The sequence below is a fragment of the Pipistrellus kuhlii genome, unplaced genomic scaffold, assembly GCF_014108245.1.
Source record: "Pipistrellus kuhlii isolate mPipKuh1 unplaced genomic scaffold, mPipKuh1.p scaffold_m20_p_59, whole genome shotgun sequence".
Taxonomy (NCBI): Eukaryota; Metazoa; Chordata; class Mammalia; order Chiroptera; family Vespertilionidae; genus Pipistrellus; species Pipistrellus kuhlii.
The window spans coordinates 825,953-893,547 of record NW_023425561.1 but is presented as its reverse complement, the minus strand read 5'-3'; the positions used below and the strand labels follow the sequence as shown (position 1 = coordinate 893,547).

The 67,595-nt window shown below is 58.5% G+C and overlaps 3 protein-coding genes and 1 long non-coding RNA gene across 7 annotated transcripts in view; 2 read left to right on the top strand and 2 right to left on the bottom strand.

Moving 5' to 3' along the window:
- The window catches only part of SCGB1A1 (secretoglobin family 1A member 1), a 3,142-nt gene extending 1,250 nt beyond the window's left edge, over positions 1 to 1,892 (bottom strand). The window contains exon 1 of the mRNA XM_036417297.2: positions 1,765 to 1,892. Within this exon, the coding sequence (XP_036273190.1) occupies positions 1,765 to 1,816 (52 nt within the window). The 5' untranslated portion in view covers positions 1,817 to 1,892. The remainder of the gene's footprint in view (positions 1 to 1,764) is intronic.
- Positions 1,893 to 16,977: 15,085 nt separating this feature from the next.
- On the bottom strand, positions 16,978 to 24,055 carry ASRGL1 (asparaginase and isoaspartyl peptidase 1). The gene is made up of 7 exons (XM_036417225.2): positions 23,852 to 24,055; positions 23,305 to 23,600; positions 21,420 to 21,562; positions 20,393 to 20,559; positions 19,008 to 19,126; positions 17,977 to 18,087; positions 16,978 to 17,449 (listed from the first exon to the last, which is right to left on the bottom strand). The coding sequence occupies exons 2-7, from the start codon at positions 23,543 to 23,545 to the stop codon at positions 17,244 to 17,246; spliced, it is 987 nt and encodes a 328-aa protein (XP_036273118.1). The 5' UTR covers positions 23,546 to 23,600; positions 23,852 to 24,055; the 3' UTR covers positions 16,978 to 17,243.
- Positions 24,056 to 27,984: 3,929 nt separating this feature from the next.
- LOC118707224 (inner centromere protein) lies at positions 27,985 to 47,177 on the top strand. Of its 4 annotated transcripts, none has more exons than XM_036417248.2 (19): positions 27,985 to 28,144; positions 31,904 to 32,052; positions 32,470 to 32,583; positions 33,377 to 34,089; positions 35,716 to 35,767; positions 36,375 to 36,429; positions 37,297 to 37,375; positions 38,181 to 38,232; positions 38,636 to 38,753; positions 38,821 to 38,955; positions 39,323 to 39,334; positions 40,817 to 40,926; positions 40,997 to 41,117; positions 41,428 to 41,550; positions 42,273 to 42,415; positions 44,018 to 44,096; positions 44,269 to 44,361; positions 45,376 to 45,526; positions 46,740 to 47,177. In XM_036417248.2, exons 2-19 carry the CDS (start codon positions 31,913 to 31,915, stop codon positions 46,952 to 46,954), a joined length of 2,505 nt encoding a protein of 834 aa, XP_036273141.1. In that variant the 5' UTR covers positions 27,985 to 28,144; positions 31,904 to 31,912; the 3' UTR covers positions 46,955 to 47,177. The 4 variants fall into 4 exon arrangements, with proteins under 4 accessions (XP_036273141.1, XP_045430060.1, XP_036273142.1 ...); XM_045574104.1 differs by having other exon boundaries at positions 42,270 to 42,415; XM_036417249.2 differs by lacking the exon at positions 39,323 to 39,334.
- Positions 47,178 to 57,523: 10,346 nt separating this feature from the next.
- LOC123651478 lies at positions 57,524 to 58,320 on the top strand. The gene is made up of 2 exons (XR_006740221.1): positions 57,524 to 57,561; positions 58,183 to 58,320. It is a non-coding gene; the product is annotated as an uncharacterized LOC123651478 (long non-coding RNA).
- The last annotated feature ends 9,275 nt before the right edge of the window (positions 58,321 to 67,595 follow it).

Here is a 67,595-nt window from a genome sequence, read left to right as displayed (position 1 = left end):
CACATTTCCTGTTCCCTGCAGGCCCAGATCCTCGTCCTTGAAGTCTCTCTCATGTGGAGGTCTGGCTTTTCTGCCTGGACTCCTGGGTCCCAGCTCCAACCAACCTTCTCCAGAACTGGGTGCCATGCTTTGCAACTGACTGTGTCCTTAGGCAAGTTGCCATATCATTCTGCAGCTCAGTTTTCTCATCTGTGAAATGGGAATAACCCCTACTCCATAAGGTCGTTGTAAGGATGAAGCGATAGTGTGTGAAGGGGTTCAGAACAGTGAGGGGCAGGCGGGAAGTGAAGAAAGGCAGGGGGTTGTTGCTGTCATTGCTAGACGAGCACACAGGCATGAAACGCATCCAGACCGCGCCCCCATCCCCCACCCCCCATCACAGTCTCCTTTCAGTCCTGTCCGGCGGAGTCACCCTCTGCCCACAGCTCTGAGACCCTCTAGCTAATGTGCACACTGCTCACACATGTCATTTCTCCTGAGACAAATCCTCACACAGTAGCTGTCCCCACTGCCTCTTGTTTTGTCCCCTCCGCCATCCTCTAGGGCACATGTGTCAAACACAAGGCCCGCAGGCCAAATCCGTCCCGCCAGGCCTTGCAATGTGGCTCGCACCGCGCTGTCATCACTGCACTCCGCTGCGTTTCCATCACAATGACAGTTTATGACTGTTCAGTAAACCATTCGGCCCGCGATTTAGGCTGGATTTTAGATTTTGGCCCCTTCTCTGATTGAGTTCGACACCCCTAGGGGTCATAAAAGCTAGTGCCCTGGATATCACGAAAATAGCAAAGTGAACTAACTGGAATGTGTTCAAAGTGTGTGTGTGTGTGTGTGTGTGTGTGTTTACTGAAAGGAGTAGGAAGGCAAGTACAGAGTAAAAAGCAGGTAACAAATTCCAAGAGAGAGGAAGGTTTGGAGGGGGGTGTGGCCCCCTTTCTCCTCCCCTGCCCCTCTCTCCCTTTACTATTAATATCAGTATCACCTGCAGCTACCCAGACTCCTCACCCTTTCTTCAGCGGACAAAAATGTTAGAAAACAGCCGGGACCGGTTTGGCTCAATGGATAGAGCGTCGGCTTGGGGACCCGGGGGTCCCGGGTTCGATCCCGGTCAAGGGCATGTACCTTGGTTGCGGGCACATCCCCAGTAGGGGGTGTGCAGGAGGCAGCTGATCGATGACTCTCTCATCGATGTTTCTAACTCTCTATCTCTGTCCCTTCCTCTCTGTATAAAAATCAATAAAATATATATATATTTATTTATTTAAAAATGTTAGAAAACGCCACGCTGGTTTGTTAGTTTCTTAAAAGGAAGGGCCCTTTCTAGAAGATTCCTTTCTGCCCAGAATGGGCGATCCCGCTTTGGCTTGGGTTTCTTTTGGGGACACGAGGCTCTGCAGCTCCTTCCAGGCCCCGTGGCTGCCAGAATTGGGCGGAGACCCCTAACCTGGAGGCTGCCCCAAGGCCTCTTGGGGTCTGTCCGAGCCTGGGCTGGCGAGCTGGCTGTCCCTCTCTCCGTGGAGTCCGTTCCCCGGAGTTCTGAGGGCGGTGGAGGCGGAAGGTGAGATGCGTGCCATTTCCCTCGTGGCCTCAGGCCTCTTCCCAAGTCTCCGAGGCGGCGGGCGCCAGACCCCACTCCTGGCTGGGGGCAGCCTCCCCAGGCTCCCAGCAGCCGAGCAGCGGGCAGGCACATGCCCGTCCCCAGCAGGACTAGGTGGCAGGGAGCGTTCCCCGGTCCAGCGTGGGGGACAGGCGCTGGGCACTCACCAGGGCGGCAGAGAGCCAGGGTGGCCAGGGCAAGGGTGACGGCCAGCTTCATGGTGGCGGCAGGCTGGAGGGAGGCTTGGCTGTCACTGACTCCGTAGTCTCGTGTGCAGGGTGACCGTCCATCAGGTGCCTTCTTATGTCCCTCTCCGCAGGGGGGGGGGGGCAGGGGGGAGGGCAGGGCTTGGGCTCCACTCGGGGGCCACACTGTTTATCTGGGCACTGGCTTGGTGGAAAAAGCAAACATTCTCTTTTCTCAGCAGTTTCTGACCCCATTGAAACTGAGCTCACACGTGAGTCACTTGGTGGTGGGGGTGGGGGTGGGGGGAAGAGGGGGTGGGGGGAGCCCAGCGTCCCACGTGGGGCAGTAAGGGGACCCAAGTCACAGGCCGCCTGGGCCTCTCTCCTCCAACCTGAGCACAGGGCAGTCCAGCCACCAGAAGCAACGGTAGGGCCCCCTGGACCCGTCACCCCAGGGGAAACTGAGGCTCCAGCCCTCACAGGTGGCAGTGGGGGAACTGGGCCGGGCAGCGCGGTGGGCAGGCTCCGGGAGGGCCTGCGGGAGTGTGCGGGGGGGGGGGGGGGAAGGGGGGCAGGGGGGAAAGGGGGAAGGGGGGAGGGGGGAGGGGGGAGCAGGACTCCAGCCTCCAGCAGAGGCCCAGGCAGCACCGGCTGCAGCGCCCGCTCCACGGGGCCTTTCCCCACCGATCCTGGGAGGCCTGCCCACCTGGTGGCCGGGTCCAGGGCCCCTTCGGGCCTTATCTCGCTTGCTCTCTCCGTGGCCTTGACCCTCTCAGCATTTCCTTCTTGAAGTGTTTGCCTCCTTCGTTCCCACGCCGCGGCCCTTCCCGGCCTCCTCCCTGCGCTTTAGTGTGGATTCTGCACGGGCATGCCGCGCCCCCGGCCTGGTGCCAGGGTTTGCCTGTGGCCCCTTTTCTGGATGTTTCCATCTCTCTCCCTCTCTGTGTCCTGGGGCTGCGCCTTCCCTCCCCCCCCCCCCCCTCACCACCCCAGCCCGGAGCACCCGCCAGCCTGGTCAGAGTCAACTCTTAAACGGCTGCCCACCTCCTCGCTCACCTCCTCAGCTGTCACCAGAGATCTTTCTGCAGCCCACTGGCCATGTCATCACCTTCTTTAAAAAAAACTCACACTTTAAAAAAATATATATATCTATATATATATTATTGATTTTTTACAGAGAGGAAGAGAGAGAGATAGAGAGCTAGAAACGTCGATGAGAGAGAAACATTGACCAGCTGCCTCTTGCACACCCCCTATCGGCGATGTGCCCCCAACCAAGGTACATGCCCCCGACCGGAATCGAACCCGGGACCTTTCAGTCCGCAGGCCGCCGCTCCACCACTGAGCCAAACTGGTTTCGGCAAAACTCACACTTTTATTGATCTCAGAGAGGAAGTGAGAGGGAGAGAGATGGAAACATCCATGATGCCAGAGAACCATTGATCGGCCGCTCCTGCACGCCCCCTATGGGAGATGGGGCCCGCAACCTGGGCATGTGCCCTTGGCCAGAACCCAACCGGGACCTCCTGGCTGATGTTCAACCACTGAGCCAGGCCTGCTGGGCTCATCATTGATGCTTCTATCTCTTCCTTTCTGGAAGTAATAAAAATATATTTTAAAACAAACAAACAAACAAACTAACACAAAACAAGGCAGCACGGTGAGAGCAGCGGGAGGAGTGCAGGAAGGTGCGGTGGGAGGCGGGGCCTGGCTGCTGCAGGGCACAGCGGAGGGATGGGCGGAGGGAGGAGGCGGCCTGTGGAGGGGGAGAGGCCGGGGGTCTGGAAGCCGGGCTGGGTTTGGCTGTAAGGCCTGTGGCCCGCCCAGGCCGGAGGTGGATGTGCTCCCAGAGGGCAGGTGGTGGGCGACGCTCAGTGCCCAGGAGCCTGCCGGGGCCACGCAGAGCTCGATGGCAGTGAGAGCAGCAGCCCAGCCTTCGCTGCCAGCGGCGTTACTCAGGCAGACATCCCTCTGGCACAGTGCGCGGCCATCCTCAGGAGCAGGAAGCTGGGGTGCAGGGCTTGTGGCAAGTCCTGGCGCGGCCCGGAAAACAGGTCGGATGCCATGGGTGGGCCGTGCTGATCCTACCTATCCGGCTGGGTGCCTGGGGGACTGGAAGGTCAATTCGGGGGGAACTGTGTCCTTCCCCCCCCCCCCCCCCCCGCCCCATCCCCCTGGGCCCTGGCTCCGTGCTGGCTCAGGAAGCAGCCGTGAGCAGAGCCTTGTTCTCCCAGAGGCCCGGCGACCGCTGCTGCCCAGCGTTTGGTCCGGAGGCCGCACGTTCGCCACGTCCCTGTCGGCTCCACACGTGAAAGAGAAGCTCACCGTCGTCTGAGTGGAAATCTGTCTAGGTAACAGTAGTCAGCCAGCTCCCTGCACTCGGCTCGGCTCGGCTCGGCCGTGTGCGATCCAGAGATGCGATGGAGATCAGCCAGCGGCTCAGCCCTCCTGAGGCCGCGGCCCTTTAATACATCCCCCATGTGGTGACCCCAGCCATAACATTATTTTCCTTGCTCCTTCATAGCTGTGGTTTTGCTACTGTTAATGAACCGTAATGTACATATCTGTGTTTTCCGATGGTCTTAGGCGACCCCTGGGACAGGGTCATTCGAATCCCAAAGGGGTCGTGACCCGCAGGCTGAGAACCGCTAGCAGGGTCACCTAAGACCCTCGGAAAACACAGACATTCACGTTACCATTCATAACAGCAGCAAAATCACAGCTATGAAGGAGCAAGGAAAATAATTGTATGGCTGGGGGTCACCGCCACATGGGGAGCTGCGCTAAAGGGCCGGGCACTGGGAAGGCTGGAACCACTGGGAAGGCTGGAACCACTGGGAAGGCTGGAACCACTGGCTTAGGCCACAGGAACCGAGTGCGCAGTCTGTTCCTGTGGCAGAATTGCTGCCTTTATCCGAGCCTCTTGCAAAGTTTATAGCCCAATTGATACTCACTGTGAGCGGTATGCTTTGATGTGTTTGCGATGACGGGGTGGAAACATCAAAACGCAGAGGGCCCCACCCTGTCCCCGTGCCGCCGTGGCCTCAGCTGGAGGGACCGGGAGGAGCCTGCTCCTCGCTGGCCTCAGAGGCCTCAGAGGGCGCCCCCCGGAGGGGTCAGAGGACGAGGCAGGTGATGCCACTACGGTCAGCAGCATTCGCGTCCACACGGCTCCAGACCTCGCTTCTCCCTCCCCGTGCTGCGCCTCGGACAGCTTTCACACGCTGACGCTTAGACACACTTGCTCTCGCCACGCCCCAGGATGTCCCTTTGCGGAGGCCACGTATTTCAGCCGCCCGTCCCCGACCCAGGACACCTGCGTCCTTCTAGACACAAGCCACCCTGGGACCTACACGCCTCCTCCGCCCTGGGGTTTCTTACTGGGGGAGGAGGGGGTGGTGAGGTGGGCTTAGAAGCCGAAGCCCATCTGTTCCCATGGCAACCATCACCACCCCGCCCTGGGACACACCTGACCTGGCTTGGGCTGTTTCCGGGGTTTCAGGGAGGGTTGGGGTGCACCTCCTCGGCCTGTGGGGGTCTGAGCGCTTCCTTGGGCTGATGATGAGCTAAAACTGGGGGGTGGGAGGGTGGAGCGGGCTTGGGAGCATGGCCTGCGGGACCAGCAGGTACTCCGTCCCGGGGCGAACGCCCCTCCAGGGGCGGGACGGCGAGTGGGGCGGCCCTGCTCGGCAGGAGGGAGACCGCACATGACACGACTCACTCCTGGTCCTTTTCCAGGAAGCTGGCTCCATGCCCTGCCGTCTCTGCAGGATCCTTGTGCTGTGTGAGTCACAGGTCCTGCCCTGTGCCTGCCCTCTCCACGCCCCGCCTGCCCTTCCCTGCGGCCTGGCAGGGGACTGCCAAGGTCCCCCTGCCCCAGCGCCTCAGGGGGTTGTACGGCCTGCTCTGGGCTGTGGTGGGGACAGGAGCCAACGTGGTCAGCAGACGTGGGTCAGGGCCCAGCTCTGCCGCTGGCCAGCGGGCGGCTCTGCAGGGCTGCAGCTGTCCTGTGCGGAGGGAGAAGGGGTTGGGAGGGGAGAGCAGGCGACCTGGGCTCCTGCTGACTCTGGGAAGCCCTGGCCCTTGGTCCCCCACCCATGGGCTACACTGTCCCCCCTGGGCGCCCCGTCTCAGTCTGCTCCCAGATTTTTCAAACCATCTGGGGACTCTGCCACCTCGCTGAGGCTGGTCTGTCCAGCGGCTTACCCAGCGGGTCTGACGCCTGAAGAGGACCGTTACAACATGTGTTCACTTATCTTAGAAAGAGAGTGAGGGGGCGGTATCGGTGCATGCATCAGTTGATTCTTGTATGTGCCTGACCAGGGATCCAACCCGAAACTTGGGTGTATCGGGTGATACTCGAACCAGCTGAGCTACCGGCCAGGCCGGGAGGGCCTTTCTTAGCACCTCCAGGGGCGGGACAGAGAGGATTCTGGGTAGTAACTGTGAAATGAAAGGAAGACTAAAGGCCGGAAAGCAAACGCAGACAGCGATCCATGTTCATGTATTCACTCAGGTCATTGTCCTTCATTGAAACACACCTGCAGGTGCAGAGAGAGAAAATCGTAACAATATAGAACACCCAGGATGCCTGCATTAGGGCACACAGCACGTTCACACACACACCTGTTGATTCCGTCGTTTATATATTTACCTGATGATGAATTTTGATTCCTGGTGATATTTTATGTGAACACTTGATGTGAGTAGTTATCCAATGAAAACTCACCTGTAAGTGATGCTTTCATCATACCGAACTATCCGTAAAGCAGACAGTTTAATCAACTACTAAATTGTACCGCCACGGCAACGGTTTATTTCTGTGATCTGTTCTTTAGTGCCAAAGCCATCGACAGTTGAAAAAGAATGCATTTCCACTTTAAAGATATCTGATGCAGACGTATTTCATGGACAAAGGAAAGCCTTCACTCCCCAGACGGAAACATTACCGCTCGCACCGTGTCACTCTCTGAAACGTTAAACCCGGGTGACAGCTGAAGTGTGTCCACGCGGGTTCCGTTCCTCCGTCGTTATCGTCCCGGCTTTTGCCCTCTCGCTTTCCCGTTTCTGCCGGAACCAGGGGGGTGGCTCCCGGGAGCTGGAGCCGAGAGCGGACCTGAAGCCACGCCCGGCCCTGAGCCTTCTCTGCCGGCGAGAGGCGCCCCGCCCAGTGGAGAGGCCTTAGGAACGGCGTCCCGCAGGTGGCATTGCTAATGAAGAGACAGCCAGAGACAGCCGCGCGGCCCGAGGAAGGCAAGCGTCGCGGGGTCACACTCATCGGTGGGATCGAATGAACAAAGTAAACTGGTGAACGGAGCAGATCCAGAGATGTGGAAGCAGGGATGGGAGTGTGGGGTCTCGGAGGGAAGGCGGAGGGGGGAGAGGGAGGAGGAGGTAACCAACCAAAGACCTTGTGTGCCTATGCTAGTATATTGTAATAGTATGCAGGGCCCATGGATGCGGGAGGTGAGGGCCTGGGGCGGGGCGGGGAGGGTGGGGTGGACTGGAGGGGGTCAGTGGGGGGGAAAAGGGGCATACTAGTATGTAATGCTTTAAACAATAAACATTAAAAAAATAAAAGGTAAGCGATAAACATGTGCTAATCTGCAGCTTATGCCTGCATTGTGCAAACTCAATGGTAACCCTCCCAAATGCTTACAACTAGAAGCAGGGAATTTTCTAGGCAGCAGAATTGTTAGGTTGGAGCAGTCACAAGGTCTGGGCTCCTTACTAAATGCTATCTTGCTAAATGTAAACATGTAGAGCATAGTTTTTGCAGAGGCAACAGCTGTATACAGGATGAGCTTGATAGGAGTCTAGTCCTAAGTGTAGCCAACTGCAAAGAAGTCTGCATGTGGCTGACCAAACTGACTCTGAGCCATGGCTAAGCTTTCCCGTCTCCTTCACCTGCGGGTGGAACTGCCTGCCTACCACCAGACAGCCACGCCGTGGTCTGCATACGGCGCCCACGCTGTGAACCCCTTGAGTCCGGTAACAGCATTTTATCATGGACATTGTTTAGAATGGCTGGTGATATAAAGCATACTTTCTAGTGGGTCTTACCATTGCTTTTAAAAATTTTGATTTCAGAGAAGAAGGGAGAGGGAGAGAGAGAGAGAGAGAAAAAAACGTCATTGATGAGAGAGAATCATTACTGGGGATTGAGCCCAGAACCCGGGCATGAGCCCTTGACTGGAATCAAACCCGGGACCCTTCTATCCACTGAGCCAAACCAGTTAGAGCGTGTCATTGCTTTTAGATCCTCTTACCGCCTGCACCCGGCCTGGGCAGCAGGCCACAGCTCAGCAGGGACCACAAACCGAGGTCTTTACTTCCCGCCCCGCCTAGGGGTCCTTTTCTAACCTGGGGGGTGGTGGGGGCTCCGGAAGCCTGGCTCTCACACAGCATGCATTCCTGAAGGCCTTCCATTCCTACACTTTAAAATTCTCCCTTCCCCAGAGCACAGGGGCAGTCTGCTGTGGAGGTCTGGACCCCGATAAAGGCCTGGATGCTGGGTTCGAGGATTGGCCCTAGGATGGCCTTCTGGGCTCTGGCATTTAGGTCGGGACCCGGATGTAGTCCTGAGCCCCAGATGGAGGTATGGGTCCTGGGACGGAGGCTCAGGCCCTGGAGAAAGTTCTGGGCCTGGGGGGAGGCCTGGGTAAGGGGTTGGACCTCTGGGTCATGGGATGGTGGTCTGGACTACTGTGAGGTCTGGACCCCGATAAAGAACTGGATACTAAGTTCGAGGTCTGGGCCCAGCATGAAGGTCTGGGACCCGGATGTAGGTCAGAGCCCTGGAGGGAGTCTGGGCCCTGAAGGGAGGTCCAGTTTGTGGACTGGACCTCTGGTTAATGGAACGGTGTCTGAACTAAGGATGTAGGTCTGCGCCCCCAATACCGGACTGTATTCTTGGTTCGAGGTCTGGGCCCCAGCATCAAGGTCTGGGACCCGGATGTAGGCCTGAGCCCGGCACAGAGGTTGCCTGTCTCCAAGCCTGGATTTCCCATCCGCACGATGGGCGTATCCCTGGGCTGGCGGAGCGGTTAGGGTTCAAGAGGGTTAATGGCAACACAGCTGTCCTGGACACTCCCTGTCCTGACCCGGAGTGTCGGAGCCCGCCGTCTGGGCGCAGCCCCGGGAGGAGCCTCCTGGGCCCCGGACGCCGCGGCCTTGAGCAGCGCGCTCCCCCGCCAGGAGCTGATCTCACGGCGGCCCGGGCCCCGGGCGGTGGTTCTCCCTCCCTGGGCGCGGGCCCAGAGACCGGGAGGGCGGCTGGCTTCCATCGCGTGCCTCTCCTTCCCCTGGCGTCCGTCCGAGCGGCTGCGGGAGGAAGGGCTGCGCTGCCTGGCTGTGACCCCGCTCTGAGGCCAGGCGGGGAGTCAGGCATCCAAGCCCACCCGCCCTCCGTGAGCCTGTGGGCGCTGCGGGCTGGGGGCGGGGTGGGGGTGGGGTCCTCACCGCCTCTGCGTGCCCAGGGCCCGTCTGCAAAACGGGAGTAATTATGTCAGCTGCGCCTCCTCCTCGCGTGGAAATAGGTGTGGGAGTGCTTTGTCGCCATGAGCGTGGGGGTCGCCTCTGTGTTGGCATCGTCGCGAGCAGCGCTCTGCCCGGGCCGTGCCCCGCACAGAACAGCCAGGCCTGCAGGCTGGGCACCCGGCCACACGTCCATGATGGTCGGTCACACAGCCTTCGGCCCACAGAGGCCCATTCGGGGTGGCCGGGGCTCAGAAAGGACGGGTCCCTCCTGTTGGGAACAAAATAACACCATAGCGACGGCCCACCCTCCCCATGGGCCCGGCTCCATCCCCAAAACTTTCCACGTCTTAGCTGATGGATTCTGGCAACAGCCCTCGGAGGGGGTAACTGTCACCCCCCTTAAACTCCCGTCAGGGTAGAAAGGCATTTTGGGAGAGGGACTTGGGGCGCAGAGGCAGTGGGGTGCACAGTGCGACCAGCGGGCGTGGATGGCAGCCGAGGGCCTGGGTAGGGGGGAGGCAGCAGGAAGCGGCTCCTGGGTGGGCGGGTGGGGCTCCCGGGAGGAGGGCCCGGGCCGATGCAGGGTGCAGAGGCCAAGGCGGGAGGGGGGGGGCTTCTCACTCCGCCGCCTTCATACTTGAGCTCTGGCCCAGCTGCCACCCAAGTGGCCCCCGGGGAAGGCGGGCGCCAGGACAGGCTCGGAGCTGGGTGGTCTGTGTGGGGCCGGAGGCGAGGCCCCGCCGGGGTGGCAGCCTGGGGCAGGGGACGCTGTGCCAGGCCCCATCCTGGGAGCCGACCCCACCACCACCTGCAGCAGCAGGACCTCGCTGCCCGTGTCCCCCGCCCCCCCGGGTCTGAGCCCCGGGCACACTGCCGGAACCTTCTCTGGAATAGAACGAAGCCCCTTCCCGAGGAGCTTCCCGAACACACACTGGGAGCCCCTCCCCTGAAGGCAGGCCTCCCGCTCTCAGGCACCGGCCTCCGTTCCCTGCACTCGTGGAGCTGGGCCAGGACGTGGGGTGGGAACGGGGTCCGAGCTGCTGCGGGAGGAGGGGCTGCGCTGCTTGGCTGTGACCCCGCTCTGAGGCCAGGCCGGGGGTCAGGCATCCAAGCCCACCCGCCCTCCGTGGGCCCGTGAGTGCTGCGGGTCCGGGCTGGGGCGGGGTGTGTGTGTGTGTGTGTGTGTGTGTGTGTGTGTCCTCAGTCTGCGGGGCGCCCTACCCCATGCTGGCTCTCAGGCACACTGACAAACCCAGCTGGAATTTCTAAGGAACACAGACTGGGTGGGGAAGGCCCGGGGGACAGCGGCAGAGTTTTCAGTTGTGAGGCATCCGGGTGTGATATCTGGGCCCGAGCCGAGATAAGATGAAGGGAGATTGTGTGTCTCCTCCCCCCATCCCCATCACCCCAGGCGTCCAGGCGTCAGGGTGAGGTCACCGGGGAAGCATGTGGACTCTGAGTGAGCCAGGGGCCCAGGAGGAGGAGGACGGCAGAGGAAGTGGTGGGAGAACTCGCCCTGATCTTTTTCTTTTTAAAAATTTTAAATATATTGTATTGAATTTCCACAGAGAGGAAGGGAAAGGGCAGAGAGTTAGAAACATCAATGAGAGAGAAACACCCATCAGCTGCCTCCTGCACCCCCCCCGCAACCAAGGCACATGCCCTTGGCCAGAACTGAGCCTGGGAACCCCCCCTCAGTCCGACGCTCTATCCACTGAGCCAAACCGGTCAGGGCTCAATTTATTTTTAAATATTTGACTTTAGAAAGGAAGGGAGAGGGAGAGAGAATCATGGGAGGGAGAATCATGGATCGGCCACCCCCTGCACGGCCCACGCTAGGGATCGAGCCCACAGCCCGGGCATGTGCCTTTGACCAGAATCGAACCTGGGACCCTTAAGTCTGCAGGCCGACGCTATAGCCCACATGTGTCAAACACAAGGCCCTCGGGCCAAATCTGTCCCGCCCAGCCTTGCAATGTGGCCCGCACCGCGCTGTCATCACTGCACTCCGCTGCGTTTCCATCACAATGACAGTTTATGACTGTTCAGTAAACCATTCGGCCCGCGATTTAGGCTGGATTTTAGATTTTGGCCCCTTCTCTGATTGAGTTCGACACCCCTACTCTAGCCACTGAGCCACACCAGTGCGGGCTGAGCCTACTTTTTATTTTTTTTAAAATTATTTTTAAAAATATATATATTTTATTGATTTTTTTACAGAGAGGAAAGGAGAGGGATAGAGAGCTAGAAACATGACTGAGAGAGAAACATCGACCAGCTGCCTCCTGCACACCCCCCACTGGGAATGTCCCCGCAGTCAAGGTACATGCCCTTGACCGGAATCGAACCTGGGACCCTTCAGTCCACAGGCCGACACTCTATCCACGGAGCCACAGCAGCGCGGGCTGAGCCTCCTTTTTAAAAGACTAAAGGCTTGACTCCGAATAGGACCTTGGGGCGGGCTCAGGGGGGGCACTGGGTGGGCATCAGGGCGTTGTTCTCCTCCGCCTTCGCCCGCACCCGGGACTGTCCGGTCTGCGGGGATACGCCCTCCACCGCGGCGGGAACACCCCGGGGGGGTGCCCTTTGCCCGGGCACCTGGGCAGCCTGGCTGGCTGCGGGCAGGGCGGCCGGGGAGAGGTGGCCGGGCCTAAGGAGTGACCTGGGAGAGGCGTGGGAGGCCAGGGCGTGAACTCGGCCCCGCCGGCTCTTTGCCAGACTCCTGGGCGGCCCCGGGTGTGGCCCGACCGGCAAGTCCTCTCCCAGACCCGGCTCAGCGGGGCTCCACAGCCAGCGCCGGACTTCCCGCACAGGATCGGGGTGGCCCCTGGGCCTGCCCGGCACCCAGCCCTACGTGCGGAATGTTCTGGCCAAACCTCACCTTGCCCCTCGGAGGGCGCCCGCCCCCCAGGAAGGTGTGGCCTGCGGGGGACTGGCCCAGCCAACACTCAGCCCACAGGGCACAGCCCCGGGAGAGGGGCATTGTGGAGGAAACTGGGGGTTTGCTGAGTGACTGAGGGCTACATGAGGCCTGAGTTTGGTGCGGAAAGTGGTTAACGGGGGAAAGCATGCACAGTATGATCTCATTGTGGGGGAAAAAAAAACACCCATGAATTAATTAGGCATTAATGGTGATGTTCACTGGGGTGAGGAGATTCCCCTCGTCTCTTGTTTTTTACAGAGAGGAAGGGAGCAGGATAGAGAGAAACACGGTCAGCTGCCTCCTGCACGCCCCCTACTGGGGATTGAGCCTGCAGCAAGGTGCATGCCCCTGATGGGAGTCAAACCCAGGGCCCTTCAGTTCCAGGGCCAACGCTCTAGCCACTGAGCCAAACCGGCCAGGGCTGAGGAGGTTATTTTCAACTTAAACATATTCAGTGAAACACTACTACCCTGCAAGAGAGCCGCAGGGCAGCTGCAGCCAGGGGCTCCGTGGCGGGCCTCGGCTACAGCCTGGGGACCAGCCTCTTTGCCCTTTGTCTACCCTCCCCTGGCCACGGCTTAGAACCCAAACTGCCGGGGTCCAGGAAATGCCGAAACCGCAGGGCGAGAATCTCCGGGGGACCAGTGATTTATTTTTATCTCATTTTTTTATGAATCTCAGTCTGGTTTCACCACTGGAAAATCCAACTTCGGTTTTTTATTTTTTTATTTTTTATTTTATTGATATTTTACACAGAGGAGGAAGGGAGAGATAGAGAGCTAGAAACATCGACCAGCTGCCTCTTGCACGCCCCCTACCGGGGATGTGCCCGCAACCAACGTACATGCCCCTGACTAGAATTGAACCTGGGACCTTTCAGTCCAAAGACCAATGCTCTACCACTGAGCCAAACCGGTTTCAGGTTTTTTTTTGTTTGTTTTTTTTTTTAGAGAGGAAGAGAGAGGGATAGAGGGTTAGAAACATCGATGAGAGAGAATCATTGATCAGCTACCTCTTTACACACCACCTACTGGGGATGTGCCCGCAACCAAGGTACATGCCCTTGACCGGAATCAAACCTGGGACCTTTCAGTCCAAAGACCAATGCTCTACCACTGAGCCAAACCGGTTTCATGTTTTTTTTTTTGTTTGTTTTTTTTACAGAGAGGAAGAGAGAGGGATAGAGGGTTAGAAACATCGATGAGAGAGAATCATCGATCAGCTACCTCTTTGCACACCCCCTACTGGGGATGTGCCCACAACCAAGGTACATGCCCTTGACCGGAATCAAACCTGGGACCTTTCAGTCCGCAGGCTGACGCTCTATCCACTGAGCCAAACCGGTTTCGGCCCAACTTCGTTTTAACAGTGGGTTGGGGAAAGGGCAGGATTTGCCCTGGCCTGTGTGCTCAGTGGTTAGAGCTCCAGCCCATGCACCAAAGGGTCTGCGGTTCGGTCCCAGGCCCCGGTCTGGGCATGTGCGGGAGGCAACCAATCCCTGTGTCTCACATTGGTCCCCCTCCCTTCGTCCCTCCGTCCCTCTGTCCTTCCGTCCCTCCCTCCCTCCTTCCCTCTAAAAATCAATGGAAAAAATGTCCCGGGTGAGGACTAATAAGGGCAGCAAAAGGAAGAGCAGTGCTTGAACCGCTCTTTCCTGCTTCTCACCTGGAGCGCTCCTGGGACTGCCCCCCAGTCTTGGGGGGGTGTCCGGGGCTGGGGCTGGGGGGCTGGTTGACCGATGTGATAAGGACGGACTGTCGCTCAGGCCACAGGACTTGGGACCAGGAGGCTGAGACAAGCCTCAGGTTAGCCCGGGGCGGGGGCGGGGGGGCATGGACGAGGAGGGCAGGGCATCCTGGGCCTGGCATGGCTGCCCTCACTGAGTGCACATGTGTGGGGGGGTAAGGCAGGCCGGCTGTTTGCCCATGGGGGTGAGCAGGCATTGACACTCTGGATGGAACCGCGAATGGGCACCCGCACCTCTCCCAGCCCCACTCCCACCTGAGCTGCAGGCCCAAAGCTCTGCCCAAGCCCATGCCGACCCTGGTCTCGCCTCTGTCCCTCAGCCCAGCACCCCTTCCTCTCCGGGCGCTGCCTACAGGTCCTCAGAGGGAGGGACCCCAGATTTTCTGAGCCGGACAGGCTCTGTGGGGGCGCTTCCTAGCTCCCTCAAAGCTGCTACGGCCCTGGCTGGTTTGGCTCAGCGGATGGAGCATCGGCCTGTGGACTGGTGGGTCCCGGCCAAGGGCTTATGCCCGGGTTGTGGGTTCGATCCCCAGTAGGGGATGTGCAGGAGGCAGCTGATAGATCAATGATTCTCTCCCATCATTGATGTTTCTCTCTCTCTCCCTCTCCTTTCCTCTCTGAAATCAATTAAAAAAAAAATCTGTATTTTTACAAGTGAATGCAGTGAAGGTTTTGGGGTGACGGAGGGCGTGGGCTGGGAGGACTGTGTCCGGGCTAGCTTCCTGCACGCCCTCCACCTGCTCCTGTTCCGCCCTCAGAGTGTATCAGCTCGCAGCGAGGGAGGACGTGGAGAAACATCATTTGAAAAAGCAGCCTCCGGCGTGGTGTGACGGCCCCCAGGTACAGCCCCGCCTTCCTGCTGCCAGGTGGGTGCTGCGGGGTGGACTCCGCTCTGCGCTCCGGCAGGTCTCAGAGGCCTGGGTGTGGGACAATTCCGCCCTAAAATAAATTGTAATATTTGGATGAACTGAGGCTCGGGAACCCGAACCCTCTTGTGGTTTGAAGTTTTCTGAGCAGATGCTTCGGATCCAGATGCAGGCCCAGCCCCCGGGGCAGCGGAGACCTTAAGACACTGTAGTTTGCCGCCCTCTTGTGGTTGGGATGCAGAAAGGCATGCCATTGTGGCTCATCTTATCTGTTGGGCAGATGGGGAGTGAGGCCGCCGCCCAGTGTGGGGCAAAGAGAGTCCCCTCCGTGGCCTCTGCTTAGGGATTCCCGGCTGGTGGAGGTGACTGTCCACAGAACCAGGGTCCAGGCGCCAGGCCAACCCGGGCTTTCTCCGAGGGGCGGCCACACCCCTGCCCCATGGGGCTGCTTGGCCACAGAGGTCAGGGGGCCCCACAGGATCCGAGCCTCCGGCGTCTGATCAGTCACGTCCCTGGTGAACCGTGGAACTGATGAGCTCATCACGTCCTCCTGGCCTCCCTGCCTCCCTCCCTTTTCCCTCTTCTACCGTGATCGTGTCTCCTCCCGCCTTTCCTTCCCGACCCCTACAGTAACCCGGCTCAGCCTCCAGTGACCGGCTGAGCATGATCCCCTCAAAACTGCCACGTGGAAGCCCTAACCCCGGCCGGATTTGGAGACGGGCCTTGGGAGGGACCACTGTGGCCAGGGGGGGCTGTGAGGGAAGGGAAATCTGGCCACAGCGTACATGATGGGACGGCCACGTGCGGGCTCCGTGAGGGGGCGGCCGTCCTGCCAGCCAAGCAGGGAGGCCCCAGGAGAAGCCAAACCTGCCGACACCTTGATCTTGAACTTCCAGCCTCCGGAACTGGGACAAAATACCCGTGGTTAAGCCACTGTCTGCGGGACTGTGGCCGGCAGGCCCAGCAAACGAATACACCTGCGGACAAACCCTTATTTCTAGGGGCAGCTGTGGCATGCGGGGGTTTTCGAGGACATCGACACACAGACTCCCTCCTGGGCCTGACCACGTCGACATGGGTCCGCAGGACACTTAAAGTGAACACTGTGCAATTATTATTATTTTTTTTAAACTTGTTTTTATTGATTTTAGAAGGAGAGGAGGGGAGAGGGAGAGAGAGAAACATGGATGTGAGAGAGATACATCAATCGGTTACCTCTTGTTGAACCTGCAACCAGGGCATGTGCCCTGACTGGGAATTGGACCCGTGACCTTTCGGTGGCTCAACTGACAGAGCCACACCGGCCATGGCCACTGAGCAATTTTTTAATTCCCTTTGCTCTCCAGAGCGATCTGTGTTTACAGAGGAAGTGAACCTGCCCAGGTCACCAGCAGAGTTAAACTCGGTTCTGCCTTCAAGGGCTACCCCTTCCTCTGTAGTCCGGAGCAGGGTCAGAGGTCAGGAATCAGACCCTGCTGACACTGGCACATGTTTCCTTCCTTCCTGAGCCCGCTCAGAAAAGCAAGCTCTTCTGCCAACCCCTCGCGGGCGCTCCGCATGCCCCGCACCTCGCAGGCCTGTCACCGGCCCCCCCGTCTGCCCCCCCTTTTGTCCACACGCTCCTGACCACACTGCTGTTCTCCCAAACACATTTCATTGAAGCTGGAGTCGCGAGCCATGGGAGGTTTGCGCCCCAGGACTCAGCAGAGGCTGCTGTGAGCGGGGCGTTCGGCTGAGCGGGGAGACCAGGAGCGCAGGCTCCTGTGTGGCCCCCGGGAGCTCCCGGACTGGCCCGTGACACCTTCATCCCCAGACGAGGGCGCTAGGGGTTACCCCGGGTCCTGGGAAACCTCTCTGTCAGTGAGTCGGGGGAGACCCGGACTTCCTTAGAAAAATCAGTGTCCCCCCGGATGACTGCGCCCCGTGCTGTCCGGAGCCCAGGGGTGGCTGCGACCTGTGGCGGCCTCTCTGGCCATGGCCCAGCGGTCCTGCTGCTCCCGCCCGGCTCTGGGCGCCTCCTTGGGCTCTCTCCTTCCCACTTTGCCCCTCACGGCCCATCCGAACGTGCACACCTGGGGCGGGTCCCCCAATGCCAAGGGCAGTGTCCTTGGGCTAAGCTCACGTGTTTCTTCTTCCTCACCCGAGACCCCATGGCTGCTCCAGAGACCAGCTGGGAGGCTGGGGGGCCGGGGGGCCGGGGGGCTGGCGTCTTCGCCGTCTCACGTGGATGTCACGGTGGGCGTCACTCTCATCCCTCGGGAACCGCCCTCACCAGACATCCACATGCTTACTGATCGAGGCGACAGACGAGTGACAGACGGCAGAGGTTTTCCATGTTTAGCTCTAATTGCTTAAGCTAAGACTCCACGCCCGGAAATGTACTCTACCTGCAGGCTGGCACCTGGAATACAGTCTTGGGGGCGGGCGGGGGGGACAGGGAAGCGGGCTCAGAGCATGTCGGTGACGGTGGTCGTGTTGAGGTCGATGCCGCAGTGCAGCTTGCCGGCCTGGGCGGCCGCCCAGGGCATGGACTCCGAGGTCCACTTGACCGCCCACTGTCCCGCTTTGTTGACCAAGATGACGCCCCCTAGTCCTTTGACCTTTGACTTCATGTAATTTAGTGACACCTCAGCAGCCTCCTCCAAGGTCTTTCCTGGAAACGGGGGCAGGTGGGAAACGGCGCGTAAGCTCCTTGCCAAGGGATCTGATGGCAGAACCATCAGCCGAAACCGGTTTGGCTCAATGGATAGAGTGTTGGCTTAGGGACTGAAGGGTCCTGGGTTCGATTCCGGTCAAGGGCATGTACCTTGGTTGTGGGCATATCCCCAGAAGGGGGTGTGCAGTAGGCAGCTTATTGATGTTTCTCTCTCATCAATGTTTCTAACTTTCTATCTCTCTCCCTTCCTCTCTGTACAAAATCAGTAAAATACATTAAAAAAAAAAAGAACCATCAGCGCATGAAAACCCAGAGCCGAGGTAGACGATGTCTGTTTGAGTGCCCCACGCCAGCCCCTCCTCCCTCTGAGCCAGGGCCTTTTCTCCCACCCAGGCCTCGAGCCGCCGCCGCCCCCTGCAGGCGGCAGGCGGTACTGCTGACAAGCTGAACGCAACTAGCGCCCACAGGAGAAGGGGTGAGATCCGGCCCCATCTGTTCGCTCAGCGCGGCCTCGGCCCACATACCTTGCTCCACGTGGAAGAGGGTGAGTCTGGCCAGGTTCACCTTCAGGATGCTCTCCCCGTGGCCCGTGGTTGAGATGGCCCCGATGTCGTTGTCAGCGTAGCCCCCGCATCCTGCGCCGAGGAAAGAGGGTTCTGCCTGAGCCGGAGAGGACGCTCACACACAGGCCACGCTAATGCTAATCCACGTTTAACCCCACAGTGTGGACAAGGTCGGAGGAGAAGCCATGACCTTGGGATGCAAAGGTGGACCGGTCAGCAAGCACAGGTGACCGCCCTGAAACCAGGAGGATGCCGAGAACCTGGTGGGGAGGAGAGGGGAGGGGAGGGGAGGGAAGAGGAGAGGAGGGACAGCTACACCAGGACAGCTCCTCCCTGGCCCCAAACCCGCCCAGTCTGCACCCCCTCCCAGGACCCCCTCCTGGGTTGTAACGTTTTGTGGCGAGCAGCGTGTCGCTTTGGTGCCACTCAAATCTAATGACTGCACGGCAGCCCAGCCCTCTGCTCGCTCAGCTCGCTAATTCATGCCCGCACCTGGGCACAGGGTGGCGCCTGGGCAGGGGTGGCACCTGGGCAGAGGGTGGCGCCTGGGCATAGGTGGCGCCTGGGCAGGGGCTGGCGCCTGGGCAGAGGTGGCGTCTGAGCAGAGGTGGCACCTGGGCAGGGGTGGTGCCGGGGCAGAGGTGGTGTCTGGGCAGGGGTGGCACCTGGGCAGAGGCAGCGCCTGGGCAGGGGCTGGCGCCTGGGCAGAGGTGGCGTGTGTAACCATTGGGACTAAGTCAGTGGATCCGGAAACCAGGGCTGGAGAGAAGAGAGAGGCCCGGTGGGTAGATTGGGGGCACCTTCAGCTAGCTTCCTGATCGCCATCTCCTTCCCTGTGTCACCCCAACTTTCAGGTCATGCCCTTGAAGGGAAACCCCATGACCCCGCCAACTACTGCCACCGGAGGAGAGGGGCGGGGGCCACCAGGAACGTGAACTTGGTGAAAGGAAAAGAGGGCGGGGGGGGGGGCAGGAGTCCGCTGTCAGCGCTACCGATGCAGGGCGTGTCCCCCACTCGGCCGACCATCTTGTTCACGATGCCCCCCGTCGAGGTGGCATAGGCCACGTCTCCTTTGGAGTCCAAGGCCACGGCGCCCACGGTGCCCAAGTGTCTGCAGAAGGGAAACAGAAGAGGAGGCGGCAGCGTGAGGGCGAGCCGCGCGGCTCAGGGCCGCAGGGGCAGGGCACGCACAGGCGGACGGACGCACCCTGATCCCCACGCTCCTGCCCCAGGAGCCCGCAGGGGCAGCGGGAGCAGCCTGCAGCCCCACCTGGAGTGGATGCAGAATTCCCTGGGCCCCTCCCCCCGGGACACCCGGAGTTTTCCCATCGGGGTGGGACCCGGGACCCCGCATTTCCGACACCTCCGGGTGCGGCCGCGGCTGCCTGGCCGCCCCGCACTGCCCGTCCCCCGGGGCACGAAGTGTGGGAGGAACCAGGAGCAGCTAAGGCTCGGGGCTCAGCAACGGAAAGGCTGCTGGAAGCATTGGCTCAGGTGGAGGGGACTACAGTAAAATGGAAATTACATTAAAAGTAAAAATAAAGAAATGCAGGAGACCATTGGGGCTGGTGCTGCTGTGCTGTGGGTGGTGTGTGGAGTGGGCTGGGCAGGAGGGTCCCAAGTTCCACTGTGGGCACAGGCTTGAGGTAACTGCTAGGCAATCACACAGAGTCTGCATCGTGGCTAGACATGGCGGCGCTCGAGGGGTGAGGAGGGGAAACCCGGTCCCGGGGGGTGTGTGTGTATGTGTGTGTGTGTGTGTGTGTGTGTGAGTGTGTGTGCAGGCTGGTGCGGCCCCGTGCAGAACAGCAGGAAGTGTCCTCCGAACACTGACAAGGGAACTGCCGTTGGGCTCTGCGATGCCGCTCCTGGGAATACATCCCAAGAACCCAGCCAGGAGGTGGAGGAGCCGGTGGTTTGTTGGGGGTCCCAGAAAGAATGCATGCACCCCGATGTCCACAGCAGCGCCATTCACAACCTACAAGACCAGGAAGCAGCCCGAGTGCCCGTGAGCAGAGGCGTGGACACGGAAGCTGGGGTACGTCTGCACAGCGGAATACTCTGCGGCTGGGAAGACAAAGAGCTCCGACCACTTGCAAGGGCATGGATGGGCCTGGGGAGCATCATGCTGAGCGGAATGAGCCCGCCGGAGAAAGGGAAGTGTCCTAAGATCGCGCTCATACGCTGTATCCACTGAGCCACGTTAAGTTCATTATTAAAAAGCCCGTTACTTAGCGGCATTACTTTGTTCAAAGAGTGAGACTGCCGCGCGCTCCCGGGCTTCTTTAAGAACTGTCAGTGAGCCAACAGCCGCCCAGCGTTCACGCCTGAGCAAAACGTCCGCCCCCCTGCCCCCGCGGCCACATGTGGCGCTTACTTCTGTGACTCTAGTTTCTGAGCGTCTTTCCCCTCTTTCCCGCGCTTCTCCTTCTCCAGGCGCTTTCTGTTCTTCTCCGTCACCAGCTGCTCCCGGGTCACCGTGCGGACCCCCATGGCGGTGGCAAACTCCGCGGCACCCCGGTCCGTCAGGAAGCAGTGAGGCGTCTGCGCCAGAAGAAACACGGTGAGCTTCTGAAAAAGCTGAGATCTTTTTAACTGTTCCTACTGTGTGAGAACGACTCCTCTCCGGCACAAAACCTCACAAACGCAAATCTCAGTGGCTTACTTTTCTCAGTGTTGTAAAGAGGCTGGCTCTGAGGTTTCTATTAAAAAAACACAACTCCACAAAAACCAAAATGATGGTATACTGCTAGAAATGGGACTTACATATGATCTTTTTAAAAAAAAAACCATACCCAAGAATATATTTAAACATTTTAGAGAGAGAGAGAGGAAAAGAGAGTGAATGAGAAGGAAGGAGGGAGACAGAGACACAGAGAGAGAGACAGAAAGATTAGAGAGATAGAGAGACAGAGAGACAGAGACAGAGAGAAAGAGAGAGAGAGAGAGAGAGAGAGAGAGAGATTGATGTGAGACAGAGGCCTCCTATATGCATCCCGACCGGGGATCGAACCTGCAACCTAGGTCTGACTGGGAATCGAATCCTGACATTTTGGTGTATGGACAACGGAGGCTCCCACCAACCAAGCCACGCGGCCAGGGCTACATATGATGTTACACTTAAGAGAACATATCCATGTTTATTTAATACCGACCAGTAAACAGCTGGTCTGTCTGTCTGCATGTGCTGTGTTCTATGTGTGTGAGAAGGCCGGACCCGGGAGATAACCCGGAAGCAGCGCGGTCACTGGTGGGTGCCAATGTGCTGGCCGATGAGGAACTTCACGTCCCCGTCCCTTTGTGCGTGCTGGGACAGTGGCCCCCAGCGCCTCCCTACGGGCCGGCCCGCGGGCACTAGGGCGCGGCGGGCCCGAGGGGAAGGATGCTTCCTTGGTCGCCCGTACCTTCTCCATCACTAGCCGCGCCAGCTTGATGGGGTTCGCGATACAGCGGATGGCAGACACGGCGCCCGAAGACAGGTCTTTCCCGCTCATGATGCTGGCGTCCATTTCCACGTCCCCGTTTGCGTTCAAGACGGATCCATAACCTAAACCCACGAGGAAGGTGAAAGCGAGAATCCAGGAGTTAGAACTGGCTTCCGGGTCTCCGCTAGGCCGCCACTCTAACTCGCCCTCCGCTGCGTCCCCAAAGGGAGATATTTATAAATATATTTTATTGATTTTTTACAGAGAGGAAGGGAGAGGGGTAGAGAGCTAGAAACATCGACGCGCTGCCTCCTGCACACCCCCCACTGGGGATGTGCCCGCAACCAATGTACATGCCTTTGACCAGAATCAAACCCGGGATCCTTCAGTCTGCAGGCTCTATCCACTGAGCCACACCGGTTGGGGGGGGGGGTAACTGAAATTTTAAAAAGCATGTCGTCTTTATCCCACCACCAAAATACACGACATAACAGGGTATATAAATCTAATAAAATCTACCAAACGATGAGAGAGAATCACTGATGGGCTGCCTCCTGCACATCAAACCCCGGGGGAATGAGCACGTAAACCGGGCCTGTGCCCTGACCGGGAATCAAAGCGTGACCTCCTGGTTCATAGGTCAATGCTCAACCCCTGAGCCACTCCACAGGCTGTATTCTTTTAAATTTATTTTTTGTACCTTAATGTTCTCATCTGCTAAATGAGCGTAATAGTTACACCTCACTCCCAAGACTCTAGTCTAGTTAAATGAGTTAATCATGCGAATTCCGCAGACCGCTGTCGGGAGCCGCGGCACTCAGGGTGGCCCTCATTGCCGTCGCTGGAACCAGCTGAGTGAAGAGGGCAAACAGGAAAGGCTGCACGGGCCTGGCTTCCCAGGGAAGGCAAACTCGGCCCCGGTGACAGGAGCAGGTCAGCGGGTGCTCGGTGCTGGGGCTGAGTTGGGGACATTGACTGCCAAGCAGCCACTTCTGGGGGTGATGGAAAGCTCTTAAACCTCAATTATGGGTGCGCTTCCCTTCCCGGCAGCATGCCTGAGCCTTTCCCTCCCCCCACAGGCCTGCATCCCCCAAACTCTAGGAGACCCCCCAGCCCTGCACCAGCTGGCCAGTGGCCACTCCACCAGCACTAACTCCCCCCCCCCCCCCCGCCCCCACCAAGGTCCCTTTTCATCTGACTTCTCCGTGGCCAAAGCTCAGTCTCTCTCCCACTGCTTCTTCTACCCTGGCCCTTTTTGTCACTATCCCCAACTTCAATAAATGTCCTCTCAAAAGTTAAAATAAATAAATAAATAAATAAATAAATAAATAAAAAATCTTGCTGTGGTGTGGTTACACGGTTGTATTACGCATTTTTCACAACTTAAAATGGACACAGTTGCCCTAACCGGTTTGGCTCAGTGGATAGAGGGTCGGCCTGCAGACTGAAGGGTCCCGGGTTCGATTCCAGTAAAGGGCATGCACCTTGGTTGTGGGCACATCTCCAGTGGGGAGTGTGCAGGAGGCGGCTGATAGATGTTTCTCTCTCATCAATGTTTGTAACTCTCTGTCCCTTTCCCATCCTCTCTATAAAAAAATCAGTAAAATATATTTTAAATAAAAATAGTAAAACGGACACAGCGTATGGTATGTAGTCTACCCCCAACGCCCCCACAAAAATAAGTAACACCTCTTACTGATGCGAAGAGGTGAAAGGGGAGGAAAAGTTTCCAAAAGTTTAAAGCAACTTGGTGGACAGGGAGGAAGAGGAAGAGGAGACCGCGTTGGTTCGCGCTTTGGAAGGAAAGGCTGGGTGACTCCGGGGAGAGGTGGCCGGGGAGACGCGGGGCCGGGGCCGCACGCACCTGCGTTGAACTCGGGGTCGTCCTCCAGGACGCTGACGGCGCACTCCACCGCGTCCACCGCGCTGCCGCCCGCCTTGAGGGCGCAGAAGCCGGCGGAGGCGGCGCGCAGCACGCCCTGCCGCACCATCTCCTTGCGGTCCTTGGCGATGTGGCAGGCGCCGCCGCCGTGGACCACCACCACCGGGCTCACGGCCGCGGCCGCGGGAGTCCCGCAGGGGTCCCGGCCGCTCGAGGGTTCCATCGGGGACAAGGTCGGGTTTCCACTCCGGGAGGAAAGCGGGGTTCAGCTCGGGCCCCTCCTGGAAACCGGGGCGGCGGGGGAGAGGCGGCGGGGTCTGAGCGCCGCGGAGGAGCCCGGAGCGCCCCGATCCCCGCGTCCTCCCGCCCGCCCCTCCCTCTCCCCGGGAGCCGGGCCACCCGCCGACGGGGCAGGTGCGGGGTGGCCCCGGCCCAGAGCCCCGACCGCCCCCGGCTCCACGTCGGGTGTGAGTGTCAGGAGCGTGGCCTGCGGGGCCCCCACGCCGCTGGGCCCGGGGCGTGGGCTCACCGGGGCGCTGCGGGAGGCGGACGCCGGGCTGGGGGACGGGCCGGGCCGCCCCGCAGGACTCGGAACCTGCTGGGCCCAGACCCTCCGCCCGGCGGGTCTGGAAACCGCTGGGCTCGCAACTGCCCCGCCTGCAGGGGCGCCGCGGCCGCGAGGGGGCGCGCGCGGGCGGCCCTAACGCTCCAGGCGGCGCGGCCCCGCATCGCCCGCGCTCCCGCAGGGCTCTGGCCCCGACGGGGGGCGCGGGCCCAGCAGCAGGCGAGCTGCCCGGGTGCCGCACCGCCTCCTCCTCCGAGGCCGCGGGGCGGCGCTGCTGGGGAGATGCGGGGAAGAGGGTCCCAACCGCTGCCACCGCCCAGGGGCCCCGGTGCGGGGCTGGGGGAGGTTTTGTCATTTAAATGTGAACATCGAGAACGAGGACACCTATAAGAGGGGCTTTTGGTGGCTAACTGGGCAAAAAAAAAAAAAAAAAAAAAAAAAAGAGAGAGAGAAAAAGGAAAGGTGTAGCAGCCATCTCTGCAGGGGCCGCTCACGGGACTGCACTTGCGGAGAAGCCGCTGAAGCTGTCGCCTCTGCCGTGCATCGTCTGCACCACGGGCAGCCCGGGGCCAGCCTTTCCCAAGGCGGCCCTTCCTGCCCCATCACCACGGAGTGCTACCGAGCAGTGTGGCTGAGCCTTGGCTTTTGAACCAACAAACTGCAAGGATTCGGAGTCACCCTTTGTGTGAAAGGACCCATCAGGGCTCGGGGCAGGGACTTCTGCCTAAAACCAACTGCAAGTGTAGTTTCCCTTTCCACTGAGGGCTGGGCGGCGCTCAAACACCAAGGAGCAGAGCCCACCGGCCAGGGGCAGGGCCTGGCCTAGCCTATGAGCTAGCCTATGACCCTAACCTTGGACCCTAGCCTATGAGCCTAACCTGGTGTATGAGCATAGTCTTTGAGCCTAGTCTAGCTTTGGAGCGCTCCGGAGCCTCAGAGCCTTGGAGACTAATACATGACAATTACATAAAACTCACATGTTAGTGTCCACAAATACAGTGTAGAATGCTAGTGATCCGGAGCAGGGATTCATGCACATCGAAAGGGAATTAATTAGAAGGTGGCTGGTGGGGCTGGACTGGGCGAGACTGGCTGGACACACCCCGGAGCCAACCTCCATGGTTCCTCCCTGACTGGCTGAACCTGGGGTGGCACTGTGGCTTGAGCAGGGTCCCTCAGGCAGGTGGGGTCCCTCAGCCTCGCCTTTGGAAATTGGGCTGAAACTGGCTCTCTGACATCCCCTGAAAAGTCCCGGAGTGCGAGAGGGCACTCTGCAAAGTTGCTATCAGACAGGATGTGGAATGCAAACACAAGAGTGCAGTGAATGATTCAGGGCCTACAGCGCCCCAGCAACATAACTCACGGCTGAAGGTGGAATCACATGGCCCTGTTAGGGATTGGGCTCCCTGCTCTCTGGTTTTGGGGTACATCACCTGAAAACTGCTGCTGCCAAGTCACTACAGCTCAGCAGCTCCTGCATTGAGCATCTGCCCCCTTGTGGTCAGTGCATGTCATAGCGACTGGTTGGATGCACGTAGCATATTAGCCTTTTATATACTAATATATATATATATATATATATATATATATATATATATATATGTAGGCATTCTGCACAAATAGTCTCAGTTCTCAGTTCGAGATGGCAAAGGGTGTGGGCTTCTTCAGAGGAGAAGCGAGATGTGGGAGACAAATCCAGAATAAAACACAAAGCCCTAATCGGTTTGGCTCAGTGGATAGAGCATTGGCCTGCGGACTGAAAGGTCCCAGGCTTGATTCCGGTCAAGGGCATGTACCTTGGTTGGGGGCACATCCCCAATAGGGAGCATGCAGGAGGCAGCTGATGGATGTTTCTCTCATTGATGTTTCTAACTCTCTATCTCTCTCCCTTTCTCTCTGTAAAAAAAAAAAAAAAAAAAAAAAAAAATCAATAAAATGTATATTAAAAAAAAAGTTGCCCGCCGAAACCAGTTTGGCTCAGCAGTAGAGAGTCGGTCTGCGGACTGAAAGGTCCCAGGTTCCATTCCGGTCAGGGGCATGTATGTTGGTTGAGGGCACATCCCTGGTGGGGGGTATGCAAGGGGCAGCTGGCCGATGATTCTCTCTCATCGACGTTTCTAGCTCTCTCTCTCCCTTCCTCTATTAAGAAATCAATAAAATATATTAAAAAAAAAAAAGTTGCCTTTCAGACCAGTCCCCAGGTGAGGCTGTTGCTGCTGGTGCAGGGAACGTACTCTGAGAAGCAGGTAAGCTGGGGTCTTCCAGAGATGCCCCCGGAGTCTCAGGCTTCAGCCCCACCTCCAAGGCTGGGACTTGGGGGCTGTCCATGGACTAAGGAAACCACTCTCCTCCTTGTCACCGCACTGGAAGCTCAGCGCCCTGAGACTGTTTCCTCCCTCCTGAGTGTTTGCCTGGCTGAGACACCGTTTATTCAAGCCCCCTCACCTCTCCTCCCAAGCTCATGGCTTTGTTGGTTCCAACCTCACTGATTTCACTAAAATGTTTCTGACTTGAACAAGTTCGCCTCTTTCCATGTGGCTTAATTCTTCTCCATCTGCATATTTGCGTATTTGTGGGAACACCAGTTGATATATTTTTACCCCCCCCCCCCCCCCCCCCCCCCCGGCCCTGTACACACACAGCGTAGACAGGTGCTGCGCAAAAAGAATGAAAAGAATCAAGCTGCAGGCTCACTGGCTCTGCTGGGAGAGATGGAGAGGAGGCAGGTTCTATGTGGAACGGTTCGTCCCGCTCTCCCACTTACTACGCATTTTTTCCCTATAGATTCAACAAAAGGTGGGGCTCCGATCCCTTTGGAGGGGCGGGGCAAAAAGAGGGACGGAGGAAGGAATCCCTAAAGCCAATTTCAGGTCACTTCCCGGGAGGGCTCCTGTAGGTGGGTCCAGAGGCGGAAGGAGCTGGCGGTGAGCACCTGCACTAGCGTTGTTGTGTGACATCCGCCTTCTCTGAAGCAGCCATCACCGATCCCCATGGATGTGGATGTGCAGAGATTCCTTAACCCCCTCCACACCCCCCACATCAACTGACATCTAGTAAGGCCAGGCTTCTGGCCACCGGGCAGTGGATCCAACGCAGACCGTTACTGCCTCCTAGTGGCCACAGCGGGGGCTGGTCTCTAAAATCGAGATTCTAACAGGATTCCCCAGGGGCTGGAGGGGCCTTAAGCAGCCCTCTGTCTCATCTCCTCCACTTTGCAGGCGGGATGGCTCCGCGTCCCCCGTCCCGGCCCCTCCCGCCACCTGGCGCTGCAGGCAGCTCCGTGAGGCCGCGGACTCCACGTGGTTCTGCGGATTCCCGAGTGCCGGGCGCGGCCGATGCCTGTGCCAGGCAAGAGGTTGCCACCCCGGCCTGGACCTGTGGCTGCGGAGGGCGCCTCGGAGGCAGCCGTGCGGCCACAGACGGCAAACGCCCAGGAGGACGCCGCGGGGCGTGAAGGAAGAAAGAGCGGGCTGGCCAGCACCGCCAGGAGCCCCCGGAGCCGGGAGGGCGGCCCGGACTGGTCTCCCTGCAGCTCTCCGAAGGGCCCACCTCCGCCCAAGTCCTGGATCTCGGACGTCCGGTCCCCAGAGTGTGAGTGAGGACAATGCGTTTCCGTCCCTTACGCCACTCTGGTTGTGGTGCTTTTGCTACAGCCGCCCCGGCAAACCTATAATATTCTGTAGGGCGTCCCCTGTCCAGCCCCTTCCAGTTGTCAATCACTCTTCCTGCAGGGGAGGCAGAGCTGCAAGAAGAAAGGAAGAAGCGCAGGACTCCCTGGGCGAGTGGTACCAGAGAGGTCCCTTCTGATCCGCCTCCCACGCCCCGCGGTCCTTCGCAGTGCATGCTGGGGCTTGTAGTTCCGGCGTGCGGAGTCCTGCGCGCGCATACCCCAACCGCCGAACGACTTCCTCTGCGGCTTCCGCTCCCGGAAGTTAAGCAAGTTAAAGTTCAACGCTTCCTTTCCCCGCCTCCTAGTCCCGCAGACTGCCAACCCAAGTAACCAATAGATGGCCTGGCTGACGCTTTCTTTCACCCGATTGGCTTATAGTTTCGCAGCCGCGCAGGTAAATTGGCCGGGGATTGGTGGAGCCGTCAGTTTTGAAAATCCTAGATTTCGCCCGCCCTGCGCGGCCCATTGCTTCCCCGGAGCCGCGAGTCTCCGAGCTCGGGAGCGGAGGTCCTGGGCGGTCCGAGGCCTCGTCTAGGGAGGTCGCTGGACTTGGATTGAGCAGCACTTAGGAGACGCGGTTCAACCGAGTGAGTGTGCGCGGGCGGCCATGGGGGGAGGGCGGGGGGAGTGTGTGTGTGTTAGGGTCGCTGAAGGAGGAATGCCGGAGGCCAAGAGAGAAAACGGATTATACATTTATTGTTACATCTGCTAGCAGAAGGGCTGAGACCAGAATGGCATCAGCGGGGCCGAGTCGGGGGAGCGGGGTATTTATGTCCCTGTAACGACCAGTTAGAGGGCAGGGTGCAGGTGGGGGCGTGGGGGCTTGGGGTAGGCGGTCCACTGGGTGCCAAGGCCGTTCATCCCGAGACTCACAATGAGAATAACAGGACAGTCGCCGGCGGTGGAGGTGGGGCGAGAGCCCCAGCAGACCCTAACGGGTGCAAGAATGTGTCCAACGGGGTGGTGGTTAGCAATGTTACTCCTCCCGCCAACTCCCGAGGGGTAGGGGTGGGGGGCCCTGTCCGCTTTTTGGCCTGGGAATGGGTCACCTCTTTCAGGTGGCGAGGTGACTTTCCTTAGCCTGGGGCCGGAGATGCCCCGACCTTCCACCTAGGTCACAGGTCCTGAGAACATAACCCGACCCCTCCGGGTGCCCACACCCGGCTGCGTGTCTGGGAGGCCGTTTGCTGACTTGTGTGCGGAGGTAACGCTCACTGCCCAGGTTGCAGGTTGCGGGATGGGATTATGCCAGATGGCATGTCTGTGCAGCTGGCCTTTCGGGCAACCCCTCCCCTTCCCTCTGAGCACCTTTCCGGATGCCAGGGCCGCCCCTGCCACTCCCCAGGCAGGCTCGCTGTCAGAGGTTCACTTCCATCCAGGCCTTGGAGGGGTGGGGGGTGGGGGGAGGCCGGCGGTTTGCCCGAGGCCAAAACGTGATGCCAGCCTGTCAGAGTTTGCATGGAGTAGGTGGCGTAGCTTGTGGTTTAAGAACACAGTTTAAATCCAGGCCCCGGAATGGCCAAGTTAATTTCTCTTTGCCTCAGTTACCTCATCTGCACCCGGGGTGAGAATTAGATGATGCCTGACTTGGGCATGGGATAGGACTCGGTAAATGGGAGCAGCTCCCTAACTTCTTGCATCCTCAAAGAACAGGCATCAGCAAAGGAGGATGGCGGTGCCCCCCCTCCCCCGCCCGCTGTGTGGTGTGAGGGAAGGATGCGGGAGGGGCGGTGGGGCGCTCTGGGCTGGCACGGGGCTGACAGGGGCTGAGCAGGACATGTTTGCTGCTGCTCCCAGGAGCCTCTTTCTCGGTGCGCCGATTCCTCCTTCCTCAGGCTCACCTTTGACCTAACTTGTGGCCCCTTTAAAGCTGAGCTCTGCTAAGCACAAGCTTCCCTGTGGAAAGCCCTAGTCCCCAGAAGGTCTCATGAGGATCCTCGAGGAATGGCTATCATAACCCTGGTTTTGAAATCTGTATCCAGTAGTTTGCTCGCTTGCATTTCTTTCACTTGTGACATGTTTCTTTGTCTCCACCTTTGGCTGCTTCCCTGTGTTTGCTTCTGTGTATTAGGCAGAGCTGTGAGGTCTGCTGGACTTGGTAGAGTGGCCGGGGGTAGTGGGTGTCCTATAGGACCCAGTGGCTCAGCCTCCCAGTCATCCGAGGTGGGTGCTCTACGTGTGCCCCGCCCCCTGTGTTGCTTGGGTGCACAGTGTTGTAGGTGAGCTTTGGTTGCTGTTGGCCTCCCTGGGAGGAGTTGACCTCCAAGGCCATGGCTGTGAGGACCAGCTGTGACTACAGTAGGAGAGCTGCTTTGCGGGAGACACCCCTGGGGAGCAGGGCTTGCTTCAATGGGGCTTTGGTGCTCAATGAGTCTGCCCCGTGAGTGTGTTGCTTGTGGACATGTGGAGTTGTAATCGCTGTGGTCTGAAGCTGCCCACCCAGTGCATTGGCTCTGCGGCCTCCAGAGAGGCCTGCAGCTTCCTCCTGTTTGTATTGGGCCTGGAGGTACCCAGGTGAGACTCAGCTGTAAAGCAAGGCAGGCTGCTGCTGGTGCTGGATCTTGGGCCCTTTATTGACAGGTTTGGGGCCTGCTGACACCTGCTGCAGCTTGTTTGAGAGATTTTAGCTAAGTCTGAAACCTGAGCCAGGACAGGCCTTTCATATGGAATAGCTGCTGCAAAGAGCTTGGGGTGGGGGTGGGGGGAAAGGGGAGCAGCTGTAAATTGGATGGGGCGAGGTCTCAGGGAATCACCTTGGTGGAGCAAACAGTGTTGATGAGGACTCAGATACGGCTGCTCGTCAGTCCTGCAATGAGATGGTCCCAGCATAGGAACATGACCCCTGTGAGCACCTCCGTCTGGTAGAAAGCTGTCCCAAGTTCCTCCCCTGATGCCAGAGAGGCCTCCCCATATGTGTCTGGGTCCCCCAACGTCTGGTGCTGGAGCTCAAAGGCAGTGAGTCCGAGTAAGTTCATGCTTGGCCCTTTAAGAGGGACACCTGGGTCTCCGGCAGCCTCTGTGTGTCTCCCCCCAAACCCTGCTGATTCTTGTGGCCCGAAGCTATGGGGACTTATTTCCCAGCTCTGGGACCCTGGGTGGAGGGTCTGGTGTGGGGCTGGGACCCTGGCTCCTCATGGCGCCTCTGCAGCCCATGTGGGCGCTGAACCAGTGGTTCTCGCCTCTGCCCCTCCTACCTGTCTCAGCCTGCTTTCTTCTTTACTTCTCTAGTTGTAGGACTTCCATTCAGCAGCGTCCAGGTGGTTCTGGGGAATGGGAAGACACCTGAATTTGAGGTGTAATTTTGATACCTACGTGGGAGGTGCTGAGTGCAGGCGTTTGCCTCCACCACATTCGGGTTTCCCTCCTGAGCCGCTTGTTTTTAAGATAAGAAAACGGGGGAGTGTATTCTCACCACGAGCTTTCTTACCAAGGAGCATTGCTGCTCCGCTTCCCTCCTGCTCTGTACCCACATCGAGGGCATCTCAGCTCCAGGAGAGAGGCGGGGGGCCTCTCTGGGGTGGGCAGGAAAAGCAGCCTCTGCCCCCCCCCCCCCCCCCCCCCGGGCCCGGCCTGGAAGAGGCGGTTGGCTCCATGCTCTTTGGCCTGAGGCCTGCGGTCAGCTCGTGAGTGGCCCAGGGAAGCCGTGTGGAAGCCCCGCTCTGCCATGGGTGTGTGTGTGTGTTTGTGTGTATGTGTGTGTGTGTGTGGCAGGAGAGGAGCCAGCTGTGTTTGGGCAGGTCCTGTGCGGCGCAGCTTCTCCCTGAGCCAGGGCGGCACTGGGTGACTCACTGTGAGCCCAGAAAGGCCACCTTAGGCTGTGGACACTGGAATTGGTGGGAAGCGTGCACTTGTGGGGCGGTGTGGGGTGGGGGGGCTGTGTGCGGTGGATGGGGGGGGCGGTGTGCGGTGGGGGGCGGTGTGGGTGGGGGTGGTGTGCAGTGGGGGGCTGTGTGGTGGATGGGGGGGCGGTGTGCGGTGGGGGGCCATGTGTGGTGGTGGGGGGGGCAGTGTGCGGTGGGGACGGTGTGGGTGGGGGTGGTGTGCAGTGGGGGGTCGTGTGCGGTGGATGGGGGGGGCAGTGTGCGGTGGGGGGGCGGTGTGCGGTGGGTGGTGGGCGGTGGGCGGTGGTGGGCAGAGGGAAGGCGGTGGGAGAGTGTGAGGACGGGCCCTTCCTGCAGAGAGGAGGCCAGGGGGTTGGCATTTGGATCCCACAGCTCTGGTTCAGGCCCTTGGTGTCTTGTGGTGGCGGGGACGGAGCTGTGGCCTGGCAGGCTCTCCCTGGAGGAGGTTCCAGCTCCTGCCCTGAGCCCTGCCCTGACCCTGAGCCTTTGTCTTTGCTTTCCCAGACAGCAGCCATGGGGACGACCGCCCCCGGGCCCGTCCACCTGCTGGAGCTGTGTGACCAGAAGCTCCTGGAGTTCGTGTGCAACGTGGACAACAAGCACTTGGTGTGGCTCGAGGAGATCGAGGAGGAGGCCATGCGCATGTTCACCAGGTGAGTGCCGGCCGGGCCGGCAGGAGGCGCCAGCTCTGGCTGCTACGGCTCTGGGGACATAGCTGCCCATTTCCTGCCTGGACAGGCAGGACAGACAGGCTGCCAGGGTCTCTCCCCAGTGCCCATGTGCTGCGGCCCGAGCCAGTGCAATGGGGAGATGGGAGAGTGTGGGCTGGGCCTCAGAGGATGGTGCTGCGCGTGCTCCCTGGCCACCGTGCTCTCCTGCTGCTTCCCTGGGGGAAGCCCCAAGTGCCCGGCTGTGGACTTGGCACATGCCTTGGTGGCCTTGGAGGTCTCCCTTGGTGCTGGTAACCCCAACTTGACCTGTCACTGCTAGGAAATGGGTAGGGGCGGGGCTGGGGAGCGGAGGAGGCCAGGGGTCCAGGCAGCCACGAACATCACTCTTTTACCAAACAGAGAATTCAGCAAAGAGCCTGAGCTGATGCCCAAAACGCCTTCTCAGAAGAACCGACGGAAAAAGAAACGGATTTCATATGTTCAGGATGAAAACAGAGACCCCGTCCGGAAAAGGTAGGAGGGGCGGGGGCTGCCTGTAGCCGGTGTTGGGGGGGGGGGGTGTCAGCTGGGCAGTCGGAGTCTGGAGACCTGGTGCCCACAGGAGTGTAGTGGGCGCTGGGCAGAGGGGTGAGTCATCCCGGAAATGGCCTGACCAAAGACCGTGGAGTCCAAGCGTGTGTGTCTGTGTTGGGGTCGGGGATTCTGATCTGGGCCGTGGAGGATGGGAAGGGTTTCCAGAGGTGGGAAAAGACAGAATCCAAGTTTCTGTTTGGGCGAGAGCCACCAGTTGTGGCGGGGGGGGGCCTGTTGCTCAGCCCCTGTGCCCTGCTCGTGGGGTTACCATGGAAATGACGGTGGGCCCTCTGATGGCTGCACCCAGACGACCGGCAAAGGAGGCTGTTCTTGGGGCGGGAGGTCCTGGGCACACACCCCAGCTCTGCCCCTGGGAAGCTCTCTGTCCTTTTGTTAATTCCCACTCTCTGAGCCTCAGTTTCCCCAAATCTGAAGTGAGAACGGCCCCTGCCTCTCAGGGCCGGGGGTTAAGTGATAACACGAGGAAAGCCTGCAGCAGGGTCCCTGTGACTGATCTTCCCGGAGTGCAGGGGCCTGGCCTGTCCCCAGCTCCCAGGCCGGGAAAAGGAGGCTCAGCGGGCGGCCGGCGTCTCCTGGCAACGGGCAGAGCCGGGCCAGAGCCTGCCTTCTGCCTCCCAGCCCTTCATCTGTGTTCCCCTGAGACCGGTGCCCCCGCTCGAACCGGTGCCTCCTGCCTGCTGGGTCCTCAGCCTCCGCTCTGTGGCTTTGGCAGGTTGTCCCGCAGGAAGTCTGCGAGCAGCGGGGACAAGGGGGAGCGGCTGGCCACGGCGGCCGGGGAGAATGGCGCCGTCGTGCGGCGGGTGACTCGGGCGGCAGCGGCAGCCGCGGCGGCGGCCATCGTGGCTTCTGCTTCGCCCACCCACGGGTCTCCCACCCACGGGTCTCCCACCCTGCTGACCAGGACGTCCAAGATCGTGCCCAGGGTGGAGATAGGCCCTGGCGAGCGCCACAAAGCGGAGCAGCACGTCAGCCAGCTCGTTTCTGCCCGGGCTCCGTCCCCAGCCCCGGCCTCCCACAGCAGCTCCATCTCAGACGAGGAATCGACACCCCAGAAGTCAGAGGCCGGGAGGCTGGAGTCAGTTGCCGTGAGCTCTCTGATGGCTACACCCCAGGACCCCAAGGGCCGAGGGGTCAACGCGGGCCGGTCTGCCTCCAAGCTCAGGATTGCACGGACCTCGCCAGCCTCCCCGTGGCAGGGGCGGGTGCTGGCGCCCATCCTGCCGGATAACGTGTCCACCCCCAAGGACGCCCGTGTGGACCGGCGGTCAGTGCGGCGCAGCCTCGTCGCCCCGTCCTCCCCGGGCCCCCAGAACTCTCTGGCCCAGAAGTACTGCCTGGTGGACAAGCCAAGGAGCCCCGTCCGCAGGTCAAACAGGCTCGCCCAGAATGCCACCCAAGAGCCGGCCGCCTCTGCCCGCATCATCTGTGAGTTGGGGGCTCAGTAGAGGGTGGGGTGCGGGGGTCCTGGGGGCCCCCATCTAATCATCCAGCGAGGAGCTGTCCATAGAACTCTTTGGGGGTGTCAGTGTCCCGTACCCGCCAGCCACAAACCAGTGTGTGATTGCGGAACCGGGCTTTGCCGTTATGTTCTACTTTATTGAGGTGTACGGGGCCGCACTTCGCTGGTGTTGACTGTGTTGGACGGTGCAGGTCTCGCCAACCCTCTGGGTTTACAAATGAAGAAACTGAGGCCAGGGAGGTGGACCGCCGAGCCTGTAGTTAACGCCATTCCGAGACTCCCCGGGGCCAGTGTGCCCCGCTCTCCGCAGCTGCTCAGCACCACGTCTGTGGGCTGGGCTGTGAGGGAAACGGTTGGGCCTGAAGATGCTGGGGTGAAGGGAGTGAGCAGTCACCCTGCCGCCTCATCCTGGGGACAGCAGCTGGGTGTGAGGACCAGCTCATCCCTTTACCCCCCCTCGACCCTGGCAGGTTCCAGGAACCTCCTCACCTGTCAGCTGGGGGATGATGATCTGCTGAAAGGTCGGGGTTCCTTTCCTTAACCCCGCAGGGCGCGGAGGACAGTGTTTGCGTGTACAGGGGGCTGTGGCTTTCACAGTTTCTGTCCTCAGTGGCTCCCAGCTCAGAGGACATGGTCCCGTGGGAGCTCGGAGGCGGACAGGCAGCTCTGAGTCAGGCCGCCTGCCCGGAGGAGGTGGCCTGCCGGTGGCCAGATGTGGGGAAGGGGTCCCTGGCGGAGCGGCCAGCTCGAAGGCGGACTCTGAGGCACGAAATGGCAAGGGATGGGGCGCTGGGACTCCCATGCCCACCGGCTGGGGCTGACCCCACTAATGCCAGGCTGGGGCCCTTGATGGCTGTTGGGAGGTTCCTGGCACTTTATTAAGAGTGTCCAAGGGGAGGGAGGGAGGGAGGCAGGGAGGCAGGGAGGCAGGGGGGCAGGGGGACCAGGAGGAGACTGCTACAGGGTCACAGAGGACGGAGAGGGAGTTGGGTTGGTGGACAGGACGGCCGGGTTTTAGGTGAATATGGATTAAGATCAGAGTCAGCACCTACCTGACACTTTAAGATTTATAAAACTCAAGGCTACCTCATTTGGTCCTCCAGTAGCTCTGTTACCTGCTGGTATTTCCCCATTTCACAGAGGAGGAAACTGAGGCTTAACGAGGTCACTGAGTCTGTCAGCCACTTGCTGGGGAGCCTCCCGGAGAGCCCGGGGTGAGGCTGCGGCCAGCAGGTCTGGGCCACAGGTCTCGGGGATACCTAACCTGGGGCGCATGCAGGCGTGTGGTCTGACCCTGTCTGTGCTGGGTCTTGAGAAAGGCCCGGGTGGGCCTGCCTCAGGCCGGAACCTGACCCTGGCCGAGGCCCCAGAGCCTGTTCTGTTTCTGGATCTGAACCCAGGTCCCCAGCGCTTCAGCCGTTCCTGCCGCCCTCCCCCCCCCCCTCGGCCCTGCCATTTGATTTGCATTTGTGGAAAGAAAAGAGGGTCCAGAGGGAGAAGGCCCAAGCTCTGGCGCTCTAACCACTGAGCGACCATCCAGGTGGCACTTGGCTGGTTTCTGAGGTCAGCTTTGTTCCTTTGTTTCCCCTCAGGTCACAGTTACCTGGAGAGACTCCTAAATGTTGAGGTGCCCCAAAAAGTCAGGTGAGTCCAGTTCCCGGGTTTGGGGGCCTCCCAGGTCTGGGCAGGACACGCTGGGGCCAGGTTGTCCTGGTGTGCTTAGGACTGGAAGCATTTCCTGTGCCCGACCCTTCCTCCTGGGCACTGCCCACTGCAGCCCAGCCCTGCCCTAGTCTGACCAGGAAGGAGGGGTGCGGGGCCAAGTCTTCTTACATTGCCGCCAGTACTGCTTGTCAGCCCTGGCCTGGCCTGGCCCCTCCGCGCCTCCTCCTGGGATGTGGGCGCCGGACGTTGTCAGATCCCAAGGCCTGTGGACCAGCCATTGTAGCCAGTGGAGCCGCCTGCCGGTCGGGGCGGGAGGACCCGGCTGGGCTGCTCCAGGGTCACACCCAGCCCTGCTTTGGGCGGCGCTGCATCCTGCCGGCACTAACACAAGGCCCCACCTTGCTTTGCAGCAGGGCCGGTGCTTGGGATGGGGACACGGGTGACTGCAGAGCTTAGCTGGCCCCGTGTGAACGGAGAGGCCTCAAAAGAGACATGGCTTCTGGGTTTACCCTGGGGTTGGAGGCGGAGCTCCTGTGGGCAGGATTTGGGCTGGCGGGCATCACAGTATCTCCTGCTCCGCTTTCAGCTCGGAGGAGGACCCCAGCAAGGAGGCGGAGCCGGAGCTGGAGGCTGAGCCCGAGGTGAGGCGGACAGGCCAGGGCAGGGGGCTCCAGGGACGTGGGCGTGTGCTCTGTGCTGTGCGTCCCAGTGCGGAACCCTAAAGTCCTATTGTGTGTGTTTTCATCTTCACTGACTATCTTTTACCCATTGATTTTTTTTTTTAAGAGTGGAAAGGAATGGGGGAAGAAAGAGAGAAATATCCATATGAGAGATACACATTGATTGGTTGCCTCCCACATACATCCTGGATGGGACTGGGGATTGAACCTGCAACCCAGGTATGTGCCCTGAACTGGGAATCAAACCCATGACCCTTGTCTGTCTGCTGAGCCACACCAGCAGAGCTACAGTCTTATTTAAAAATTTTACTTATTTATCTTAATACACACACACAGACACACATAATTTACTTACTTTTTGGTTAATCTTCACCCAAGGATATTTTTCCATTGATTTTTAGAGCGAGTGGGAGGGAGGGGGAGAGTCACAGAGAGAGAAACGTGGATCTGAGAGACATACCATGATAGATTGCTCCCCTCGCACCCCAACCAGAGGCGGGATCTAGTTGGGATCTAGCCTGCAACCGAGGTACTGCCTGTGACTGTATCAAAACTGGATCCCTTCAGCTCACAGGCCGACACTCAATCACCACACCAAACCACCTGGGGCTGACTTTGGTTTTAGAGGACGTGGATTGAAGCTGGGGACAGTGAAACAGGAAGGGCTCAGACCACGGGGGGGCGGGGGGGGACCTAGGGGCGCACTGAGCCCTGGCTGGGCTGCTCTGGCTCACTGTGATGTCAGAGAAAAGGGCAGGTTCAGGGGTTTGCTCGGATAAACTGCTGCTGCCTTGGTTGCAACCCCTGAAGTCTTGGCTCTTCCCTCAGGTCCCCAAGATTGTCGCTAGCACGCCCGGCTCGCCGCCTGCGGCCGGTGGCCAGGACACGCCCCCCGTGGGACAGCGCGGTGAGTCTGCCTGACCTGCCGTGTGCATGGACCAGCAGCAGGCGGGCTGGGGCCTCGGCCTGCCCTGCCCTCGGGGGGAGGGACGCTGAAGGTACAGGAGACCCGTCTCCCGCCCTCTTGCTGCAGCTGCTGCCTGGTGCCGGTGAGGGGCCATGGCTGGCTGGTGCAGGAGGAGCTGGTTGCTGGGTCTTGTTTTGTCCTTGCCACTGGCTCACCTCCCACCTTTGTGGGTCCCTGTCTGCAAAGTGGGGAGCTCCATGGGCTCCGCCATAGGTGCTGGGTGCAGCTCCCGCCTCCCTGGTGGGAGAGAGCACAGTAGTTGCGGGGCCTTGAACTCGGCTTCCCCAGTGACGCGGGTCAGGGCCATGGCCATGCCAGCTCCACAGCTCCCCGGGGCTGCGAGGGCCCTTTGGAACGCAGGGCGGGGAGAGGTGGCGTGAAACAACATGTACCACCCGCTCCGGAGCGGACCCTGCAGGGAGCCCCGCCTCCCTCTGTCCCGTGGGCTCCGGCTGGGGCCAGGAGGAGGGGACTGGAAGCTCGTCAGTGGGGCTGGGAGAGCCCAGCTCAGCCGGCAGAGGTGGCCGCTGGTTTGTCCTGAGTTCTCACAGAGGCCCAGCTGGGGGTGAGCGGTCTGTGGGCTGGGGATGCTGTGCTGGCTCTGGGTGTCCACAGCTCTGCCCAGGCCAGTCGGCGCTAAGGCTCTGCCACGGGCCACCCTGGGGTCTGCCATGGCTGTGCCCGTGGGCCCCTTCCCGACCTGCCATACGTCCCTGCTCCCTCGCTGAGATCGCTGTCTCCACAGAGGCCACGGCCCACCGGACAGCGGGCCCCCGGGAGCCGCCGCAGAGCGCCAGGTGGGTATCTGGGAAGGGGTGCGGGCCACTGTTCCGAGGGGCCAGCGTGGCACGGACCTTCAGGCCCCTTGGGGAGGGTGGGCGTGTGGTCAGGGCGGTGCTCTGACTGCTGGAGGCGGCAGCTTGATGCTGGGGGCCTGGCCAGGAGGAGTGCCCAGTGCCATGTGAGTGGCCATGGCTGGTTGGTGCAGGAGGAGCTGGTCCTCCTGGCGTGCGACCTCGGACTGGCCACTGCCCTTTCCCTGCCTGGGCCGTGGAGGGGGGTCAGAGAGACCCGCCTCTGCTGCCTGGCATCCAGTGGCTGGTCCCGGCTTTCTTCTCGGGGTGAATTTTCCTGGGGTGTGGCTAGGGCTCTGGAGGGGGTGCCAGGTCAGCGCCGTGATGCTGCTGCCTCCCGACGCAGGAGGAAGCGCAGCTACAAGCAGGCTGTGAGCGAGCTGGACGAGGAGCAGCAGCTGGACGAGGAGGAGCTGCAGCCCCCCCGGAGCAAGACCCCTTCCCCGCCCTGTCCGGCCAGCAAGGTGAGTGGGCGTCGGCCTCCCCAGGGCCTGTGCCCTGCCCCGAGTCCTGAGCCCGGCCCGTCCGCAGGCGGTGCGGCCTCTCCGGACCTTCCTGCACACCGTGCAGCGGAACCAGATGCTCATGACCCCCGCCTCCGCCTCCCGCGGCAGCGTCATGAAGTCCTTCATCAAGCGCAACACCCCGCTGCGCGTGGACGCGAAGGTGAGGGGCCCGGGCCCGAGCGAGCGCTGCTGGCGGCTGCCCGGCACAGGCTGCTGGCTGGCCTCCTCGGCCGGGCGCCGCCTCCACCGCTGGGGGCTGTTCTGGACTCCTGGGTGCTGTGCCGTGACCCCGGGCTGGGAAGTAGCAGAATTGGCCTAGAAGGCGCCCGTCCTACCCACACCCCACACCCCACACCCAGTGCCTGGAGGCCTCGCTGAGGGACGGTGAGGGACGTCACTGGTTGGGATGGGCTGGGAGAGGTGAGGGGTGGCCCGAGCAGATGCCTTGGCAGAGCCCGGAGCCTGGCCAGCTTCAAGGCATCTCCTCAGCATTAACTCGGCTTTTCCCTGTCTCCTCTCCTCCACAGTGCAGCTTCGTTGTAAGTAAACCTCTTCTTGCCCTTAACCTCCTCCGCCCAGCACTTACTCTAACCAGCCGTGCACACTGCCCGCGCAGAGCACTAACACGCTAAGCTGGGACGGTGAGGGAGGTGGGGGTGAACCCGAGGTGCTGGGCCCGCTGCCTCTCCCTGCCCCTGCCTCTCCCTCTGCCCCTGCCCCTCCCTCTGCTCCTGCCCCTGCCCCTGCCCCTGCCGCCAGGAGGAGGAGTGTCAGGGCCTCCCCGAGGCAGAGGCAGCAAAGGGGGTGTGACCTGCAGCTGTCACAGGCCCCCGTTTGTGCTTCCCGGGCGCTTTCCTCAGAAGACAGGCAGGTCTGATGGCCGAGGACCAGCCTCCTCCTGGCCTCTGGGTCTGGCCCATTGGAGAGCCAGGGGGGCCCCAAACTCGCATCCTCCTCAGGGCCTCCCCACACTATCCACTGAGCCAAACTGGCGAGGGCTGTCTAGTTTTCCTTCACTTGAGCAGGCCTCACTTCATTCTGAAGGCTGTTGTCACTGAGTGCAGACGGAGATTTTGGGACCAGTCCTTGCCTTTCGGCCCTTGACCAATGTGGCTGCACTTCCTTCTGGCACCCATAATTTCTGATGCGAAGTTTTCAGTCATTCAAACCACTGCCCCAGCCCCGCACCTCAGTAACATGTCTTTTGTGGCCGTGTTTAAGGGTGTTTCCCTCTGGGTGAAGTTTTCAGCTGTGTGGTTATGATGTGGTGAGACACGGCTTTCCTTGGATTTATCCCACTTGCGCTTGGATGACCTTTGTGAATCTGTACATTTATGTCTTTTACCCCGTTTGGAGCGCTTCCGAGCCGTTCTTCCCCCACGGCCCCCGCACTGCACCCTTCCCGTCGTGAAATGACGAGGGCACGAGCCATAGACCTTTTGGTGCCATCTCAAGGCTGCCTCAGTGTCTGTATTTTCCTCCATGTTTTCTCTGTGCTCACATTGGTGCATGTTGTTAATTTGTCTGCATGTTTTACTGACGTCTGTCTTCTCCCTCTGTTCCCACTGCATTCATCTCGGGGATTTTTATTTTCAAATTCCCATTTCGATCTTCCTTGGACCTCCTGCTGGCTGAGAGGATGCTTCCCCAGGTGTACGGAGAGCCGGGATTGTTCGTTAGGCACACAAAGCAAGACAAGGTTCCAAAGCACAGGCAGACTCCCAGTCTTGTTGCTCGCTCTCCTTTCAAATGCACCAGAACAGTTACCCTCAGCGCCCTCCAGCTGCACCTAATTCTTGTGCTGCCCACAGTCTGGCAGGGCTAAGTCGAGGGCCTTAGGGTCTCTGAGAGGGAAGACGGAAGGAGGGCCTCAGTCTGAGTGGCAGTGGAGGGTGTTTGGGGGTGACTCTGCCCTCAGAAGCAGTCTGGTGCTGCTGCCCGTCTGGCTGGAGGCTGTGGGCCTGGGGGTTGTTTTGGGCCGTCCTCCTCACAGGCCCCCCCCCCCCCCCCCCCGCCCCCAGGAGAAGGAGCGGCAGCGCCTGGAGCAGCTGCGGCGGAAGGAGGAGGCCGAGCAGATCCGCCGGCAGAAGGTGGAGGAGGCCAAGCGGCAGCGGCTGGAGGAGGTGAAGCTGTAAGTGGCCCGGTCCCGGCGCTGGGCGGCCCAGGCGCGCTGGGCTCCCCTGACGGCCCTGTCCCCGCAGGAAGCGGGAGGAGCGCCTGCGCAAGGTGCTGCAGGCCCGGGAGCGGGTGGAGCTGATGAAGGAGGAGAAGAAGAAGCAGATTGAGCAGAAGTTTGCTCAGCTGGATGAGAAGACCGAGAAGGTGCGAGCCGGGCTGGTGGGCGGCCGGGTGTCAGGGCTGCTCCCTGCTGGGGCCCACGCAGCCCTCTGGTGTCCCGAGGGTGAGGGCTGGGCCCTCGTAAGTTGGGGGCTTGACGCCCTGGGCACCTCCTCTGCGACAGGGACCTGGAGTTGGTCCGAGCCCGCTGAGGCGGGAGGGCTAAGCTGCAGCCCTTGGCGAGTGGGTGGGCTGGCGCCGGGCGTTGCAGGGGCCTGGGTGCCTGTCACGGACTGGGACCCGCTCTAGGGTGAGGGCGGGGCTGCTCTCACGGGCACGTGTGGCTGCTCTGCAGGCCAAGGAGGAGCGATTAGCGGAGGAGAAGGCCAAGAAGAAGGCAGCGGCCAAGAAGATGGAGGAGATGGAGGCGCGCAGGAAGCAGGAGGAGGAGGCGCGGAGGCTCCGGAGGCTGCAGCAGGTGCGGGCGGGGCGGCGTGGGCACCGAGGGGGAGGTGGGGCAGAGGGGCGCCGCCTGAGCCCCTGGGGGCTGCTGGGCACACCCCGCTTGGTTGGCTTAATTCTGGAGGCTCTTTGGCTTCAGTCTGATGGGATGAACACACGATGGAGATGGCACTCTGCGGCTACACCCATGTCTCAGCCTTGCCCTGGGAGCTGTGTGGCCCGCACAGGGCACTGGCCTCTGCGCTTGGGGTCTTCCCGGTGGCGGCGGGATCTACGCAGTCGGGCTGCTGTGGGGGTGGGATGCTCTCCCTGGGCGAGGGGACCTGCTTCTTCTCGGAGCTTTGTCCATCTTACGGCCCCGGGGGCATGCATCGGTCTGTATTGTGACACTGGCTGACCTTGCTGTGTGTGCTCTGTGCCGGCACTGCTCTAGGGATGTGCATGAACACAGCGACCCCGTGAGGCGCAGGTGTTCGTGCTTTTGTCCCCGTTTGGTAGATGAGGAAGCCAAGGCCAGAGGCTTCAAAGGTGGTCGTGGCTCCGCGGTGTGCCCGGCCCCAGTCTGTGCCCTTAACCCTAAGTCTGCCGCGTCCGCCAGAGCAGGGACTGCAGGATGCCTTCGTGGGCTGGTGGCGGGGATTCTGTGATCCTGGCGTGGGGCCTCCCTGGCTCAGCCCTGACCGTCTAGTGCCTCCTCCCCAGGCCTGGCAGCCTGACCTCGCTGTGTGTTCGCAGGAGGAGGAGGAAGAGCGGCGACACCAAGAGCTGCTGCAGAAGAAGAAGAAGGAGGAGGAGGAGCAGGAGCAGGAGCGGCTGCGCAAGGCGGCCGAGGCCAAGAGGCTGGCGGAGCAGCGGGAGCAGGAGCGGCTCCAGGCCGAGAGGTGAGGGGCCTGAGGGCCAGGCGGCGTCCTGCCACGTGAGTCTGTGTGGACGAGAGACGGAGCGGCCCCCTAGCACAGCTGCCCGGAGGGCGACTCTTCCCTGGGCTCTGCCCCAGCGGCCTGCAGCAGGCGGGCCCCATGGCGGTGGCTCCGGGAGAGGGAAGGTGTGACGGGCGGGCTCACTGGGGACTCTTGTCTCTCCTCCAGCTAGGGTGCTGCCCCTTGGTTCATTCTGTCCTCAGCTGACAGGGTGGGGTGCTCAGAGGACCCCGGGGGCATTTGAGCAGGAGCTCTTTGAGGTGCACTGCAGACCCTGCTAAACATGCCTCCTCTGTGTTGATGAGAACTCAGCCCCCCTCCCCGCCCCATCCCTTCCGACTGCCCCCCTGATATCCCTGGGGCAGAGCCTGGGCTGGAGCTCCCGGAAGCAGAGGTCTGTGCGGGGCAGGACCCACAGCCAGTCCTCAGCGGAGTGGGAGCGGCAGCCGGGCCTGAGCGCAGGGGCCTGCTCCTGTGCTTGTCTTCCTCAGTTACTGCTTTTCTGTGGGAGGAAACAGATCGGTTCCACTGATTTATGCCTCCGGTGGCTGGATCTTTTTATTTTTTTAGTTCTTGATTTCAGAGAGGAAGGGAGAGGGAGAGAGAGAAACATGATGAGAATCATTGGTCCGCTGCCTCCAGCACGCTCCCTACTAGGGATCAAGCCTGCGACCCAGGCATGTGCCCTTGACCAGAACCGAACTGGGGACCCTTCAGTCTGCAGGCCGACACTATCCACTGAGCAAACCAGCTAGGGCCATTGGTTGATTCTTGTGTGTGCCCTGACCCTGGGTCGAACCCGAAACCTTGGTGTAGCGAGATGACCCTCCGACCATCCAGGGCTCCCTGTGCCTCTTGATTGACACCAAGGCGCCTTGGTCCTGGGGCAGTCGGAAACGGGTCTGGGCGGGGACAGGGTGGGGGGGGACAGGTGATGTGGCTTTAGGATTGCATGTGTGCCACCCAGTGCCACGGTCTTCATGGGGGTGACGGGTGATGGTCGTAATGGTGGTTCTGAGCTACACGCTCTACACGTGTTTCTTGGCGAATCCTCATCTGAAGGCCCGGTGGCATAGGAGCCAGCAGCTCCACTCCTGGCGGGGCGGGGGACAGGTGCAGAGGGTTAAATGCCTCACTCAAGCCACAGCTGTAAGTGGAGGTGGCGCCAAAGCCCAGTAACGGCCAGCCCTGCTTCACGCCGGGCCCGGAGCCCAAGGTCCGCCCTGTGGGCTGGGACCGTCCAGGTAACTCAGGTTTTCTCACCTGGTTCTCGGGGCGACTGGAGGGAAGATGTGGGGATCCTTGTGTGCAGAGATAAGGCTGAAGCTAGAGCTAAGTCAGCCGGAAGCGGGGCCAGGTGTGGTGGGCTCCAAAGCCGAGTGCTCCTGCCCTGGCCATGGCTCTTGATCCGTGGGGCCCAGGCACGGCGGTGGGCTCTGGGCCGCTGTGCCCATTAGCCATCCCACCTTCTACGGCCAGCGCCGTGGACCCGCTTCCCTGGCAGGGTGGGAATGGAGCCAGGGCTCAGCTCCCGGCCCTGACAGGCCCTCGCTTGGTCCTCAGGGAGCAGCAGGAGAGGGAGAAGGCCCTGCGGCTGCAGAGGGAGCGGCTGCAGAAGGAGCTGGAGGAGAAGAAGAAAAAGGTACAGGGCAGCCAGGGTGCAGGGCTCGCGCGGGGTCTGCGCTGAGCTCGGCTGGGGAGCCCTGCATGGAGGTTCCTGGGCGGGAACCGCCTTGCTTGGCCGTGTGGGGTTGGTTGTGTCGGGCAGAGGACATGCACGCGGCCCCTAACCCCCTGCCGGCCGCTGTTCCCAGGAGGAGCAGCAGCGTCTGCAGGAGGAGCAGGAGAAGAAAGCCAGGGAGGTGGCCGCAGCCAGCAAGAGCCTCAACACGACCGTGGACGTGCAGGTGAGGCCGGGCCCGGAGCCGCGAGAAGCCCAAGGCCCGATGGGATCTAAGGCCCCTGAGGAAGGAGGTGCAGGAGGCCAGGAGTTCTTACTGGTCTTTCTTAATCTTAAAATAGATTAAAAAAAAAGAGAGAGAGAAACTTAAACTTGATAAAAGAGTAGAAAGTAAAAGGAACCTCAGAGGAGAGAGATGTTTACACGCCTAAACATTATAAACAGACTGTCCATCCTGTCCTAGGCCCCGCTGCTTTAACGAGGTGGGGACCGGATAGGACCGGGTGGGACCGGGTGGCACCGGGTGGCTGAAGCAGCACTGACTGAGGCTGGGATGCCAAGGCCGAGGCCAGCGGAGTCAGTGTGCGGGGGCGTCTCCCTGGCTCACAGGCAACTGTCTTCCGCTGTCGTCCCCTGTGCCCTCGAGTGCAGGGGGGAGGGGGGTCAGGGGTCTCTTTTTGAAGGGCACTGATCCATTCACAGGGCTCCACCCCCATTACCTGAGCGCACCCCTAAGCCCCCCCCCCCCCCCCCCCCCGACACCATCCACAGGAGGGATGGGTCCATCAGGGATTCGGGGAGGACACAGTGTTTACTCCAGTACATGCCTCTTGGCAGCTTGATATTTCTTTCTCCTTCATTTTAAAATAATACATCGTGCACATCTCTGTCGGCATTTTAAGTCTCTCATGTTTGATGCACCAGCTGGTCGTACAGCATTTCTCTAACCAGCACCCGCCGGCAGGCACTGGGGTGACTGGCACTTGAGGCATTACAAACCCAGCTGCTGTGGGGAAGGGTTTCAGCGCAGCACGGGAGGTGTCAGCCACGGGGCCCCCGGCAGCCCCCAGCGCTGTGCAGACACGCTGACCTGGAGGGACACCTGCACCGTCACACGAAACAGGAAGAGGCGGGCTGTGCATGTGGTGTGACCCTGAGCCCTTTGACTTCTGCGACATCCCCTGGGTGGAGGGGGTGCGGGAGTGGGGGAGGGGCGCCGACCCCCTTCTTTACTTTCCAGTCTCCAGCCTGCACCTCCTATCAGATGACGCCACAGGGGCACAGGGCTCCCCCCAAGATCAACCCGGACAACTACGGGATGGACCTCAACAGCGACGACTCCACCGATGACGAGTCGCATCCCCGGAAGCCCATCCCCTGCTGGGCCCGAGGTGAGCGCCGGCGCTCTGGGTCCTGGTCCCCAGGTGCCTCGGGCCTGGAGGCGGCTCGGCCGGGCGGCGTGGGGAGGCCGTGGTGCTCGTGGCCTGCACCCCCGGGGACGCGCTCAGGGAAGAATGGGACCCTGTCCCGTGGGCTCCCCCCTGGAGCAGGTGCGGATGCCTGTGTTCTCACCGAGCACATTCGCCTGGCTCCAGGCCCTCCTTCAGTCCTGCCCACGGGCCATGAGACCTGGGCCTAACTAAGCAGCGGGGGGTGGGATGGGGCTTCTTGAGGTGATGGGCTTAGCAGCGCCCTGAGCTCCGGGAGGGGGCAGGGCGGGGGGAAGACCGCTGGGAAGGCAGGGAGGCCCGCAGGGTGGGGATGGAGAGGACTGACCGCGGTTCACAGGCTCCAGCGCTGAAACAGGATGTGGGCCAGCACGATGCGGCCTGGGCCGGGTGTGCGCCCGCCGCGTGGAGCCCGGTGCATACAGTGGCGCTCACAGAGTGCAGGGCTGGGCCGGCGGCTGTAGCAGGCAGCTCGCTCTGACGCCATCTCCCTGATGGCTGCATTGGGCACGGTACCTGGGAGGTGTCCGTTAGCAGCGGTCCTTGTAGCCAGGGAGCCAGATGACTGGCAAAGCCACGTGACTGTCGTTGGCCTTCGTCAGCCTAAACTTCACATCTGTGCGATGGGCGTGATCACAGCTCCAGCTGAGAAGGGTTACTGAGGAGGAAGTTTGCACACTGAAGGCCTGGCGCAGAGCGTTCCCCCCCGATCCTCCCAGAGCTCTGTCTGCACCCCCATCTCAGGGCCCCGAGGCTGGCTGCCGAGATAAATAGCTGCGCACAGGAGTGGAGGGCGGACGGCATCAGAGACTTAAGTTCTGAGCTTGGCTCCAAACCCCGGCTCTGCCAGTTAACCAGCTGGGTACCTGTGGGCACAGCTCACCGCTGTAAAGTGGGGAGAATGAAGGACGGGCTCCCAGGTGGGTGTGGGATAACGACAGCCCAGCTCCTGTGAGCACCTGAGGACCAGCGTTCAGATGAGGCTGCTGGACGATGCAGGAGAGGGTGATGGTGTTGGTGGGGGCGGGAGGGGCAGGCCTCTGAGGAGCCGGCCTGGCAGCAGTGGGGCCTGCTGGCATGGAGACGCTGACGGGGCCCTAGGTAGGGTGGGGGCATGGGGATCCCCAAGGCAGTGACCTGCCTGTGTCCCCTGCAGGCGCCCAGCTCAGCCAGGCCATCCTGCACCAGTACTACCACCCCCCGAACCTGCTGGAGCTCTTCGGCACCATCTCCCAGCTGGACCTGGAGGACATCTTCAAGAAGAGCAAGCCGCGCTACCACAAGCGCACCAGCTCTGCTGTCTGGAACTCGCCGCCCCTGCAGGGCCCCCGCGCCCCCAGCGGCCTGACCTACAGCCTGAAGAAGTTCTGAGCCGCCGCTCTGCCTGTCTGTCCTCTCGTCAGTCTGTGCCGTCTGCCTGTGTTCTATATGTTCTCTGAATGTCCTGGTGGCCTGGCTGTGTGGAGCTGCATGCGGTGTGAGTGTGTGGGAGTCGTGGCCCAGATGTCCTGCGTGGCCGCAGGCAGCATTCTGTAAATAGGTTGCAGTATTTAGCCTGGACGCTCTCACAGGGAAGTTAATAAAGTTCATTGCTCTAAGCCTGCCGTGGGTTTTGTGAAGATCAGGGGCCTTGGCTGACCCTGGCCCCTGGCCCCTGGCCCCTGGCCCTGCCGCCATGTGTGGGACCATTTATTCAAGGAGGAAATAGCAATTTCTACACTACGTCTCCCAGGCAACGGAAGAGGAAAGAATACTTTGCCACTCCCTCTATGATGCCAGCCAACATTGCTGGATCCCTAAACCAGATAATTATTCTTCGTGAACCTCAACATAACAGTTTTAAATGAATTGCTAGCAAGTCAAATCCAATGTGATTCTACATCAAAAGGGATAAACATCTTAATCATAAGGTTTATCTCAGTGAGACAGATTGAATATTTGAAAGTCAACTAATACAATTTACCATATCAATACATGAGGGAAACCAGGTGATTAATAGATGCTGAAGTTGGGTTTGACAATTCACTAATTTATGATAAGAGCTCTAGGCAAATGATAATTTAAAAGGAATTTCCTTGGTTTGATAAAGCTCATAGAAAAACAAAGAAAATCAGAGAAAGGAAACTACCTAACATCAAGATGAATGGATGCATTCCTCCCCACCAGGTGAGTGCAAGGATGTCCAAGGCTGTTGCTTCAGAACATGTCCGAGGCTCTGACCAGGCAGTAGAGCAAAAAGGAAAAGGCACCGTAAATGAGGAATCGCTTCTCGGCCTTTTGACTAAGATCAAATGTAAAACTGCTTTCAGAGATGACTTGTAGAAAATCTGAGAGGCTCTACCAAAGGGTTAAGTGACTTCAGCATGGTTGCAGAATATAAGATAAATCGATAAAAATGGATTATATGTCTATATTCTTGAATAATTATCTAGAAATGAAAATTAAGGAAGTGCAATTTATAATGTCTAAATTATAAAAATCTTAGGGATTCTAATAGAGGGAATATGCTAATTGTAATTGACTGCCATGCCCTCACAAAGATGGTGGTGCCCAGTCCCCTCAGCCCCCCAGCTGCCCAGGGCCTGCCCAGGTGCAGGCAAGCCTTGGATGTCAGCTGCACAACCACCCAGGGCCACCTGAGGCTCATGTAACCAGGGCCGGCCAATGCTTGCACTGCCGGCAGTGGCAGCAGCAGAGGTGTGATGGCTTTGCCTTTCCATGATCGCTGGGTCGCCCCCTGCACCTGAGGGCCCCTGGACTTGGGGGCAGGTGTGGCGGAGGGACCCCCTCTCCCCCTGCACTCCAGTGCATAAATTTTCATGCCCTTGGCCTCTAGTAAACTTAATAAAAGACACGAAAGACCTAGGAGCTGAGACTGGTTTGGCTCAGTGGATAGAGCATCAATCTGTGGACTCAAGGATCCTGGGTTCTGTTCCGGCCAAGGGCATGTACATTGGTTGTGGGCACATCCCCGGTGGGGTGTGTGCAGGAGGCAGCTGGTCAATGTTTCTAGCTCTCTGTCCCTCTCCTTTCCTCTCTGAAAAATCAATAAAGTATTTAAGAAAATAAAAAATAAAATATTGCTGGGAGTTTTCAGGGAGACCATGGGACTGTTGTGTATCCTGACTGCAGTGACAGTTCCAGGAATCCATACGTGTGCTCATTCAAAACCCTGTACACCCAAAGGGCCAACATTACGGTAGTGATCATTTTTCAAATAAAACGCTAAAAAGTTCCCCGGCCGGAGGATCTCAATGGTTAAGCATTGACCTATGAACCAGGAGGTCACGGTTCGAATCCTGTTAAGGGCACATGCTCGGGTTGCGGGCTCCACCCCCCGTGTGGGGCGTGCAGGAAGCAGCGGGTCCATGATCTCTCTCATCATTGATGTTCTCTCTCCCTCTCCCTTCCTCTCTGAGATCAGTAACCACACATTTAAAAACACCCCCACCCTGAGTGAAGGTGGTGAGGCCCCTGCTGTCACTGGCTGGAGCCCTCTGTCCCGGGCCAGGAGTGGGAGAATGGGGATTTTTAGACAAAGGGACATTTTTTTCTTATTTGCATGTCCCATACCCCCACCCCCACCCCCCTTATTTTTGTTGAAGGTTTGCCTCCCCCCCCCCCCCCGCCCCCTTCCAGGGCTCAGACACACTCCGTGCTCAGGAACCAGCTGTCCCAGGAAAGGGCTCGGGCCTCTTCTCAGACCCAGATGCAGTCCTGGTGGAGGCCGTGCCCTGTCAGAGGGCACGTGCTGGAGCTGCCAGCTGAGGGGCCTTGGAAACGGTGCAGAGAGGGTGGGAGGGAGCCGGAAAGGGCCCAGGCCCTAGGCCCTGCTGTCTCATAAATTTGGCATTTGTTCCTAGATTATTAATCCAGCTATTTACAATCCCCTTAGTTTCAATCACTTCCTTTGTGGCTCTCATTTCCCGGATGTCCGGCCTTTTACATGGAACGTGGGGTAAGAAGGGGCAGTCAGGTCCCCAGGGGGACTGGCATTCAGGGGGAATAGCCTGAGGTTTCCTTAGACTGAGAGCAATTGTGAGCCCTCCCCACCAGGGTGCGCCATTCCATGCAGAACCTGGGCTCTCCCTGGACACCTGCAGTCTACTGCCCACCACCAGGTGGCGTCTTAAGCTTCCTGTCTGCAGGCAATGGCCAAAGAGACTCCAAATGAGTTTCACTTGGATTTGGACTCCTCTTGTCTCCTTTTTAAAAAATATCCTCACCTGAAGATATTTTCCCATTGATTTTTAGAGACACTGAAAATCCACACTATCCACTGAGCCAACCCCGCTGGGTCAGCTCTTCTCCCCTGGAGAGGCCTTTCCATGGTCTCCCTCCTCCCCCCAGTTTCTCTTCCGAAGTCACACCCACAGAGCAGCCAGCAAGAAATTGAGGCCGCCAGGGTCCACGGAAGCTTGAGACACAGATGGCGCTGAGCCTGGGGGAGGCGCGAGCATGGAGGGCACGGGGCCTGGAGGGCAGCAGGTGGCCACCCTGGTGGTGGGGAAGCCCGGGAGGGGGAGGAGGAGGAATGTAGGGGAGGGAGGTGGCTCAGAAGTGCCTCTTTGAGAGGAATGTCAGGGGCTGCAGGGACGGCTCCACACCGAGGTGCATCATCAGTGCTGAGTCTCATACAGACGCTGTTGAATTCCTGTTATTTCTTGTGAAGACAGAATGGCCTCCGGGTGCTGACACTCAGACACATTAGAGGCCTCACTCCAGCTGATAGTCCACATGAGTCCCCGTGGGAAAGGGGAACCTGCACCCCAAATCCTGATGTTGCTGAGCGCTCCCCTGCCCTTCCCTGCTGCCCCGGGAAGGTATCAGGGCCCTAGAGTGGTGGCTGCAGAGCCAGGTTCCACACTGGACCCGGGAACAGGCTCGCTGTCCCCTTCATAGACACGGCAACAACCTCCCTGCCCCCATGGCCTCTCCTCTGTCACTGTCACCATCACCACGGCCTCTCCTCTCCTCTGTCACTGTCACCCATCACCATGGCCTCTCCTCTCTGTCACTGTCACCCATCACCATGGCCTCTCCTCTGTCACTGTCACCCATCACCACGGCCTCTCCTCTGTCACTGTCACCCATCACCACGGCCTCTCCTCTCGGTCACTGTCATCCAGCGTCGGAGACCCAGGCTGTCGAAGAGAAACAACGTCCAAAGGGGAGTGAGAGGGAGTTACATTTTCTTAAAACCTCCATAAATGCACTCCATCGGCTGCCACAAGGTCAAAGCCGCAACCCCAATGGGAATCCACGTCACCTGGGGCTGAGTCCACAGCACACGGAACCTGGGGATCATGTCTGCCCATCCTCCACTGAAATCACACCAAATACTAAATACAAAACCACAAAGTGGTCTGACCAACCACAGGGTAATATTGAAGAAAAAGGAGTCAGGTCCCCAGTGTGGAGAGGGAGGAAGTGGGGGAAAGTGGCCACATCTGGTGAGAAGAGTCTCCAGGTAGACAGAGCTGGAGGGGCACCTGGTGAGCCTTAACCTCAGCAGGAGTGCGGGCCCAGCAGGGGCTGGAGAAACTCCCTAGAGGGAGCAGCTTTCTGTGCAAAGGAGGAAGGAGGGTGGGGTGTAGGGATTGCCTGCAATTCAGGAACCGTGACCTCCCGGGTCATAGGTGGATGCTCAACCCCTGAGCCAGGCCGGCTGGGAACCTCCCTTTCATTGCTGTCCCTCAGGAAAGACAGGACACTGAGCCCCACAGGACGACTGAGTTCTGGCGAGAGTCAGAGGAGCAGAGGAAGGAGACCATCTCTGAGGCCCAGCCCAACCCACCCCCTTCACCCCATGTCCTAGGCTCCCTCTGCAGCTCAGAGCTTGGAGCAGGAAGTCAGAGCATTGCTGGGTGCAGGTGCTGTGGCAGGCACTCTGTGGGGGGATATAAGAGGGGTGCTTGTGCAGAACTCCTGTGTGTCCCTGGAGCCAGGGGCCTGGATCTCAGGGCTCAGTGCACAGGGCAGGGGAGAAGCAGTGGCATGGCTTGTGGAGTGTGTAAGGTGAGGCACGTTGCTGATCTGGGCCCCATCGGGGACCTTCCAGTTTTTGATGCTTCTTATCAAAGCGAAATGCTGTTGATCAATGCATCTCTTAATGCACTGAAGGAGGTCTGGTTTCAAGGTCTATATCGATGGGGGTGTTATTTATTGATCAAACAGAGGCCCTTTATTGGTGTCCATCGTTCGGGCATCATAATGCCGAGCTTCTTTTCCCAGCCTCACAAAGGGTTCAGCATTCTGGAGAAAGGGCTGCATGTAGATGATTAAAAAGTCCGGAGATGAAAGATAATTTTGAAAGACATTGGGGGTCAGAGGATCATCAGCTAAAGAGCTAAAGACTCACTCTTGTCTAAGGTCCCCGTGGTATTTATTTAACACAATTGTCCTAAGGCAAGGTGCAGATAATACACTTCCAAGAGAAGCATTGTCAGTTTGGGGAATAGCCTACAGCTGTTCAGGTGTTTGGCCAACAGGAGGCAATCAAATGCCCTGAGCTGTCTGGCAGCAGACAATCCTATTCAGGTTTGGGGGAAGTGCTGTTTAGCCATTTCCAACAGGTAAACTCACTGTGTATCTCACCCTTGTTGAGCCGCCCAAGCCCCATCAACCTTTTGATGGAACTCTTGTAATCATTACATCCTGGAATTGGTTCCTGGCAGCCCTTTTAGTCCTGGCTTTCATCCTTAGGGGCCTGCCTCCAAACATGCTTGTCCCATGATTGTGTGGGTGTGAGGAGAATGAGCCATGCCACTCAATTCTATGGATCAAAAATGGCCTGCGATCTACCACTCACAGTTATTGCAGGGGGCCTCATGCAGCGGGGATCTCCCTTCTCCGCGTCCCGCACGGAAAGAGAGATGAAATAACGGGTTCTAAGTGGAGGCTGCCAGGGATTAAGAAATAATAGAAATAAAGAGAGAAGACACAGAGATAGATTTTAAGCTGGGAACTGGGTGGGACGCCATCCTTCCTCTCTGATGGAGAGGCTACAACGACCAGGATGACGACCCCTCCCAGCACATTTATTTTATACCCCAACACCAGGAAGTTATCACCGATTTATTTGCATTCTTAAGTAGGTCCTAGCATGCCTGGATTTACATATCTAGTCGCACCTCTGCCGACACCTGGGCTGATATAAAGGCCAAGCTGATTACACTTCCCGCCATCTTGTGTATCCCAGGCATAAATAAGAGCCTGCATTTCTACTGATCTATAATGGGTGTGAAGGACCTTTAACTTTCTGCTGCAGTAGATCCAGCCTTTCCAGAACTAGATCCAGCTCTAAAAATGGTTAATGCCTGAGGGACAACATTTCTTTTAATGTGGCAGCCATAACCATTCCCTGTGTTAGAAATAAAGCAAGCCCCTACACCAGGGTCCTGGTAGAACACAAAACATCAAACATTTTGACTTCCATGCAGAAGGGTGTGCACACATGGTCTCTCAAAACTTGATAGAAGTGCGTGCACACTGACCTTTCTTTCCCTTGGTCCTGGGCAACCTGCAGCAATGCACAGGTGCAGACTGCTAGCATGGCAAGGCATCTTCACCATCTTTATTTCTGGACTATTTCTCCTCTGTTCTTGTGAACCACTGCCTATTCTGTGGCTGGAACAGTCCTATCAGGTCCTCTCTGGGATCCGTTGTTGCAGGAATCCATATGGTCTAGGAATTTTCTGGAAATATAAACATATTCTCCACCAAAGGTTCATAAAGAAATCTTTTCTATAAATTAGACTTGGGATCCTTCTGATTTTTGTCCAAATGATTTTCCCTTGACTTACTTTGACACCATAAGAGTTTTCATAGGTGCCTTGTTACCAGCATTATAAATGAAAATTAATTTTCAAAGTAAAACTTTTTTCTAGGTGTAAATTACTTACAGGATATTTTTTCTTACATGGTATTTTCCCACCCCTCCACTTTTTAATTTAATTACTAGGAGGCTTTTGGAAAATTCTTATAATGCAGTTTTGATAACTTTACATTTTAATTTTTGCACAAAAATATGACTGCTTTAGGCTCATGGCATGTTAAGCAAATTTACCATGAAATGAACTACCAATAGAAATTTTGGTTAACACTTTAGGAACAGCTTTTTGTATAATTAAATTTTCTTGAGTATTCACTTATTTCATTTAGCCACTTTAAATTAATCTTAAAACTTGACTATTTTACTATCAAATTTAATCCTCTTACAAAAACCGTAGTTTTCCCAGTAAATATTAACAAAAGAGATTATCGGGCCAAGGCAGGGGCCCAAGGTCCGGGGATCCCCCTTCTCAGCATCCCGCACGGAAAGAGAGATGAACCACCGGTTCTAAGTGGAGGTGGCCAGGGATTGGGAAATAATAGAAAGAAAGAGAGAAGATGCAGAGATAGACTCTAAGCTGGGAGCTGGGTGGGACGCCATCCTTCCTCTCTGATGGAGAGGCTGCAAGGACGAGGACTAGGACCACGACCCCTCCCAGCGCATTTATTTTATACCCAACAGCAGGAAGTATCACCAACTTATTTCCATTCTTAAGTGGGCCCTAGCATGCTTGGATTTACATATCTAGTCCGGCCCCTGCTGACACCTGGGCTTGATGAAGGCCAAGCTGATTACACTTGCCGCCATCTTGTGGAAATGTGTATCCTAGACCCGGCTTTGCCAATCATCTTGGTATCAGCTGGCAACAATGAAAAGAAACGACCATGTGCCCTCCCTGGAGGGCCTCTATGGTTGTCATAGTGGGGCAGTGGTTGACATTGACCTATGAACCAGAAGGTCACAGTTTGATTCCCAATCAAGGGCACTTGCCCAGGTTACCTGTTCAATGCCCACTGTGGGGCATGCAGCCAATCAATGATTCTCTGTCATCATGGATGTCTCTATCTCTCTCTCCCTCTCCCTTCCTCTCAGAAAGCAATGAAAATATATTAAAATTATTTTTAAGGAGCTGTCAGCCACAGCTAAGAGTCCTTATTGATTTCATTGGAAGCGAGGACAGGAGGCCACTGTCACAGAGTCCCACCAACATCATGACGCTTGCTGATTGGCGCCAGAGTTGTACCTGTGGAGTGAGTGCCTGCAGGGTCTGACGTGACGTGGGCACCTCTGTCCTGTGACATGTAACAGGACGTGTGTGACGGGAGAGACCATGGGGACACGTGTCTCCAGAGGCTGTGGAGACGGCACAAGCCCACGGGGACCTCATGACCCAGAGGTGACGTCTGAGGCGCCTCCACCCCAGGCACCTGAGACCGGTTAGAGCCTGAGCGCTGGAGGGGCCCTGGGACCCAAGGGGCACACGTGGCCAGCGCATCCTGCTGAGGGCGGAGAGCAGAGACCCCGAGGGCCTCGGGGACATGATCCCCATCGCCTGCCTCCTCCTGCACCCTGACTCCAGTGCCCGCGTGCAGGTCACAGAGTCACAATGAGCCTGGCTTCCCTGTGTCCATTGGACAGACAGGGAGGTGACTGGGAAGGGACAGCTGGTGGTGACTGTGTCAATCCAGAGCCCACATAGGAGCGAGCATCCCTAGGAGAGGCCGCGCCCTCCTGGCCGGGCGGTCAGGCCGCCGGGTGTTGGCCGTGGGGAGGAAGTAAGCCACTTCTGTGTGACTGTCACTCACGGTTTTCCGTTCAGGGGCATAACTAGACAGCTGGCGAGGATGGCCAGGCACCATGCCGAGCCTTTGTTCTGGATGAATCCCCGCCTCCTCACACGTACATGGGGTCCCCCTGGTGTTACAGACGGGGACACTGAGGCAGGAAGGGCAGCACCTGCTGGAGACCCCCCATGCGGGAAGCTTCAGAGCTGAGCTTGGCCCCCAGAGTGTGGCCCTGACCTTGGGCTCTTGCTCACAACCGCACCCCTCCATGGGAAACGTCCCACACTTGAAAGAGAGACCCACAGGCCACCCCAGAATCCTCAGCGCTGTGTGAGCTGCTGGCTAGCACCCGAGGTGGCGGGACCCAACCTGCCCAGCCTGTGTCTCCTCCGGCGATGAGGACGAGCCCCTGCTGCCCGCAGCCCGCAGGCTGAGGCCCCTCAGGGGGCTTTCTGCCAGAGGAGGAGGTGGCGATCAGTGAGGAACGAGGTCGCCCTCAGCCAGAACCCTAGATGGAGCAGAAACCCAGAGGCGAGCAGATGAGCGAGACCTTCAGTCCCTTATGTTCGGGGCCCCACGCCCGGCACCGGTCGGAACCCTGCCTACGCTGCGTGGCCTCAGGTCCGCGGCCCTGTCCCTGCCCCACGGCCTTTCTCCGGTTCCTGCGGCCTCCCTGGCCCATGGAGCAGCTGCCACGGCCAGCACAGGCGGAGGACCGGCCTGCGAGCACGTCTGCTGGGGCCCGATGCCCACAGGGGCCACCCCAGGACTGACATGGAAGCGTCCACCAGCACACGTGGGTGCCGATGGGTCAGAAATCGTGGGGGGCTACGACCCGTCGCTTGAGGCCAAAGGGGGCCGTGGGAGGGCCGTCTTCCTCTGGGCACTGCTTTCTCTGGGGAAGCAGACACCACGGACCTGGCTCCCTGCAGTGCCCGCAGCAGCCCTGGCACAGCGGGCACCAAGGACCCCAAAGGCGCGACCCGCCATGCGGATTGCTCCTGCACTCGGGGTCCATCCTCTCCCACAGGGACACGTGGGGACCCCGTCTCTGAGCCAGGCCAGGGTGAGGATATGAGAACGCGGCCCCGGCTGCAAGGAGGGAGCTGTCTCCCAGGGGCTCCCTCCACCGAGGGGTGCGCACTGGCCACCCTCCCGCCTTGAGCAGTGCCCCAGGGAGCCGTGCAGGTGCCAGCGAGGCCTGGCTCCAACCACGTCCCCGGGCTATGGCGTGACGGATGGCATCAGCCCTCCCCGTGGAAGGTTGGGCTGGAAGCCAGGCCTGGCACCTGCAGGTCCCCTGAGGGCGGCACCCGGGAGGCTCACTGGCTACAAAAGGCCCTGGGCTCCCAGGCCGCTCACCCAGCTCCTCTCGGTTCCTGCTGACTCCGCTGCGCTCCGGCCACAGACACCATGAAGCTGGCCCTGCCTCTGCTGCTGGTCACCCTGGCCCTTTGCTGCCCCAACGGTGAGGGTCCCTTCCACGCAGACAAGGAGGACCTTCTCTGGTCCCGGGGATGTAGATGGGGAGGGGGATGGGTCAGAAGGAAACCTTTCCCATTCCCGGGCACCAGCCCCCCAAGCCCAGGACTGGGGGTGTCAGGTCCTGGGGTCTGGAACTTCTACAGAAAGCACTGCCGGCAAGTGCGGGTCCTTCGGGCAGCCACGCAGGCCAGGGCTGGTGCAGAGGCAGCAGGATGGAGCCCGCTCCTGTGGTCAGGGCTCTGCCCGGCAGCACTGGTACCTCCTCCCTCCCTAGTAGCTCTCCTCCCTCTTCTGCGCCTGTGCTGTCTCCCTCTGGGCCCATGGCTAGGGCCTGCCTCTGCCTTCCCTGGGAAGGCTGGCGGCTGACAGCTCTCTGCTCAGGCGCCAGGCTAGGCCGGAGGGGCTGTGTGAGAGGCAGAGCGGAGTCTGAGGCCCAGGCACAGTGACAGGCACAGCCGGGATGTGGGGAAGCCCTGGGAGCACTTGGTGCAGTGAGAGTGACCAGGGCGTCCCCTGGGCGCCATCCCGGCCCCCCTGCGTGCTCTGTGCCTGCGCCATGAGGACGGGGGAGGCGCACTTCCCTGGAGGAGCCCTTTCCGCCCTGCGTCCTATCTCGCTCTGGGGCCACAGAGCATGGCAAAGTGACTTCCTACATCAGCTGTGTTTCTCTCTCTCCGGCTCCAGCCAATGCAGGGGAAGTTTGTCCAGCCCTTAATTCGGTGATTTACAGCTTTCTGTTGGAGCCCAGAGGGGAATACCAGCGGAAGATTAGTAACTTTGAGGCACCTGCAGAAGCTGTTCAGGCCGCAATGGAGGTGAAGACATGCGTAGACAAGATGCCCAGAATGTACCGATTGGCGATGGCCCACTTCGTGGTAACTTCCTTCTCCTTTCTGCACGATACTGCTGCTCAGCTCAGGGGCAGGCGGGAGGAGGGCGCTGCCCTGGGGGGCACAGGGGGAGCTGACCTCCACGCTGTCTCTCTGAGGAAACCAGACATAGCGGGGAGGGGGTTAGTTCCTCCACCCCTAATGAGGCCGGGCGCTAAGCATGTGTCCCCTGTGTGGACACGCCAGGGTGCCTCCAGGTGCAGGTCCGCGCCTGGGCTGCAGATCTCTGCAGCAGATCCTCCCTCGGCCCCCGCCCCCTCCACATCCCACTCCAGCGTCCACTCCTGAGTGAAAAGTCCCATCCTGGGACCTGGGACTCAGAGAAAGCACCTCCCGGGGGCTCCATGCCGTGTCCCCCTCCCGGCTCCCTCAGACACAGAGGCCGCTCCTGGGCCCTAGCTCTGCGGGGCCGTGGCCGGGGCTCCGGGGGACGTGTCTGCGGCCGCGGCCCCGGGACCATTGGAGGCCCCACCCGCTCCCTGGTCGCCGGATGCCCGGGGCCACCGCTGCTGGCAATGTCTCTGGTTTTGGTTGTGAACACACTCTGCCCGTGGCCTCTCCAGGGCAGCCTGACTGACAGCCTGTCTCTCTCTTGGTCTATTATAGAAGATTGTCGAAAACAAGTGTAAGAAGCAGTCTGCGTAAACCTTACCTATGAGCGCCCTGTCTCTCAGTGATGGGCTGACCTTCCCTGGCAAATGCAGAGGTTTCAACGTCTTGCTTCAATAAATCACTTTCCCTGCACAATGTCTCTGCCTGTCTTGTTTTATCCGGTCTCTGGCCGTGGGGGAGGAGTGGGCATCATGAGGCGCGGTGGGAGGTGACAACGGTGCATCGCGCTGACCCGATGGGCAGTGACCCTGGGGCCTGACCACAGGGATCAAGAGGGACCGTGGGCTCCGGGCCCAGCCGGTGTCCCTGCACAGGCTCCCAGCCCGGCCTGCATGAGCCACGCCGGCTCCGCACCTCCATCCCCGAGGCGCCCACGCAGCCAGCTGGACGCCTGAGAGCTCTGGCCTCGTGTCCAGCGCCTGCTGTGGCTCAGGGACCGTTCCCCAGGGGCAGGACAGGAGGCTGCGGTCTGTCTCTCTGCCCAGATCCAGGTGCAGAGGCCCTGCTGGCTGCCCGAGGCCAGGGCCAGCTCTTCCTGGCGGCTTCCCGCTGGCAGTGGATGGCAGGCCTGGTCTGCTCCAGGGGCTGCAGGGCCTCCTTCCTGTGGGGGACGGCAGAGCGCAGACCCTGGAAACCCAGGGTGGTCTGCCCCTTGATCGCAGCTGCAAAGTCCCCAAGGAAAGCAGGGACGCCCAGGGCTCAGGGTGGGGAACTTGGGGCGATGACCCCAGGGCTGCTCCTCTGATCCTGACACCTGAGAGTCACCCCGTGGCCCCTCCACGGCCCTCCCTCGCACAGCCTGTCCTTTCCATCTGCACAGCCATCGTCTCCCGGCTTGTGCCCAGGGCTGCTGCCCGGGCCCCTGGGCGGAGCTGCCCTCCCTGCCCTGCGCCTGGGCACCCACACGCAGTGACCTCCACAGGAAGGGGGTCGGCACTCCTTCTGCCCCTGAGAGCCTGGGCCTGGGCCCCCATGTTTCCAGGACGAGGACTGCCCATGAGTCCTCAGCGCCTCCAGCGAAGAAGGGCACATGAGGCCCCCGTGCTTTCTGCTCTCCGATGCCCCACGCTCCACAGTGAGTGGCAGGGTCCCAGCGGGAACACACACACTCAGCTGCCTCCTTCCCGAAGCCCAGGGTGTGCTCAGCCTCCCGCCCGTGCATGGCGGGCGCAGGATTCTTGAGCTCTTGCCACAGCCTGAGAGACACAGGCTGGGGTCCCGCCTGGAGGGCCGAGGCCCCCGCTGGTGCTGCACACCGGGCCTGGCAGGACCCGTCCCTGCCCCCTCCCCCTCTCCCTGCCCGGCCCAGATCTGTGCTCCATCATATTGTCTCCATGCCACTCACACAGGTGGTGTGCTGGTCACACCCCGCACCTGGTCCTGTCGGAGTCGCTCTGCCTCCACATTGCCCCTTGCACAGGACAGGAGACCTCCTCTGTGAGGTCTATTCCACATCGCCCCTCGCGCAGCCCTCTCTCACTCTCACCCCTAAAATAAGCCTTTATACACAGACACACAATTTACCCTCAGCCACACTCACAGAGATACACATTTTCACACAGAGTCCTCCCTGTGGTGTACGCAGAGCAAGACCCATACATACACACACGCACACACAGCCATGCACACACACAGCCATGCACACAGGCACAAATGAACAGACAGAGAAGCACACATTGAGACACATGCACACACAGGCAGAGTCAGCCATGTGTCCTCTCTGTGCCTTTCTGTGATGTGCTATTCGCATTGCAGAGTGGCGGTGAGAACTCAGTGAAGACAGTGATGACACCAAGGACAAATGGCATCGCCCACTGCTGTGGTTCCCAAACTGCCTCAGAGTTTGCCAGCAGCAAGCAGTCCCTGGTGGAGGGTGGACGTGGTCCGGGAGCCTGGTCTCCAGGAAGGTGAGAGTCCATTGTCGTCCATTGTCCGAGGCTAAAGCCAACAGCAGGTAACTTCAAAAAGAGGCAGTGGACGGCCAGTGGACCTGGATGGCCAGCAGGGCTCACTATCAGCTCCAGCTCTGCTCCTGCTGTGATGGCCATGGCTCCAGGCGAGTTCTGACCTGATAACCTTTACATTGTTTCCCCGAACTTTACCTTTGATTTGCTGTAGGCATTGCTAAAGGGCGAAGGTGTCTTCACAGTGAATAAAAAGCAAGGGGACCAGTCTCGGGTGCCTCGTCACCAAAGAGGTTTCCACCTGACCCCCATGCCTTCCACATTGGTATTTCTTGTATAGCATTCTCATTTGTGTGTCAGCCCCTCCTTTGATCCTGAAACCTCACCGAACAGGACACCACAGACTGTCACCCACTGGACATGGGATGAACGAAGTTCTCCCCTGGCCCCTGCAGCCTCAGGTCCTCTCAGAAAGCACCAGGAAGAATCAAAAGCAGAGATGCCCCTGCCCTGCCCAGGACTAAGGTGTGGGGATCTCTGTGGAGAGAGCCCACATGGTCCCCAGACCTCACCTTCCCTCTCCCCACCTAGTAGGGCAGCCCCCAGTGCCAAAGGGTCAGCAGCTCCCACCTTCAGGTGCCTGGGACCCTGCCCTTGGTCACCCCCCTCCCTAACCTCCCAGCCCTGCCAGCCTCACAGCTGCAGGTCCAGCCTCACTCCCAGGCTCTGCCACTGAGAGACCCGGGCCCTAACCATCTGGCCATGGGGGAAGGGCCCCCAGGCTGCACAGGCTGGGCTGGAGGAGGGAAGGTGTCTGTTTGTTGGGGAGCCCCTGTTTGGGCCGAATCTGGATGGACAGAGGTGACATAAGGACGGTGCATGCAGCAATGCCAGTGGATGCTACATGCAAAGGAGGTGAACACGGTGAATGCTATGTTGTGTATGTTCCACCAAACACACAGGAAAGCCCCACACAGCTGAGGGCTCTGAGAGGCGCCGCAAGGACACCCGGAATGGGGAGCAGGGCCTGCATCCCACCCCGGTGCACCCTCCAGGCTGTCCACACTCCGGTCAGGCCATGTCCGCTGTCCACTCGCTTCCTAGAGTAGGAGCTGAGTGTCACGTTCAGAAAGCAGTCTCCTCAGGCCTGTGGGTACATCAGAATCTCCCCTTCTGCTCCAGCCAACACCTTGCCTTCCTCCTCTCCTTCCCTTCCACTTTTCTCTCCCAGACCACCAGCATTTCTGAGGTGTCTATGGCATGCAAACAGAGAGAGACAGATGCCGGCAAGCTGCTCCTGGACCCGTGTTCTGTGAGACCGCTCCAACCCTCGGGGCCGGGAAGAGCTCTCCCATGGGGCCCTTCCTGGGTCTTCAGGAAGCTCGGTGACCGAGCTCCGCTGCTGTCTTCAAGGGGAATAAACATTCAAAGTCAAACAAGCTGCTCTGGACAAAGAAAAAAAATATACAATGGCTGGAAAAATATAAAGCATCTGGAAGACAGAGCAGAATAGTGTAACAAGGCCTAGGAGTCCAGAAATATGAGGGGAAACAACAGCATGGTAAGGCTGCCATTCAGGAGGTCCAACCAACAGGATTGCAAAATGAGAGCAGTCCAGGTGGAAAGAAAGTCACCAAAGAAACACATCAAGCAAATCTCCCTACAGTGAGGAACATGAAATGGGCCCGGCCAGCGCGGCTCAGGGGTTGAGCATTGACCTAGGAACCAGGAGGTCACGGTTCTATTCCTGGTCTGGGCCCTTGGGTTGTGGGCTCGATACCCTGTAGGGGGCATGTAGCAGGCAGCTGATCGAAGATTCTCTCTCATCATGGATGGTTCTCTCTCTCTCCTTCTCCCTTCCTCTCTGACATCAAGAAAAATACATTAAAATGAGAATAGGAGTTGGAATAGACACTCATTCCCCACATCAGACACCTCTGTGCGCCTCATTGGAACAAGGCCCTAAGGAAGGAGCTCCTTTCAGGAGGAGACACACGTGTCACAGGCAAGGATGGGAACAAAACAGAATTCACACTAGACTGGGAGCCACTGAGGGACACTGACACTTCAGAGGTTCTGAACTGTCAGTGACCAGGACCAGCATCCTACATGAAGCTCACTACCATGTTAGCAGAAAGAAATAGAGATATTCCTGAATGCAGATCTTCAAAAGGTTGATCTGCAATGTTCTGTCCCTCAGAGGCAGGGAGAAGTCTGCTCTACAAAAAGGAGTAGATGAAAAAATACCCACAACACAAAAGGCATGGAACCCAGTAAACATGGGATAGAACACAGGAGCTCACAGATGAATCTGTACTCCTCATAAGTATTTCCACAGCAGGAGACACAGTGCTCATGTTCTCAGAGAAGCTGTCTTTCAATATTTTATTTATGGAACAATGCTCCTATACCATTATCTATATATAGAAAAGGCTAAGTGACCGTCCAACCATCTGCCCGGTAGCTTTGATGGGCAGTGGTCACCAGGGGGCAGAGGCTCAATGCAGGAGCTGCAGAGCTGCAGTGAATTGGCAGCAGTGGATCCTGGGTGATGCACACCAGAACCAGAGAGGAGGAAGCCCAATTCCGGGGTGTGTCCCCTGAGAACTGGCCTCTCTCAATCTGGGACCCCTTGGGGGATGTCAGAGAGCCAATTTCGGTCCCAACCCCGCAGGCCACGATGAAGGATTGCTCACCCTGAAGATTCCCTTCAAACCAGGGAGGGACTGTGGGAGGTTGGCTCCAGGGCATGTCCGGCCTGTCTTGCCCAGTCTTGCCCCACCGGTCACCTTCTAATTAATTTCCTTTCAATGTGCATGAGTCAGTGCACAGGGACGCTAGTTTCCAAATAAAAATGTATAAAATTACAGGAAGTTGTAAGATAGAAATGCAATGGAATGTCAGGAGTAAAGAAAAAGAGTAAAAAAATGGTTGTGGATAAAATTTGGCAACAAATAGGATAAAATGGTGCAAATCATTTCAGATAACTTGGCTGCTATGCTGAATCAAACTTAGGGGGAATGTGATGTGTTCTGTGGAAAGGACCAATGGTTTTCCTTAAGGCAGTGGTCGGCAAACTCATTAGTCAACAGAGCCAAATATCAACAGTACAATGATTGTAATTTCTTTTGAGAGCCAAATTTTTTAAACTTAAACTATACAGGTAGGTCCATTATTATTAACTTAATTAGGGTACTCCTAAGCTGGTCTTTGCTAAAAACTCAAGGGGCCAAAGAACCGGATATGGCTCGCAAGCCACAGTTTGCTGAGCACTGCCTTAAGGAATCCATTATCATGTGAAATGTCAGGACCAAAGACAGGGCAGAGAGGAGAGATGAGGTGTGTCACTAGCATGAGGTCCTATCACAGACATGAAAGGCCCACAGACATCCAAGGGAGACCAAGCCTGAGGAGCGAGTATTCTCCAGGAAGAGAAGCTCTGTGAGGAGCTGAGGACTGGGTTGGACCTTGAAGGACAAAGTCTATGAGGGGGACCGACAGGTTACACGTGCAGCCCTCCAGGAGTGAGGACCAGCCATGGGGGGTACCACCTTGAGGCTGAGCTCTGAGCTGGAAGGCACACGGGCCCCATCCTGTAGGTCTGCACTGAGGTTCCACGCACTGTCCACTGAGGGCTAAGCACCTCACACTCCACCAGCACCAAGGCTTCCAGAGATTTCTCCATCACGGGTATCTCAGTCATGGCTCTGGTGCCACTGGATGGAGAAGAGTTCTCTTCTGGTGGATGCCCTGAGCACTGGGCACTGTTTAGCAGCAAACCTGGTCTTACCCAATGGATGGCAACAGCACACCACCCACCTGTGAAGGACACAAAGATATCTCTGAACATGGACAAATGTCCTCATGGTGGGCAGATGGAGGGGGGCATCGGCCCCAGGAAAGAGTGACGGTTCTGGCATTGGAAAGAAGTATTCTGGGATCTATCATAGTCCCCTAGCCATTCTCCGAAGGGCCAGAGGTGCCCACTCTGCAGGCCTATGATTTGGAGGAAATACCAATATGACCTGGAGGGAAAATGAATAACAGATTGAGAAGATAATGGAAATCCAATGAACCTTATGGGCTGTCACAAGTGGTGGGGTTTAAATATTTGACCACACATTTTGTGGAAACAACAAGTTATGTAAGGTCAGTATTTTCATGAAGGAGCCAAGGAGAACTGGCTGGAGGTGGCACCTGATCCTGGCTCAGCTTCCAAATCCGGTCCCTGTCCCCAGGCATTAGATGGATCCGGGTTAGATGGGATCAAGCTGATATTTACTGTGGGGAGAGGAGGACAGCGGTGGCCCGGGGCCTGGATGTCAGAAATCCAACTTCTTGCTCTCCTGACCTGGTCCCACCTATGGTGATGCCACAGGTCTCTCCAGAAACACAAAGGACTCGGTGTTAGCACCAGGATGTCAGGCTGATGCCTGGGTTTAGGGTTTCCTTTATTAATTTTTCTAGTTAAAATATGTTTCTTCTTCCACAATAAATCTAGTAAGTAAACGTGTTTTGTAATGAGATAATTCGTCCTAGAATCGCAAATCCTATTCCTCACAGAAGTTACACACCTAATTAGACACCTACTGTATCACTGCTGTCACTCAAAGACCAGAGAGCACAGGGCATGACCTCTAGGACTCAACAGGGGAAAAGGGCCATGAAGTCAGGTCCTGGTCACCAGGAGAAAGGTGCACCCAGAAGCCACAGGGTCTTGGGAGGTGATCCCTGGAGATTCAAGGCTTCCTTTTCAATCAGGAAATGGGCTGTCTGTGCTGTGGCATCGGGGATAAAGAGTTTCAAGCTAAAGGGACTCAGGCTAGGACAGGGGAGAAGACTTCACCTTGAGCAAAGGCCTCGTGCACAAAACTGTGGGGGCAGCCCACACATTCACCTGGAGTCCACGTAGGGCAGTTGGGCAAGTCCAGGTCACATGACTCCATCTGAGTCATAACCTGAAGGGCCATAAGCATCACACTAAGGAGACCTGTCTCAGAACACCTGGCTGCTTTCCTGTCTCTGCCCCCTGACTAGCTGTGTGCCCTTGATCAAGGGACTTGACCTCTCTGGTCCCACTGTGTGCAGCTGGGGAGATATGGTAAACCTACTTCCAGAGAGGGAGACCACACATCTAAGTTTGCTGCTGGCCTGGCATTCCTTGCATTTAGTGGCCTCTTCTCCCTGCTGAGGTGCCCCAGGTTGGACACTAAATTTCTTTTTATTTTTTCCCCCCCCCCCCCCCCCCCCACCACCACCTGTTTTTCTGTTATAATTCTTGTTAGTCCTCTGTATAGAATAGGGTAGATTTTTAAAAATATATATTTTATTGATTTTTACAGAGAGGAAGAGAGAGGGACAGAGAGTTAGAAACATCAATGAGAGAGAATCATCACTCAGCTGCCTCTTGCACACCCCCACTGGGGATGTGCCCGCAACCAAGGTACATGCCCTTGACCGGAATCGAACCTGGGACCCTTCAGTCCGCAGGCAGACGCTATCCACTGAGCCAAACTGGTTTCAGCTGGACACTAAATTTCATCATCTCTATCCTCATTGTTTTAAAGACAAAGAAAGGTGGTAACCAGTGTTCTGCAGGGAGTGAGCGCTGTCTCATTATTTGCCATCATGCTCTCCTGAAGCTGGAAGATGTAGCACAGGGAGCAGCTGGGTATTGAGAAGGTCCATAGGCCAACACTGTGTAGACTGTGTTCGAAAGAGAAGATCTGCGTAAACTGGATCTCAAGAAGCTCTTTCAAGGAGTCAGAAAGATATCAGGTAAGAATGGATCCAAATGCAGTGCTTAACTTTCAACTTTGACCTTTCCCCTCGTATCTGAATAGGATGATCTCTGCATCTCTTGGAGGATGGAGAGGAGCAGGGAGTTCCATCGTCTGTAGTGGTCCTCCTAGGCCTCCAGGGTTTAATGGAAGAGCACTCTCAGGTTTATAATTAATAGCTGGCAGCTGACGTGTAGCTACCACCTACTCTGTGCCCAGCCCCGTTCTAAGGACTTCTGGGCTGCAAGTCATTCAGGCCTCACAACAATCCTAGGCCTCTTCCCCTTGTACCAAGAGACCCCGGGGTGACAGCCCACCACAGGCTTGGCTCAAGGTATGGGAAGCACCAATAGCAATAAACCTCTCACTGCCATCAAGATGTCTCCAGGCCCAGGGATTGTCATGCATTTCATTCTGGGAAAGCACTTCCCCAGCCAGCCTCCAGATGCTGGCAGGATCTTAAGGAAGAAGAGGCTCACCTCCAAGGACACCGTTGACCTCAGAAGGGAGGGGCAAAGTTCGTTTACAGAATTGGGGGGAAAGTAAAGTGGAAAGTTCCTTGTGTCAAAATACCGTAGAACTAACTTCTTCAACTAACTTACAACGAGTGAGAAATTCAAGGATTATATACACTAAAGATCCTTGTGTCGATTTTATTCTCAGTGAATCACCTAGAATGACAATAAATCTCACTGAATGTCATTGCTTTTATTAAGGATGGCAAGACCTCAAATGAAGAAGATTAGTATGGGTCTCCCTTAGGTCTTGGTTGAGCCAAAGTACTGGTCAAATAGAATTCTACCCGCACATTATGTCCCCCTCTGACTGGATAGCTCACCTCTACAGCATGGTCTGTCATAGCAGGTGGCCAAGAGATGTCACACCCACATGGAAACTAAAGTTGACTTCTGTGCTCCAGTTTCTGAAATGAATTTGGGGACCTGAGTCTAAGGACCTTTGGGAGCAGAGACCATCAGACCAGCAATATGAGCATGTGACCTTTTGGTTTATCTATTTCTGCTGTGAACACTTTTAAATGAGTCTCTTGTGAGCCGAGTCATGGTTCTTGGACACCTGAGCGCAGTCATCGTGGGCTTTGGAGAAAACATGGAAGTAAAGAAACACAGACTCAGTGTCAATGGCAGGGAGTTGCTTCTGCCAGGAGGCCCAAGGTCCAGCAGACAACAGGGCAGGCCCATAACCACGGGGAACCAGCAGAGCCCTCCCTGGGTCCTGTTCAAGGAGGAAGTCTCCCAATCATTATGAATGTCATTCATGTGCCTTTAGAATGATGGCCAACAACGGTCAACTGGGAGAGAGTGCACACAGAAGAACACCACCTTCCTTATTCCTAGCATCTTCCTAAGTCAATATTGTGCTTGGCAACTTGGGGTGCAGCTGAATGATGGAAGAAATGGGCCCCAAAACATCCACAGAGAGGACAGTGCATTTAGGACTCATTAACTATTGGCTCACCTCTCAGGGTCTCACCCATGTCTCTTTCTTTACTTGAAGCCACGATGGCTGTCTGGTTGCTCCAAGTGGGCAACACTTACACTGATGAGTCTTTTCTCTCACATGAGGCGTCCTGCCTGTCTGACACCAAGAGGCACACTCTCCAGGCTTCCCTTCCCTTGCCGAGTGCCATTGCACTCAGGGCCTCCGTATCTGCTGTTGCTGCTTCTAGAAGACTCCTATCCAGTGGGTCCCTGGGAGTCACTGT

What these genes read in the sequence shown, in the direction of transcription:
- ASRGL1 (XM_036417225.2), bottom strand. Translation starts at nt 23,545, where the DNA reads ATGGAACCCTCGAGCGGCCGGGACCCCTGCGGGACTCCCGCGGCCGCG. An exon ending in CGACCCCGAGTTCAACGCAG is followed by an intron (nt 21,563 to 23,304) that starts GTGCGTGCGGCC and finishes TCGTGGGTTTAG; the next exon opens with GTTATGGATCCGTCTTGAAC. An exon ending in CCTCTTCCACGTGGAGCAAG is followed by an intron (nt 17,450 to 17,976) that starts GTATGTGGGCCG and finishes CCCCGTTTCCAG; the next exon opens with GAAAGACCTTGGAGGAGGCT.
- LOC118707224 (XM_045574104.1), top strand. Translation starts at nt 31,913, where the DNA reads ATGGGGACGACCGCCCCCGGGCCCGTCCACCTGCTGGAGCTGTGTGAC. An exon ending in TGGATGAGAAGACCGAGAAG is followed by an intron (nt 41,118 to 41,427) that starts GTGCGAGCCGGG and finishes GCTGCTCTGCAG; the next exon opens with GCCAAGGAGGAGCGATTAGC. An exon ending in TGGAGGAGAAGAAGAAAAAG is followed by an intron (nt 44,097 to 44,268) that starts GTACAGGGCAGC and finishes CGCTGTTCCCAG; the next exon opens with GAGGAGCAGCAGCGTCTGCA.